General features: G+C 36.3%; 2 protein-coding genes across 2 annotated transcripts in view; one reads left to right on the plus strand and one right to left on the minus strand.

The window, feature by feature from the left end:
• The window catches only part of mon2 (MON2 homolog, regulator of endosome-to-Golgi trafficking), a 58,310-nt gene extending 43,532 nt beyond the window's left edge, over positions 1–14,778 (plus strand). Inside the window, 12 exon segments of the mRNA XM_056452120.1 lie at positions 97–390; positions 1,159–1,357; positions 1,587–2,221; positions 2,551–2,694; positions 3,343–3,360; positions 5,401–5,529; positions 7,633–7,823; positions 7,904–7,964; positions 9,159–9,282; positions 10,658–10,865; positions 13,128–13,210; positions 14,064–14,778. Coding sequence (XP_056308095.1) covers positions 97–390; positions 1,159–1,357; positions 1,587–2,221; positions 2,551–2,694; positions 3,343–3,360; positions 5,401–5,529; positions 7,633–7,823; positions 7,904–7,964; positions 9,159–9,282; positions 10,658–10,865; positions 13,128–13,210; positions 14,064–14,227 — 2,250 coding nt within the window. The 3' untranslated portion in view covers positions 14,228–14,778.
• Positions 14,779–18,535: 3,757 nt separating this feature from the next.
• Positions 18,536–48,094, minus strand: ppm1h (protein phosphatase, Mg2+/Mn2+ dependent, 1H). Its single transcript, XM_056452124.1, has 10 exons — positions 47,774–48,094; positions 42,434–42,596; positions 41,577–41,939; positions 38,241–38,353; positions 36,988–37,072; positions 35,388–35,506; positions 33,148–33,211; positions 31,257–31,364; positions 22,336–22,487; positions 18,536–19,937 (listed from the first exon to the last, which is right to left on the minus strand). The coding sequence occupies exons 1-10, from the start codon at positions 47,998–48,000 to the stop codon at positions 19,781–19,783; spliced, it is 1,551 nt and encodes a 516-aa protein (XP_056308099.1). The 5' UTR covers positions 48,001–48,094; the 3' UTR covers positions 18,536–19,780.
• Positions 48,095–72,089: the final 23,995 nt, after the last annotated feature.

A 72,089-nucleotide genomic window follows, 5' to 3' on the forward strand; every position in this document is an offset into this window, starting at 1 on the left:
ATAGAATAGGCCTAAATTTGTAATATATTACTGTTTTACACTGCACTGTATGCACTGAAGTGGATGAACTAACCATCTTTCCTTTTTCCGCTGCAGTGGAACATCTCAGACTACTTTTTTCAAAGGGGAGAAGCCATTACAGAAGAGTTAGAGAAGGAGGAAGCAGTTCTCTTGAAACAGGCCCAAGATAAAGGTGAACCTCTGAACCGACCCTTTCACCCAGCTCCACCCTTTGACTGCCTGTGGTTGTGCCTGTATGCCAAGCTAGGCGAGTTGTGCGTGGACCCGCGGCCAGCTGTGAGGAAAAGCGCCGGCCAAACAATGTTCTCAACCATTGCTGCTCATGGAACGCTGCTGCAACCACCAACTTGGAACATTGTTGTTTGGAAGGTATTGGACCGGACCTGGGCGTGAACCAAATTAAAACTAGTTGTAGTTTTTAGCAAGAACTTTCAAGTTTAAGTCTGATCTAAACAATTATATGTTGGACTAGACTTGACTGGAGACCAAATTAAATCCAATGTTGTTGAAAATGCTTTTTTATATCAAATTTCACTGGAAATCCCTAGTTCTTTTCAAAATTGCTATGTTGGACCCTACTCACGCATGGGCCAACTTATACTTATTTTAGTTCAAATTGCTTTGCTGGATTATAGTTGACTGGAGACCAAGTTAAACCCAAAATGGTTAAAAATGCTTTGTTGGATTAAATTTAACTGGGGACCAAAATATACCTACTTTTAGTCAAAATTTCTTTGCTGAATGACACTTGATCGTGAACCAAATTTAGCCCAATTCTAATTTAAATTGCTTTCTAGGATCAGGCTTGACTTGAGATATAGTTAACCCTAGTTGTAGGTAAAATAGGTTCTTTTACATCAGGCTTGACTTGTGACCAAATTAAGCCCCAGTGGTAATTGAAACCACTTTGCTTGATGAGACTTAACTAGGGATCAAGATAAATCCAGTTACAGTTCCTTTACCAAATCAGACTTATGGACCAAAATTAAACCCAATAATAGTTACAATTACGTTTGCTGACTGTTACTTGACAGGTGACTAAATTAAACCCTCTTACAAATTTGACCAGGATCCAGATTACATCCACTGCTTCATTGTTGTTGGTAAAGACCAAAACCCAGTAATGTTGCTCCGCAGGTTCTCTTCCATCTTCTGGACTGTGTAAGGAAGTCCTCCACTACGGCTGACAAAGAGAAGATTGAATCTGGAGGTGGGAACATCCTCATCCACCACTCACGCGACACTGCAGAGAAACAGTGGGCAGAAACATGGGTTCTGACACTCGCAGGTGTAGCACGCATCTTCAACACCAGGAGATACCTGCTCCAGCAGCTTGGTAAGTTTTGAGACATGTGGCTCACATTGAGTACATTTACATGGACACCAATACGATTAAGAGAGTACTCTGATTAAGAGTCTACCATGTAAACAGCGATTTTTGATTACCTTAATCGGACTAAAGTCATAATTGGACTAAACAGAAATCGAATTAAGACATGTGGTGTAGATTAAGGCAATGATTACTGATGTCCATGTAAATATAGTCAGTCATGTTTCTTTTTTAGGTGACTTTTTCAAGGCTTGGGAAGTTCTGTTGGACCACATCCAATCTGCTGCACTCAGCAAGAACAATGAAGTTTCTCTCGCAGCCCTCAAGAGCTTTCAGGAGATCCTCCAGCTAGTCACACCTATTAAAGACACGGATAAACCTGACGCTCTCTCTGCAATAGATGTTCCTTCTGTCCTTATGGAGTCTCTTCAAGGATCTGGACCAGGAAGACCTTTAGTCAGATCCGATTCACTAGCTGAGCGTTTAGCCCAACGCTACGCTGCACAACCTTCACTTCCGCCACCTGGAGAGGAGCTGGATGACTCTGCCCTCTGGTGGTCAGCATGGAATACTTGGTACCGAGTAGGAACTGAGTGCACACGGCCCCCTAGTGGGGGGACCGATAAACTAGTGTTTGTACCAAGTCAGCCTTTCCTGACAGCACTAATACAGATTTTCCCAGCACTCTACCAGCACATTGCAGGAGGCTTCAGTATGGAGGATCTCAAGAAGTTGGGTGTGATTCTGCACGGAGCTGTGTCGGTCCCCATAAGCTCGGACTCCTCACCATTTATCTTGCCTTCCTATACTGAGGCAGTGCTCACCAGCCTGCAAGAGGCAGTCCTGACCGCACTTGATGTCCTGCAGAAGGTACGGCACTTTCAGAATGTGTGTTCACCGTAGTATTTGAGGTTGATTTCAGACTTTGATGATAGTTGTTTGGTTGGACCTAGAAGATTAGTAAATTTTGCTAGCACTGTGGCAAAAAAAACGTTCATACTTATATTATTTTACTAATATTTGCATTGTTAATCAAGTATCAGTCAATCAGCAACTCATTCATTTAATCCCAATCTTTGTTTTCCCACCAAACTCAGGGTTTTGGGATATTTCAGGGTTGTTTAAATGTAGACACAAGTCAGATTTTTTTAGTGTACACTCTTTATCTTTTTGAGTGTCTGAAATTGTCATTCTTTCAGGCAATTTGTGTGGGTTCGGAGAATCTCCAAGTGATGTATCCCGCCATCTTTGAACAGCTCCTGCTTTTTGTGGAGTTCTCCTGTAAGCCTCCTCAGTATGGAAAGATGGAGACCAAACATGTGGCCAATGCCAAATACAACCAGGTGAGCCTTTGTCCTGTTTGCACCTATTATGGGCTTCACGTTTTCAAGCTTTCTTCTACTTCTAAGATGCTGGAGTTGCTTTTGTTCAAGATGGTGGAACTGTGCTTTTGTTGATGAGCATTGTTGTTTTATGACTCACCACACATGCACGAATCATCGTCATACAACATTCACTTCTGTCTCTGTGTTTCCAGATGTCACAAATCCATTGTGCTAGGTTTACAGAGAGGCTTTTACAGCATTATGTGTTTTCTTTGGATAGTTTCACTGTCTTTCCCCTCAATCTCTTATTTTTATTTTTTTTTAAATAAAAAATGACTAGTTTCTGCATGGTGTTTTTATTGTCTTTAGTTTCATTTTGTGCCTGTTTTAGTCATTCAGGTTGTTTTGAAATTCAGTTTTAGATTATTTATCAGACATCCGTTTAAACTAGGTACTGGTAGAAATGTTAAATGATTTACCTATCCCTGAAGTTAAGTGCAGAGTATTTCTAAACATTATCTTCAAGCCAAACATTTGTTCGTCTTTGTCGTCGCCATTGTTTAAATTAGATTCATTGGTGTGTTGTTGTTGTGATCAGCAGTGGTAGTAAACATTTGTCTGCTCTTCTCTTGTTCTGTTTTTGTACTTCATACGGATCCGCTTTAGATCCAACTGTTTGCACCGGTGAGTTTTCCTCCCTCCTGCTGTCGTCTTCTATATCTCCGTTTCTCTTTTGCTTTCGGTCCTGTTTTTGTCTTCTGCTAATCTCAGCTCTTTGAACAAACATCGTTCTTTCATAATCGTATAACATTTCTCCGTTCATTTCCATCAGCTGCATTTGTTCACAAAGCTGGAACCAAACGCCAACCACTTCACAGCTTTATTTTTTGTCTTTCTCCAAAATCGTGAGGTGAAATGTTTTGAAATTTGACACACTTGTTGTGGATAGTTTTATCTTCACTTGTACCAATTATCATGCCAATTGTACAAAGTCTCTAGCGCCATCATCAAATTTATGTATATAATACATCATTTTATAGTAAATAAAATGCTACTGCTATTGTTGTAGTATGTACACTGTGTAAAATATACTACTTTTGTAAGTCTCAGAATACCTCAGTGACCTACTACTTGAAATACAGTATCCCACAATGCATTGTGTTTTAGTTGACCTTCCAGTTTCTGTGTTTTATTAATTTCAGCAATGATTTTTAACATCATCATTTTATATATAAAAATATTTATTAATATAAATTATATTAGTAATTCTTCACTTTCGCCAATTGTTGAAGTTGTTTCCTCGTCACTGTTGACACTGGCTTGCATGGTTCAGGATCTGTAGAGCTGCGCATCAATGGAATTGCTCTTCAGTGTTTGGACTCTCAGTAGTGATTATTAAACCACACTGAACTGAGCTAAACTGAACTGAACTTAAACACTGAAAACAGAACTGACACTTTCAATCTACTATGATTTTTTATGTGAAGCTGCTTTGACACAATTTACATTGTAAAAGCGCTATACAAATAAAGGTGAATTGAATATATAATTTTATAGTACATAAAATGCTACAGCTATTGTTGTAGTATGTACATTGTGTATAATATACTAATTTTGTAAGCTGGAACCAAATGCCAACGACTTCACAGCATTATTTTTTGCCTTTCTCCAAAACCATGTGGTGAAATATTTAAAAATTTGACACGCTTGTCGAGGACAGTTTTATCTTTTCTTGTACCAATTATCATGCCAATTTTAAAAACTCTGTAGCGCCACTATCAGATTTTATATATAATATATAATCCTATAGAAAACAAAATGCTAATGCTATTGTTGAAGTATGTACACTGTGTATAATATACTAATTTTGCAAGCCTCAGAATACCTCAGTGACCTACTACTTGAAATACAGTATCCCACAATGCATTGTGTTTTAGTTGACCTTTCAGTTGCTGTATTTTAATAATTTCAGCTATGATTTTGAACATCATCTTCTCATCAGACTTCCAAATATTATATTACACAAACCTTCATGAAACATAAACTATACAAATAACTGGACTAATATGTGCAACATGTCTATAAACAATCATTTTTCTGCAGAATATTTCTTATTCATATTGGATTGTTAATAAATGGTTTGCAGTATATACTACACACTATAAAATGCTGGACCTAAACCTCAGCCACATTTTGGCAGGTCATTATTTTTGCACTTGTGTATGGTGTCAAAAAGTGCTGCATCTGAACACTTTGAACTATTTCAGTTCAAATCAAGCTGTTATGAACAGATCTGCTCTCTCTTGTGTGCATCAGTGGTTTGCTAGGCCTCTATTTGCTGCTTTTTTTATCTATTATTGTAGATTGTGTCAAAGTAATGTGGATTCTGTCACAAAAATGTGACACAAACGTTATAAGCATTAAAGTGTGGAAATCTGTGGGGGATTTTTTCCTGTCATCCTCAGCATTTAAGCCCAGTCCTGTAGCTCATTTTACAGAGTGTATGGATAATGTGATATAACATGCTCTTTGGTTTGAACTTCCTGAAGATTTAGTATTGAAATGTTGAGCATTTTCGCTTTACTTTTTCAATGTTTTATTATTTGATTTGTAAATGTGTCTTTGAGGCAGAGGAGGAGGCAACTGTACTGTTTGTTATGCATTTTAATTTAGTTTTTTCTATATTCGCTGTCTTTATTTCGTATTTCTTCTGTCTGTGTGCAGGCGGAGTGGGTGGCCTTAAATTACGTGCCGTTTGCGGAGCGATCTCTAGAGGTGGTGGTGGATCTGTATCATAAAACTGCCTGCCACAAAGCTGTTATCAATGAGAAAGTTCTGCAAAACATCATCAAGGTACAAAGCTAAGATTATATTATATATGAAACTGTGATAATGTTGATATAGAAATAGAAACAAAAGTGCTAATTCACATGTTAATCATTGGCATCTTCTGAATTGTTTTTAGCTGTATTTAGTGGAGCAACAGGCTTATCCATGTTTCAAAAAAAACTAATTTTATGGCAATTAAACAAAATGCCTGGAATTATAAGACGAAGGTCAGAACTGCAAAATAAAAACTCTAATAGTGAAAGTAATCTTAGATTTGTTAACAAGGGAAACGTGTGAAAATTGCAAGATCTAGACTCAAACTTCCAAGATAAAAATATTTTTATGGCAATTAAATGGTCAATTAAAAGTCTTTATTTTACGATGTAAACTCAAAATTTGGAGGGGGAAAAAGTCAGTTTATGATATGTAAACTGTAAAGGAGAAAGTGTCAGAATTACAAGATGTAAACTCACAAATCTTGAGGCTCAAAATGTCATTATTTCAAGACGTGAACTCAGAATTGAAAGGAAAAAAGGCATTTTAGGGATGCATACGGTTTTGTTTTTTTTAATAAAGATATTGATCCTCAGAAAAAAAAGCCATTTTTTGGCATTTATTCTAACAATAATCGTCAGAATTGCCAGATGTAAACTTAGAATTTTGTGACAAATCTTGGAATAGCGATATTATTTCCAAAACAATGTCTTTTTTTTTTTTGGACGATTAAACTCAGAATTCACTGAAAAAAGTAATAATTGTGAGACATGAATCTGGAATTATAAGACAAAAGTCAGAATTTAGAGGGGAAAAAGTAATTTTATGACATGTAAACTTAGACTTCTGAGATTACACATCCTTAAATTGTAAATGCAAAATGTTAATGTAAAAAATAGATAATATGTAAATCTAAAAATGTATGATTTGTAAACTGAGTGTTAAGGTGGCGGGGGGGTCATTTTAGGATGTGCAAACTAAGAATTCTGAGCAAAAGGTCAGTGAGTTGAAATGTTGCGAAACACAGTGGAAAAAATGTTGTGGGAGATAAACCCAGGAATCATAAGATTGGATTGTAATTGGATTTTAAGTAAGAACTGCAAGATGAAAAAAAAGGTATTTTATGATATGTAAGCAAAATGTATGAGAAAAAAGGCATTTAAGGATGCATGAACTCTGAGAAAAAATGTCAGAATTGCTAGAATTGCTCATAACTTTGAGATGTCAGATTTTGCATCTCGCAATTCTGACATTTTTTTCTCAGTTCATGACTTTCTCAGAATTATGTTTTTTTTTTTTTTTTTTTTTTGAGGACACATCCCAAAATGATTGTTTTTTTTTATCTCACAGTTCAAATTTTTTCCTCATAATCCTAGGGTTTATGTCTCACAATTCTGACTTCCTCTGTATTTTTATTTCTTACTCGCAAAAATTCAGAGTACGCATCCTAAAATGACTTTTTTTTTTTCAGATTTTTATCTCAAAGTTCAGATTTTTGTCTCATAATTCCAGGGTATATGTTTCACGATTCTAATTTCCTCTGTATTCTGAGTTTACATGTCAAAATCATGACTTGTTTTGCCCTCAAAAATACAGAGTGCGCATCCTAAAATGTCTTCTCTTATTTTTATCTCAAAGTTCTGATTTTTATCTCATAATTCTAGGGATTATGTCTCACAATTGGGATTCTTCTGAATTCTGAGTTTACATCTGAAAATCACTGTTTACCCTCAAAAGTTCTTAGCATGCATCCTAGAATGACTTTTTTCTGATTTATGTTTCTATGAACTCTTACTTTACATCTCACATTTTCTTCTCACAGTTCATGTCTAACAATTATGTCTTCCTCTATATTCTGAGTTTACATCTGAAAATCATGACTTTAGAGTAAAATAGTGAGCACTGCCAGATGAAAACAAAAAAGGAATTTTAGGATGTGTAAACCCAAAAAATATGACCAAAACAAGTCAGAATTAACTCAGAATTCCAGAAAAAAACTCTGTTCTGACTTCCTCTGTGTACTGAGTTTGCATCTAAAAATCATCATTTTTTTTCTTTCTTTTTTTACCCTCAAACATTCTAATTAAAAGTGTGAGAATTGTGAGATGAAACTCCTCCTCATGTGTGTTGTAGACTGTGAGGATTCCTCTGGGCCTGAAATACGCCTGTCCTGCTGAGAGCACCTGGAAACTGGCCGTCTCCTCGCTGCTCAAAGTGCTTTCCATTGGACTCCCTGTTGCTCGGCAACAAGCATCATCAGGAAAATTCGACACGATGTGGCCGGAGCTGGCGAACGCCTTCGAGGACTTCCTGTTTACCAAGAGGTGTCCGATCTCCACATCATATCGTAACATATTAAAAGAAAACACCGCTTATTTTCATCCTCTCCTCATGTTTCCTGCAGCACACCTCCAGATAACCTGTCCATACAGGAGTTCCAGAGGAATGAAGCTGTAGATGTGGAGGTAATTTCATCTCGCTGTACTGTTGAAATCAGAGTTATTCGCCCTCCTCAATTATTAGCCCCCCCTGAATATTTTCTGTTTAACAGAACGAAGATTTTCTTCAACACATTTCTAATCATAATAGCTTTAATAACTCATCTCTAATAACTAAATTATTTTCTCTTTGTCATGATGACAGTAAATAATATTAGACTAGATATTCTTCAAGACACTAGTATTCAGCTTAAAGTGACATTTAAAGGCTTAACTAGGGTAATTAGGGTAGAGTTAGGGTAATTAGGCAAGTCATTGTATAACAGTGGTTTGTTCTGGAGACAATCAGAAACTAATATTGCTTAAGGGGGCTAATAATATTGACCTTAAAATGGCTTTAAAACAATTAAAAACTGCTTTTATTCTAGCCGAAATAAAGCAAATAAGGCTTTCTCCAGAAGAAAAAATATTATAAGAAATACTGTGAAAAATTCTTGAATCTGTTCAACATCATTTGGGAAATATTGGAAAAAGAAGAAAAAAATCACAGGAGAGCGAATAAATATCACACAGCAATCCAGAGCTGGAAATACAGAATTACTGTATAATAATAAATGCAGTTCAGACTAGATCTGTTGGTAATAGGCTGATATAATATAATAATATTGAAAGACATCATTTGTGCATTTGTGTGTGTAAAATTTTATTAAATGTATATTAAAATGTAATATATTACATTGGTGTAAATGAAATGTTTACTTATTTTATATATAGTTAAACGTAATCTATTATATTTTGTCATATATATATATATATATATATATATATATATATATATATATATATATATATATATATATTATTATTATTATTATTATTTTAAATCTATTTAGACATTTTATTTTAATGTTTTCACCTATATGTACTTTTTAAAATTTATTTAAAATACATTTTCTTATTTCATATTAAAATAATAATTGTAAGTAAAGATTTTTGTTCATAATTAAATAAACTTTTAGATATGTTTATTTATATATGTCCTAAATAAATAAACTTACATATTTTTTTTACACCTTTATTTTTATTAAAATAATTTTTTATTTTAATATTTTGGATGTTTTATGTTATAATTATTATTTTTTTTAATTATATTTAATATGCACAAGGAAACAAATGAGTAAATGTATTTTTTTTAATATGTATATATTTTTTCTCCTCCAGGTGGTGCAGTTGATCAGCTCAGAGATTTTACCATTTGCCAATTTCATACCCAAAGAGTTTGTCGGCCGTATCATGAGCATGCTGAATAAAGGATCAATCCACTCTCAGTCTTCATCATTCACAGGTACGCTTAGTAGATGTTAGTATCAGTATGTTAGTCTTAAGGATATCTATAATCTAGTGAACTCAACTTTTTAAAAAGATATAAGTCTGATATAAACATCCAAACCTTGCAGTTTGTCACTTCCGCCTTAATGGTTCCAAAAATTTATGTCACCTTCACTACTGAGAATACTTCAGTTTCTCATCAAATCTTCTGACCAATCAAATGCTCTCTAGTGTCTCACATGCCCCGCCCCCTTCTTCTCAATAGTAATAAAAGCCAAATGCTACTGGCTGTTTTTTTTAAAGGGGAGGAGCTGGTTTATGCCCCGCCCTCTCTTTGTTTTTCAGTTGAGATCACATCAAACACTAAATAAAAATGCACATTTAAAAGCACTTCATGAGGCCTTTAAAGCTACATAAAGCTATTTAAAGCTATAAAGTTCAGTAAAAATGAAGATCTTGTTTTTTACTCACTCAAAAGATGAAGTTAAGCCAGAAGTTCATGCTGTTGTTTGCCATCAAGAAAAGCTGAAGGTCCTACAAGCATCCAATGAGACTCGTGCGTTGCTTTCTGTGAAGAAATACAAATAAAATGAAAGTCATTACAGAGTGGAATAATGATGTTTCCATCCACCAATTTTGATGTACGTTTAAGGATATTTCATAAAACAATAAAATGTGCTTAAATGCAAAACATGCATGTATAAAAACTGCACATAATAAATGTTTTATGTACATTTAAGTCTGTGTGACTTTTATTTCAGTATGTTGATGTACTTCCAACTGAAAGTGAATATTAAGTAGGGGGCGGGGCTTTTTTTCGTACATTGCAAAGTACTGGTAAAATGGGCGTGGTTGAGAATATTGTGTCTGAAGTGTCAAAATGACATCATGATAGAAGTAGCCAATCCAAACGCAGAAGCAGGTGCTGAGATTGAAGTTTATCAAAACAAACATTTCAGTAGATTAACGTGCACTGATTCATTGTACATCTAAAAACAACAATGTGCGCTAGCAAAATAAATATAGCACATTTCACACAAACTTTAAAAAACATCATTAAACATTTTAATCTGATTAAATGAGAATCGTATTTAACAATGGAAACACATTACCAAAATGTCATCATGTACAAAATAATGTGGATTTGCCTCGAGAGACGATGTGATTGGACAATAACCGTTCATAATCATCTCACAGCATCTCATTAATAATATTTCCTTTATTTAATTTAATATAATTCTTTTATAAAGTGCTTTTTAAAAGCTGCTTCTCATAGCACTGAACACTATACAGATGGTACAATAAAATCATTCAGGATCAACAATCCCATGTCCTTTAATTATATTCTTCAAGCCACCGTAATAAACGTGTATTTCCCCGCTGTTGTACAGAGGCTGAGATGGACATGCGCATGCGGGAGGATTTCTCCAAAGTGTGCTTCGAGACGCTCCTGCAGTTTTCCTTCAGTAATAAAGTGTCGACGCCGCAGGAGGGCTTTATCTCCCGCATGGCGCTGTCGGTGCTGCTGCAGCGGGCGCAGGACGTGCTGCGACGATACGTGGAGGACGAGCGGCTCAGTGGACGCTGCCCGTTGCCCAGGTAAAAAACACTTTTACATTCACACTTCTGAATGATTCAGTTCAATTCCCCTTTATTTGTATAGCGCTTATACAATGTAGATTGTGTCAAAGCAGCTTCACATAGAAGATCATAGTAGATTGGACCAGTGTAATTCAGTTTGTAGTGTTTAAGTTCAGTTCAGTTTAGCTCAGTTCAGTGTGGTTTAATAATCACTACTGAGAGTCCAAATATTGAAGGGCAAATCCAACGATGCGCAGCTCTACAGATCCTGAACCATGCAAGCCAGTGGCGACAGCGGAGAGGGAAAAAACTTCACTAATGGCGGAAGTGAAGAAAAAAAAACCTTGAGAGAAACCAGGCTCAGTTGGGCACGACCATTTTAATTTCTCTGCTGACCAAACGTCTTGTGCAGAGCTGCAGTCTCAGTGGCGGAGGCTGGAAGCTGGCCTCAGCGAAGACTCGTCTGTCTCTGGAGCGTCACAGGAATCAGTCTCATGTTCTCCACTCTTCCATGACCACCACAGCAGCTGCTCAGGATACGGCCTGGTCCAGGATATGGAAACCTTGGGATCATCTCGTCGTTGGTCATAGACCAAATCACCAAATGTAGACCAAATAGACCAAATCTGCATAGTCTGAGGGCCTTGGGAAGAGTATCCCCAGGTGGAAATGGAGAATAAAGAAAATAATTAGCGTAGCTGCTGTTCATAGTGTATATAAACAAGATGCAGAAACCTGTGTGGAAACCCGCTAAGTGTATGTAGTGTATGTTTTACTAAACAGATAGGTCTTTAATCTAGTTTTGAATTGGGAGATGAGTCTACAACATTTTGAGCCTCCAACATAGGCCTGTGCAATATAGCACTGCATGATATTGGAAAAATTAACATTACGATAGTTTTTATGCAACATACAGTTGAAGTCAAAATTATTTTTTCTTTTTCAAATCTTTCCCAAATGGTGTTTAACAGATTCAGGAATTTTTCACAGTATTTCCTATAATATTTTTTCTTCTGGAGAAAGCCTTATTTGGTTTATTTCAGCTAGAATAAAAGCAGTTTTCAATTTTTTAAAGCCATTTTAAGGTCAATATTATTAGCTCTCTTAAGCAATATTTGTTTTGGATTGTCTCCAGAATAAACCACTGTTATACAATGACTTGCCTAATTACCCTAACTTTACCCTAATTAACCTAGTGAAGCCTTTAAATGTCACTTTAAGCTGAATGCTAGTATCTTGAAGAATATCTAGTCTAATATTATTTACTGTCATCAAGACAAAGATAAAAATAAATCAGTTATTAGAAATGAGTTATTAAAACTATTATGATTAGAAATGTGCTGAAAAAATGATTTATCTTCTCTCTGTAAAACAGAAATTGGGGAGGCTAATAACTCTGACTTCAACTGTATATCATATAAACAAAATAAAAATCTAGCATTTTTTCGTGGTGTCATGAAATACGTTATGCTAATATATTTTCATAACTTATATGAGAGCAATATTATATGCCAGAAATTAAAAGTGTTTTAATTTTAGACTTAAAAATCATTAGCTTTGGAAAAGCGTTTAATATTTGAGTAATATTTATTTTATTTTTCTACATTTTTAATAAAATATTTGCCCTGATGGTCTAAATAAAGTGAGAAATATGATCTAAATGAAGTGTAGAATTTAAAGAAATTGTCCTATACTCAGGATATGGGGTTTTTGAAATGGATATGAAACCTTTATTTTCTGTATTATTTGTAATTTCAGAAATAAAAATTATAATAATTTTGTGTCTCTCTATGTTCTGCTCAACTCTGTTAAATCGGTTGTAATACAGTGGATTTAATTAATTTAATAGGTTTAGGATTGAGTAAAATGTTAATGTGTGTTGTTCTGCAAATGTCTAATAACATTTCTTACAAATATTTTTTTCTCAGAAAATGACAATTGGTCACAATAACAGATTAAAATAAGGGTTATATAAACCAGATCTTGATTTGATTAGTTGCACAACACTACTTTTAATATATTCCAAATTCTGTAGCATTATACTGGTAATTCAGTATAATGGAAATTCAGATTTTATGACCAGATTCTGTTATTCCACATTCAGCACATTTGCCCAAATCATAGGCCCTAAAAAGATTTAATGTTTACTTTTTGTTATTTTAATAATCTCAATCTGCATGCACAATATCATCTTTGTTCTTTGGATTTTGGGCTGAAATATGAGCTTGTTTTCTACCTGATTCTTAGCATTTGTCACCATTTCTCTTTTGTTTTCTCAAGGCAACAAGTGACTGAGATCATCTTTGTGTTAAAAGCCATCAGTACTCTCATGGATTCCCTGAAAAAGACGCAACCAGAGAACGGTGAGACGCGTTTGTCCTTCAGCATCGTGATTGTTTGAAAGCATTTCTGCCACAATTTTTAACTACAAAAAATCTTATCCATCTGCGTTTTAAAATCCCAGCAGAGATGGGCCGATTGACGTAAAAAAACACAATATTTTTGTAGCTGTATGATATTATTGATAGTCTAGTTGATATTCACCAAAATCATTTATTTATGTATTTTATGTAATTCCATAAAAGAAAATTATTAAAAATATATATTTATATATAATCTTATGTTCGGGACAATACTGTACATTTATTCACAGCACAGACACATTGTAGAGTTTATTATTGTTATTGTAGGAAGACTTATATTCATGGGGAGAATTTTTAGACATGGTTTACTATAATATTTTATATATTTGCTGATAAGATATTACTAGATATTATGATAAGATATTACTAGACACACACAGAAGCTGTGCCCACAGAAACCTGCAGATTTTTGAGTCCATCATTCAGTCTGTATGTTTACTTGCGTAAATATTTATTCCGTTTTTATATAATTTCAGTAATAGTATTGAATAAAATGCAGATGTTTAGATAATTTATGCACAGTAGAGTTTGTAAATATCATAGATATATTACATGACAGATTTACTGTTTACTGCATAAATACACAGATATTTTATTCCTGATCAACCCAGAGATATTTTTATTTTTATAAAACTGTAGAAATGGCATAAAAGGTCCGGAGATTAGGGGCTAGGCTCTTGATATCACGCATTGATAAAGCCCAGTCTACCTAGATAGCATTTTAATCCAAGATCTAGATTCTACATCCTTGTTTTTGTTCACTTTATTTACTTCTTGTCTCTTTCTCTCTCAGTGGATGGGAACGTTTGGGCTCAGGTGATTGCGTTGTACCCAACGCTGGTCGAATGCATCACCTGCACATCTCCTGAAGTCAGTTCGGCTCTTAAAGATGCCTTGGGGCCCTTCAAAGACTTCATGCAGCCGCCCGTCTCCAAAGTGCAGAACGGCGAATCGTGACTGAACGTTTTTACTCCACCGCGAACATGAATGTGACTCTTTCATACGCCAAGCGCGAGGACTCTGATTCAGCCCCATCGTCATGGTAACCGTTGACTGACAGCTCCAAAATCCCATCGTTTTAAAGTTTCTTCTAATATGAGCTGATGGTAGACTCTGATTGGCCGACTTTAACGGTGTATTAACTGCTATGTTAAATTTGCAGTGTTGTTTTTATGGGTTTATTTCTTGATCTCCCCCTCCCCCCACTTCCCTCCCCATCTGGAGTTAATGTACAGTGTTTGGTGATAGTGTTAAATCTGTAATTAAGAAACACGTATTTGGATTGAAGATCAGATCCAAAAAAAATCATTTAAAAAGAGAGAATGAAAAAACTAATCATGATAATTACATGAAGGATGCTCTTTTTTTGTGTGTGTGAAATTTTCTCAACAGCAATGGATTTTATGCAAGATCTTACTGTAACATTCCACGTCATCTTTAGTTGCATTGAGAAGGGTTGAACCCGGTGTGTGTACAATAATAAATGGTACAGTTCTATGAACATCAAATGTATTGTCCTCTGGTTACTCAATAGCTGTGCTTCCAAAAATATTTTAAGCTCTTTTGAACGTACATGAAGAGGAAATCGACATTTGTCCAGTGAAATATTGGAAAATAATAGCATGTCATGGCCATTGCATCTCAAGTGTGCATTCAACTTATACTACGGTTGCCACATTTTGTCCTTGAAATACTCTTGTGTGTATAGCTTGAATCTTCCGCGTCATCTCAAGCCTCCATTGATATTGCCATTTCAGACCTGGTAATGGAGACTTCAACTCAGCTTTTATTTATAAAGCACCTTTATACGTTTTGAGAGTTGAGCCAACAATGCAAGTCAATTGTAGCTCTATGCTTTTAATAACGGAACTATATATGTTTGACTTCAAAAAAACAACTACTCACGCTACTGAGAAATGTGATGTTTTCTGTGCGAAACTAATTTACTGGTGAAGTCACGGGGCAGTGCAGACTGTGTGGACTTGTGTGAGGGAAGATAGACTAATATAGATGGATAGATAAAAGATAGAAGATAAGTTAATTTTTCAAGGGGAATATAAGGAAATAGTTTGTCTCTTGTTGCTTAATTTATGTACAAAATATTCTTGGTCTGTGCCTTCTTTTGTTTAGTTTTTTGCTGTAAGGACCTTTTGAAATATCTGAAATGATTTGGTGTAGCGATACGGACCTGCCTGGAGCTACTTTAGCTGTGCAATTCCTTGAAAATAATTGCACGTCTTAGAAAGGTTGGCAACCCATCAGAATCAAGCATTCAACACTGTGTCATGAGCATTTTTAACATAGTCAAGCAGTAATTATTGCCCGTCCAGCGTTGACATTTTATACTGAGCAACTAATGTTACGTGAAAGATTTAAGCTTTGAAAAAGCTCCAATACATGACCATTTACAACAGTTAAAAAAAAAGTAAACAAAATATCTTAATACAAACAAATGAAGACGTAAAATTCCCCAAAACACCTTATTTTAAGCCACAACTCTCGATATTAATAAACAATTATGATTTTTGCCTCAATAAACTGTAAATTTGCTGCTTATTAATAATAGGGTGATCTGGTTTAGGGATGGTAGAATAAGATAATGCAGAATATGTGCTTTGAGTATTAATAAACAGCCAATATCTTAATAATAGACTAGCTAATAGTGACTTGTTGCTTCAATTAAAGTGTTACCTTATGAGTGTGGTACACAATCATACCTTGGATAAACATGAGAATCCATCAACAAACATGTCTCTAGCATTTGTTTAAGATACTAATTAATTTGGACTGTCGTGTTGTTTTTTTACTCCGCCATTTCGCCTCAGCCCGACTGAAAGCTTATTTGACAGTTTCTCGTTCAGCATGTCTGTTTTATGTAGCATGTGTGCTGAATTATGTTTCTATTATGTATTATTTATTTCCTAAATCTAGCTCGTGTATCAAAAATACGCTTAATTTGCTGATTTATAACCTACTATTCAAGATCCCAACGTCTCTCTCAGGACTCCGGTTGTAGGTCTCCCCGGCAACGGACTGTCAATCAAAATCAACTCATTCAAAATCACGAGCTCGGTCTCCAAGTGTAAACTCCGGACCACGCCATTGGCTGAGGAGCATGATGGGCGTGGATTCTTTTGTGGGTGTGTGAGTCGTAGGCGGTGTCCCTCTGACACACCATTGGCTGAGCTCCCAGCCAATAGGAGAGCAGCAGAAGGGAGTGTAACCCGCTCACGAGTACTACGACCATTCAGCTCGGCGTCTTCGCGCGCTATGGAGCGTTTCGCGCGAATTCCTGGAATTCTTTGCAAATGGATGGAAATTCGGCGTGTTTTCCCGGGCTTCGAGCGCGGTTTGGCCATGTACTGGCTGAGGTAGTAGTTTGTGCTGTTGGTTGGGATGTGACATTGCCCGTTATGGAGATGACTGCGCAAGCTACTCCCTTGCCAGTGCTGGTTACAGTCTTCCCGAGCTGGAATTTGCTTTGGAATCGACAACCTCATGGAAAATGTGTTGTTTTTTTGTTTTGTGTGTGTTTGTGTGTGATAACTGACATAGTTTTCCGTGTTGGAAATGTTCTGAGAGTTGTATAGCTTTATAAGCGTGTGCTAAACGCTTAATGTCATTTAGATCTAATAAATGTACATATTATGAAGCACATTGGTATGTGTTTTTTGCTTTTAATTAATTGTGTGTTTGAATTATTTGTTATATTTGTCACTGCGATTGTAAATTCACGAGGGCTGCTCATATGTCCCAGTTTTCCTCTCTAAAGAACTGTTGTTTTTTTGTCGAGCGCAGCAGAAATGCAGACACTACCCTCGGGAACGCAGCGTGCTGGGTTATTAATTTTAATAGATAGTTGATTTTGCCCTTGGGATTGCAAATACATGTAGGTCATACTCTACTGTTGCTATGAAGAGAGCTGTGACGTGGCTTTTTCTGCCCACTACGGTAGAATCATCGATCGTGACGTCACGTGGTAACGAACGGTAATACCTGAGAACTGGTTTTTGGGCTAGTCTACCGGGGCACGTGCACGGAAAATGATTAGTTTATGTGCTTGGGTTAATGATTATAAACCACTGCAGGGGAAAAGTGGTTTGTGGACATGTGGGGTATTGAATGACGTGCTCTGATCTCATAAATAAGACTTTAGCCTTATTTAACCTAAAGATCTCCAGTAAACTCAATACTTTAGAAAGTCAGTTCTTTAAACTCCATTTTCTCCTCAGAAATAGGTAGGAGGTACTGTGAAATATGGTAGTGAGGTTATAAAATACTGTTAATAATAGAAAAACAGACATATTACATTTTAACATGTATATTTTGCAAATTCATTATGTCAGACTGCTATCATGTGCAGTAGGTGGTCACAGCTAACGTGATTTTATGGCGGAAGTACATGATTAGTGCAGATAATTTGCCTACGTCATTCATACTGTGAGTGCAGTGCGTAGGCTGAAAGCATTTTACTAAGTGTATCGTTAGTATTTTCCTTTAAACCAAGTTCATGACCCAGAGAAACGCCGTCCTCCTGTTCAGAAATTCCAACACGTTTTATAAATGTTTCAAGGTTCAAACTAACTGCAGAAGATTCCTCGCCAGGTTTATCAAACTCTTTGGGGAATATATCACAGCTGTTGGTAAATCCACCCATTTGTCAAATATTTTAACTCCGAGATCATCAGACTACGTGTAGTTTTCCTGCTACAAGGATGGTTTCCATTCGAGGATGTAAAATTAGGTGTACCAGTCCTGTATTTTCAAGTTTAAACTGAATATGTGAAATCTAAAAGTTAAAAATGTCTAATCTTATGCCAAATCAAATGCTTTTCTTCAGCTCCGAAATGTTAAACGGAGAAAAGAAAAGCACAGGACGGTGTTTGATGATAATGAAATTAGGTTTGTCTCATTTTGAACTCACGTTTCAATTCAGAGATAAATCAATTTGACTTTACCACACCTTCATTGACGGCATTCGTATCAAATATGAAACGTCTAAAAACGCAACTAAAAGTAGACTAACATACTTTATTTGAAACTAAATAAAATGATAAACATTAGGCTAATTCTTTGTCAAAATAAGTCATTACTTACTGAGTCAATTTCCAGAGCACGAATCCCTGAAATTTGTCGGTTGGTAACGGCTTAAATTCAAATTTATTTCCTGAAGCGCGAGATTTGAAAGGCGTGGCGGAAAATTTCAGTTAACGATGTGTGAGGCGAGTGCAAATAATGACAAAATACGTTGTGAACATATGCTTTTATTTCTTGACAAATATTTTTAAGTAGTTTGTTGATATTCTTTTTACATTAGGAGTGCCTGATATGGTTAAACATCCCTGTTATTAGAGAAACATTTCAAATGAGCTTCTATTAAAATCAGTTGGCCATTTCACTAAGCATTAATGGAGCCACATAAGCAGTTTATGAATCATTTTCGCAGTGATTGTGTGTGCACTTCCCAGAAAGCTCCTTTAGTAAGCATGTGATGCCCTTGCAGTGCCGTCCACCCACACAAACTACTGCGCTAAAGTGTGTTAGAGAGCAATCCATCCACACACACACACACACAGAGCTGAATCTCTGGCCAAATTAGTCTTGTTTTGGTCACACTCAGGTTGTGCTGACCAGATGGCCACTCTCTTGGGGAGTGTGTACATGTGTGCGTTTGCACATTGTGTGTGTATGTGAAAGCCTTTCCAAATGCTCACAGCGGGTTTGTGCTGTAGAAGAGGAAGGTGCCACTGTGAACATGATGTATCGCAAGTCAGACCTCACCAAACCTCCACACGGGAGCCCTGGAGAACAGATTGCAGGTAGGTGTTAATTCACGACGGTGCGTACAGAAATCAAAGGGAACGTTCGCCGTACTTGACACTTCTCCATCGCACACATCATTTATTACTCTATAAAAATGTATCGTCCTAAATATCTTACCCAAATGAATGGAAGATCTGATCAAATTGGCATAATCAGCATAATTGTACCTATCGCATATATATACACAGAGCACAGGAAAATCAAAACAATGCTAGTTTTTCCATTTAGTTGACCGGGACGTACAAACAACAGGCAGAACTGCTTTGATTTTTTTTTTTTAAGGGGATGCAAAAAGGAAAACCGCAAACTAAACATTCAGAGGATAAATTAATATCCTGAAAGGAGAAACAAAACACTGTTGGTTCCGCCTAGCTGCCAGATGAGTGCGGATAAACAAACTGTGGAGGGTGTGCATCTGTCCACGGAGAACTTCAAAGAACCGGACCCTCCTTGAGTCATTGTGCAAAGTTATAACTTATATACCAATCCCAACTGGAGGTCGGGAATATTCACATGGATTTTCAAAGTCAGCAGTTGTGGACTTTTTAAAAGCAAGTGTTTGTATTGTAAATGAGCTCAAACGCACAGCAGGTTCCTCAAACTCCAGCAGGACGCCGTTCGAGAGACTGAGCGTTGGGTTAGAGACAGATTCGGTCCGATTCGGTTGGCGCCCTGCCTTCGGATTGGTCAGCTTGGCTGGGGCTGTTGAGTGCCGTACATTAGAGGAATTATGAAGACGGAGATGTCGTCACCAGAACCAAGCCGATCTCCGGCGATTCTCCAACCTCTGTCTTTTAAAATGCCTCTGGCCTTCATCACCAGGTCTTGCGCTGCCATAGTGTACCTGAAAACAAACAAACAAAACTTCACTAGTTACAGTTTCAGTCGAACTAAATTCTGTCATCATTTACTCACTCATTTTAAACCTGTTTGAGTTTCTTTCTTCTGTTGATCACAAAGTTATACTGAACAATGATGGAAAAATTACTATTGTTGTTCCTACTATGAATGTCAATGGCTGCTTCTCCCCAACATTCTTCAGAATATTTTATTTTGTGTTCAACAGAAGAAAGAAAGTCATAAAATTTTGCAATAACGTGAGTAAATGGTGAGGACATTTTCATTTTTGTGTGAACTTCTTTCATCATTCCCTCACCATTATGTCGTCCCGAACAAGTATGATTTTCTGTTGTGCGGAACAGATTTGCAGAAAGTAAGTCTGATAGGTTTGGATCAACATGAGGAGTAAATGATGACCATTTTTGGTTGAAAACAAGAAAACCTGTTCAGATGTTCATTATGTGTCTCAATCATGTTGATGGTTCATGTTTTTTTTCTCAGAGCATTAATCCCAGGATCCCAATGCTTTATAGGCATCTGTACTATTTTTCCTTCTCTACGGTTGAAGTCACTACTTTATTTTTTCCTTCTCTACGGTTGAAGTCACTACTTTATTCTTCCTTCTCTACGGTTGAAGTCACTACTTTATTTTTTCCTTCTCTACGGTTGAAGTCACTATATTCTTCCTTCTCTACGGTTGAAGTCACTACTTTATTCTTCCTTCTCTACAGTTGAAGTCACTACTTTATTCTTCCTTCTCTACGATTGAAGTCACTTTATTCTTCCTTCTCTACGGTTTAAGTCACTACTTTATACTTCCTTCTCTACGGTTTAAGTCACTACTTTATTCTTCCTTCTCTACGGTTGAAGTCACTACTTTATTCTTCCTTCTCTACGATTGAAGTCACTTTATTCTTCCTTCTCTACGGTTTAAGTCACTACTTTATACTTCCTTCTCTACGGTTGAAGTCACTACTTTATTCTTCCTTCTCTACGGTTTAAGTCACTACTTTATTCTTCCTTCTCTACGGTTGAAGTCACTACTTTATTCTTCCTTCTCTACAGTTTAAGTCACTACTTTATTCTTCCTTCTCTACGGTTGAAGTCACTACTTTATTCTTCCTTCTCTACGGTTGAAGTCACTACTTTATTCTTCCTTCTCTACGGTTGAAGTCACTACTTTATTCTTCCTTCTCTACAGTTTAAGTCACTACTTTATTCTTCCTTCTCTACGGTTGAAGTCACTACTTTATTCTTCCTTCTCTACGGTTGAAGTCACTACTTTATTCTTCCTTCTCTACGATTGAAGTCACTTTATTCTTCCTTCTCTACGGTTTAAGTCACTACTTTATTCTTCCTTCTCTACGGTTGAAGTCACTACTTTATTCTTCCTTCTCTACAGTTTAAGTCACTACTTTATTCTTCCTTCTCTATGGTTGAAGTCACTACTTTATTCTTCCTTCTCTACGGTTGAAGTCACTACTTTATTCTTCCTTCTCTACGGTTGAAGTCACTACTTTATTTTTCCTTGTCTATGGTGATTGGCTAAAGTAGAAAAATCAAAAATTAAAATTCCTGTCCAATCAAATCGCACATTGCATCATACTGAACAACCTCAAGACATGGGCGCTTTATAAATGCAGCAAACCTTTTGGAAGCATTAAAAAGTGTCCAAAGCATTAAAGAAGATGTCCAAAATCTTTACGCACAATGACCCAGAGACTTTTTATACACTGCATGTCACCGATGAGAAAATTAAGGATGTCAACTGTATGATGACTGAAATTACTAAACAGCCTTAAACAATCACTACATGGAACGAATGAGGAATGGAAGGAAGAGCCGATTGAAGGAAGGACCGAACAAGGAATGGAAGGAAGAACTGGACAAAGGAAGGACCGAACTAATGAAGGAAGGAAGGACCAAATGAATGAAGGAAGGATTCAAGGAAGGACTGAACAAGCTACGGAAGGAACGAATGAATGATTGAACAAAGGACCTAATGAAGGAAGGAACAAAATATGAACGAATGAGCGAATGAATGAAGGAAGGAACGAAGGAAGGAACAAATGAAAGAAGGAAGGAACGAACAAACAATGGAAGGAAAATTGGAAGGCACGAACGAATATAGGAAGATCACTAAATGCACTACAGAATGTTACGTTTACACATCCCTGCACAAACTGCATGTAAACACATCAACTTTTCACAGCGTAATACTCAATACTCACTACTCTTGAGTACATTTGAAAGGTCTATTTTTACTCATATTTTGAGTAATATTTACAACAGATACATTTACTCTACTCGCACTACATTTTTAGGCAAGTAATGGTACTTTTACTTGAGTATGATTTTTCAGTACTCTTTCCACCACTGAAAACCAGTGTTGAAGAACCTGCCTGTGCTGGTCATCTGGGTCACAGTTTCCAAGGAAACCAGAAACAGCCTCTGCCACTTCCTGATTGCTCAAGACGTCCCAGAGTCCATCAGTGGCCAGAATCAGGACATCATCAGCGCCGTGTTCAAACTCACAGAGGTTATAGACCTGCACCTGAAGGACACACAACACACTGCGTATTATAACACACAACTGATACTGATGAGGGTGTTAAATATGTCAAACGAATCAGCCAGGACAGTGCCATACTTAAAAACAGAAGCGTTTGAGTTTATATTTGCATATATATTTGTCTATATAAAATGAATAAAACAATTACACAACCTAAATCACAAATTCTAACAGTCTGAATATGAATGTTCATAAATTACTAACACTTTAAGTTCTAATTTTCACTATTAGCTGATGGCTAATTAATTACCTGCTCATATTTAAGATTGTGGTTGTTTCAGTACTTTTAAAGTGCATATTCTGCATCCCTATAACCTCAACTTCTACCTTAATAACTATTAATAAGCAGCAAATAAGGAGTTTATTGAGGCAAAAGTTATAATAGTGATAATTAAATTTAATTATATATGAAATTATATATGACAAGTAAATAAAAAATATAACTAAATTTAAACACTCATGTTAACTCATTCATTCATTTTCTTTTCAGCTTAGTCTTTTTATTAATCTGGGGTCGCCACAGCGAAATGAACCGCCAACTTATCCAGCATATGTTTTATGCAGCGGATGCCCTTCCAGCTGCAACCCATCACTGGGAAACATCCACATACACACATATACACTACAGACAATTTAGCTTACCCAATTCACCTATACCACATGTCTTTGGACTTGTAGGGGAAACCGGAGCACCCGGAGGAAACCCACGCCAACACTGGGAGAACATGCAAACTCCACACAGAAATGAAAACTGACCCAGCCGGGACTCGAACCAGTGGCCTTCTTGCTGTAAGGCGATCGTGCTACCCACTGTTAATTAAGTAGTAAAATACTAAAAAATAAATAAATAAATAACGCGCACTATTAAATTCCCCATTTGAGGTTTTCTGTATATCTGCTCATTCGTTATGCTGTGAAAAACATATTATAAAAAATAATATTAAAAACACATTTAATGCCATTAATTGTACAACTAAATACAATTAATTTACAATGAAATATATTACATAACAGTGTAAATCAGAATACAATACTTTTAATGAATTTTAAGTGTAAATAATTAATGTTTTCAATCATAGTAATATGAAAATATAGTTAACTGAGGCAAAAGTAAATAAGTATAAGCGATAAGTAGGGCCAGACGGAATCTGAGGACATTTTCTGCTATTTCTGCTGAGAATTTTGTAAAAAATCTGCGGAAATATTTTAGGAGTATCATAACTAAAACCTTAATATATGAAATGAAAAATAATCGTTTTTTAATGTTTATTTAATGCTTACAATGCAAATCCACCAAGATCCACTTGTTTGGTAAACAAAGCAAGTCTCTCATATAATATCTCTACTAAAAGACAGAAAATATTACTGTACACACTGTATTGTACATAAATCAGATGAACACTTTCATATTAGTCAATTATATCACTGTAATTAATTTAAAAACTGAACAAATATAAATTAACCAGTGTTGGGCAGTAGAGTCACTACAAGTAGCGACGCTACTAGCTTAACTACATTTCTCAGTAGCATGGCAGTGGCGTCCACACAAGCTACATTTACCAATCGCATATCAATAAGTGACACCACCAACATTTACGGAGCTGTGAGGCCAGTGTCTAGCTGATGAAGGTAAATTCACATGATGGTGAGCATGACGATTTCTTCTTCTTCCTGTTTTACGATGGTTGACAACAAACATTTTGGTGCGTTACTGTCACCTCTCGCTCTGGTCGGTGCGTATATAAAAATATACTTCGGTAATTACTATTATTTTATTAATGATACTACAATACGTAAGTTAGTGCAATTTAATGCTTATTCGTAAATATTTCCTTTTGCTATACATTATTATAGTATTTTAAATGCGCAACACCTGGTTTTATTGGATTTTTATTTTTGCTGTTATATACTATAATCTGTTTGTGTTTGGTACAATATTATTTACAGTAAATAACTGAACAGTTCTGCCTCATATTGACAGTTTTAGTGATCACTAAGATATGAATGATAATTTAAGTTGCTTCGATTTAAAAATTAAATTTGCAAATAGCTTAAATGTAGCTAAGCTACTTTTGTAAAGTAGCTTTTAGCTTAGCTTGCTACATTTCCCAGGGTGTAGCTTTTAGTGTAGTTAAGCTACATTTTAAGCAGTGTAGCTAATAGCTTAGCTCACTAGATTTTTCAAGTAGCTTGTCCAACAATGAAATTTACACACATTTACACAAGTAAATAAATAGACTCAATGATGGGCTAGAAATCTGCGGATTTCTACACGTGCAGATTCCGTGAGGGCCTAGCGATAAGTAAAAATGTAATGCATAAATTAAAAATACAATAATACAAAAAAAAAAACACATGCAAAATTAAATTTCCCATTTGAGATTTTCCGAATATCTACTCGAATATCTAATTTGTTATGCTGTAAAATATATATGTATTAAAAAATTATATTAAAAACAGAAATTTGATATATGTACAACTGGATGCAATTAATTTACAATTAAATATACTACATAACAATTAAATAAATAATGTAAAGCAGAATATAATACTTTTAATGAAGTTTAAGTGTAAATAATTATTTTATCAATTATAATAATATAAAAACAGTTTATTGAGGCAAAAATAATAATTAATAGCGATCAGTAAAAATGAAATTAATAAATATAATTAAAAAAGTAAATATTCATGTTAATTAAGTAGTAAAATAAAACATGCTAAATTAAATTTCCCATTTGAGATTTTCCAAATATCTGCTCATTTGTTACGCCGTTAACCATGCTAAAATCACTGTATTGCTTGACTAATAATAAAGCCATCTGTTCTGACAGCGTCTCGGGTGGGTGTTTTTCTTCACATCTAAATTTCCCCTTAAAACAGAGCAGACAAACGCGCTCTCAGTCAATCCCATAATCCCGTTAGCTCTCAGCGCTCGTGAGGAAACACGGCAGCTTCATTTCATCACTGGATCTCCATCAACACAGATGCAGCGTTACAGCAGAAAGCAGGCTTTTAAATGCAAATCAGTGGCAGATCAAGACATGCATGCTGGGAAATTGAGGAGGGGGAAAAGATGCACAGATTTTTCTCAATGTATTCATCAGCACTGCACTGGACTAACATCTACGCAAATGATATTGATCATAATTAAAATATAACAAATACATTAGTGTAAATTTAATGACCAATACATGTATTAAATATTAATTATATAACATTTATATATATTAGATTTTTAAATGCAAATCAGCAGCAGATGATACCTTTGTCTAAATGTATGGATTACTAAATGTATTCAATGTTCTTGGTATTTTTAATAATGCATGGTGAGAATAAGGGAGGAGATGCAGATTTTTCTCAAACTGTTCATCAGCACTGCACTAATAAATATGCAAATAACACGAACCATTATTAAAATATAAAAATACATATGTGTGAATTTAATAAACTAATAAATGCATTAAATATTGATTATATATTGATAATTACAGCAGATATGAGGCTTTTAAAATGCAGATCAGAGGCAGATGAAGACATGCATGCATGCTGAGATAAAGCACTGTACTAATAAATATGTAAATTATAGTAATCATTATTATAATATAAAAATAGATGATGCACATGTAATGATTATTAAATGTATTCAGTGTTTTTAGTATATTTAATGCATGGTGAGAAAAAGATGCAGATTTTCCTCAAACTATTAATCAGCACTGTATTAATAAATATGCAAATTATATTAATCATTATTGTAATATATAATAAATTGTGTAAATGTTATGATTAATAAATGTATTCAATGTTTTTGGTATTTTTAATAATGCATGGTGAGGAAGGGGGAGATGCACAGATTTTTCTCAAAATATTGATCAGCACTGTACTAATAAATATGCAAATTATATTAATCATTATTGTAATATTAAAATAAATAGTGTAAATGTAACGATTAATAAATGTGTTAAATGTTTTTGGTATTTTTAATAATGTATAGTGAGAATGGGGGAGGAGATGCACAGATTTTTCTCAAACTATTAATCAGCAATGTGCTAATAAATATGCAAATTATATTAATCATTATTATAATATTAAAATAAACTGTGTAAAGCTGTGTTTCCCAACCCTGTTCCTGGAGGCACACCAACAGTACATATTTTAAATGTCTCCGTTATCTGACCCATTAACTTCAGGTTTTGGAGTCTCTTCTGATCTTCTGATGAGTTGATTTAGGTGTGTTTGATTAGGGAGAAGTTGAAAATGTGGACTGTTGGTGTGCCTTCAGGAACAGGGTTGGGAAACACTGGTGTAAAGGAATGATTAATAAATGTATTAAATGTTTTTAGTATTTTTAATAATGCATGGTAAGAGAGGGGGGGAGATGGGGAGATGCACAGATTTTTCTCAAACTATTGATCATCCTTGTACTAATAAATATAAAAATTATATTAATAATTATTAAAATATTAAAATAAATTGTGTAAAGTAATGATTAATAAATGTATTTAATGTTCTTAGTATTTTTAATAATGCATGGTGAGAAAGGGGGAGGAGATGCACAGATTTTCCTCTTACTATTGATCAGCACTGCACTAATAAATATGCAAATTATATTAATCATTATTAAATACATTTCAGCAAATTTAAAGTATTCAACGTTTTTAGTAATTTTATTAATGCATGGTTGAGTAATGGATGAGACGATGACAGTTTTCTCAAACTATTCATCAGAACTGTACTATGAAGACGATATTAATCATTATTGTAATATTAAAATTAATAGTGTAAAGTAATGATTAATAAATGTATTCAATGATTTTAGTATTTTTAATAATGCATGGTGAGAAAGGAGGAGGAGATGCACAGATTGTTCTCAAACTATTGATCAGCGCTGTACTAATAAATATGTAAAGTATATTGTAATATTGCAATATTAGTTTAACAAAAATACATGTGTGCATGTTTAATGATTAATAAATGTATTCAACATTTTTAGTATTTTTAACAATGCATGATGAGTAAAGGGGAATAGAGTGAAGGGGATAAATATATATTTTTATATTATAATGATGATTAACTTCCCCAGTGATGGGTTGGAGCTGGAAGGGCATCCGCTGTGTAAAACATATGCTAGATAAGTTGGTGGTTCATTCCGCTGTGGAGACCCCATATTAATAAAGGGACCAATCTCAAAAGAAAATGAATGAATGAATAATGATTAACATCATTTACATAGTTAGTTATTAGTACATATTTTTCTCAAGCTATTCAGCACTGTACTATGTAAATGATAATAACCGTTATTATAACATACATTTAAGTAAACTGAATGACTAATAAATGTATTCAATATTGATTATATATATATTAATAATTACAGATACAAGGCTTTTAAATGCAGATAAGCAGCTCATGAACACATGCATGCTCAGTAATATGGCAAAAAAAGATGCAGATTTTCCTCAAACTATTGATCAGCACTGTACTAATAAATATGTAAATGATACTGATCATTATTATAATTTAAAAATAAAATGTGTAAAGTATTGATTATTAAATGTATTCAATGTTTTCAGTGTTTTTATTAATGTATGGTGAGAAAGGGGGAGGAGATGCACAGATTTTTCTCAAACTATTAACCAGCACTGTACTAATAAATATGCAAATTATATGAAACATTACTACAATATTAAAATAAATCATGTAAATGTTGTGATTAATAAACATATTCAACGTTTTTAGTATTTTTAATAAAGCATGGTGAGTAAAGGTGGAAAAAGAGGCACAGAATTTTCTCAACGTATTCATCAGCACAGCACTAATAACTATGTAAATTATAATAATCTTTATTAAATATAAAAATATATTTGTGTAAATGTAATGATTGATAAATGTATTAAATATTGATGATATATATATATATATATATATATATATATATATATATATATATATATATATATATATATATATATATTAATAATTACAGCAGACACAAGGCTTTTAAAGGCAAATCAGATTTTTCTCAAACTATTCATCAGCACTGTGCTAATATCTATGCAAATTATATTAATCACTATTATGATAGAAAAATACATTTGTGTAAATTTAATTATTAATAAATGCATTCAATGTTTTTTAAATGAGTAGTTTTAATATATTAATGTTAAGCATACATACGGTATATTTGAATTTTTAAACTAATACTATATTAGGAAAATTAATGAAATTTAAATTGTAATATATATTTAAAAATGAATACATTTAGAATTGTTTATATTAGCAAAAATAAAGAAATATTTAATTATATCAATTAAAATTATATTTATATTATTTTTAAGTTTATTGTTTGTTAATTTTATTAAACTACACATACATGCATAATTACATTAATTATTCCAATATATTAAACAATGATGTATAGACATCAGTATTATATGTTAAAAAATAACAAATGAAATTGTACAAATATTTAATCCTAAATTAAACATGTAATATATGTACAACTGGAGACATTTCATTCACACTTAAATATATACATTAAATACAGTATAATAAATAATTAATGTAAAGCAGAACATACTTTTAATGAATTATAAGAGTGAATAATTATTGTTTTCAATTATAATAATATAAAAAAAGATGTATTTTTAATAAATGGTTTGTGTCTTAATAATTAAATACAGCATTTTAAAGCATGTTATATACAGAAACAGACAGACAGATACTAATCTAGTGTTAAAATATTAATCCAGTGTTCATCCTCATTGACCCATCCTGAACTTCTGACCCAGTGTTTGTACAGCAGACGGTAAAAGAGCGAGAGAATCTATCATTCAGAGTCAGAAAGCTGACACGATTACAGCCTGAGTTACACAAGCAGAGCCGAGAGGAGGAGGAGGAGGAGGAATAAAAGAGGAGCGGATCAAAGAGAAACACTGAGCTCAGATGAAGATGAACCTGCGCTGAACTTTACACCGACACTAAAGCAAAGATCAAGAGCTGAGGACTGACGAGATACGGTAAAAACGTGGTAAAATACCCAAATACTGGACGACACATCAATGGACACGGTAAAAATACTAAATACTGGATGACACATCAATGATCACGGTAAAAACACAGTAAAAAACTGAAGGACACCTCAATATATCTGAGACTATTTAACATATAGAGGAATCTTCAGTCTGAGACATTGTAAAACGCGGTAAAAACACTGATAAACTAGATGACATTAATAAAGAGGGTAAAAACACTGTAAAATACTCAAATACTGGACGACACCTCAATGAACACGGTAAAAACACAGTAAAAAACTGAACAACACCTCAATATATGTGAGACTATATAACATATAGAGGAATCTTCGATCTGAGACATTGTAAAACGCGGTAAAAATACTGAACTAGATGACATTAATAGAGAGGGTAAAAACACTGTAAAATACTCAAATACTGGACAACACCTCAATGAACACGGTAAAAATACAGTAAAAAACTGAACGACACCTCAATATATCTGAGACTATATAACGTATAGAGGATTCTTCGGTCTGAGACATTGTAAAATGAGGTAAAAATACTGATGAACTAGATGACATTAATAGAGAGGGTAAAAACACTGTAAAATACTCAAATACTGGACGACACCTCAATGAACACGGTAAAAACACAGTAAAAAACTGAACGACACCTTAATATATGTGAGACTATATAACATATAGAGGATTCTTCAGTCTGAGACATTGTAAAACGTGGTAAAAATACTGAAATACTGGATGACACATCAATGAACACGGTAAAAACACAGTAAAAAACTGAACGACATCTCAATATATGTGAGACTATATAACATTCTTCAGTCTGAGACATTGTAAAACGAGGTAAAAATACTGATAAACTGGATGACATTAACAGAGAGGGTAAAAACACAGTAAAATACTCAAATACTGGACGACACCTCAATGGACACGGTAAAAAAAAACAGTAAAAAACTGAACGACACCTCAATATATCTGAGACTATATAACATATAGAGGAATCTTCGGTCTGAGACATTGTAAAACGCGGTAAAAATACTGATAAACTGGATGACATTAATAGAGAGGGTAAAAACACAGTAAAATACTCAAATACTGGACAACACCTCAATGATCACAGTAAAAACACAATAAAAAAATGAACAACACCTCAATATATCTGAGACTATATAACATACAGAGGATTCTTCGGTCTGAGACATTGTAAAACGCGGTAAAAATACTGATAAACTGGATGACATTAATAAAGAGGGTAAAAACACTGTAAAATATTAAAATACTAGACGACACCTCAATGGACACGGTAAAAACACAGTAAAAAAAACTGAACGACACCTCAATATATCTGAGACTATATAACATATAGAGGATTCTTCAGTCTGAGACATTGTAAAACACAGTAAAAATACTGATAAACTGGATGACATTAATAAAGAGGGTAAAAACACTGTAAAATACTCAAATAATGGACGACACCTCAATGGACACGGTAAAAACACAGTAAAAATACTGAAATACTAGATGACACATGATTAGACATGATAAAAATACTGAAATAATGCACAACACATAAACAGACATGGAAAAAACTATAAACATACACACACACCTATAATAATACAACTTGTGTGCACTGCCTCTTACTGAATTGCCTCAATTGTAATGACTAAATGTAAAGCTTTTGTGTGTTTGTATGTTTAAGTGCAGTGAAAACCAACCTCAGGCGAGCAGGACAGGAACGGTTTGATGGCGATGTCGGAGTCGTGAACCTTTAGGTCGTGATCTCCGAGTCCTCGAGTGATGCCGATGGTGGCTAAAACACGAGCCTGAGCCACACACACACACACACACACGTTCAATATGTCAACATCAGAAATATCTAGTCAAGCTAAACATCACATTGTGAAACTGTCTCTAAACCTTTTTCTAGTGTAAATGACATGGGCTCCTCCCAAAAGATAATAAGATGCTGTACAAGAGGCATCATTGTGGAGAAAAAATATTTCTCAGCATTTGCCAGGGGTATGAATATTTGGCTTTAATGTATATATATATATATATATATATATATATATATATATATATATATATATATATATATATATATATATATATATATATATATATATATATATATATATGGGCCACATTATATATTATACTCTCTGTGTTGGCGTGGGTTTCCTACCCCAGTCCAAACACATGCGCTATAGGGGAATTGGATGAACTAAACTGGCCGTGTATGAAAGTGTGTGTGAATGAGTGTGTATGGGTGTTTTCTAGTACTGGGTTTTGGCTGGAAGGGCATCTACTGTGTAAAACATATGCTGGAATAGTTGGTGGTTCATTCCTCTGTGGCGACCCATGATAAATAAGGGACTAAGCCAAAGGAAAATGAATGACCTATGTACTATATCCTTTGGTTTGCATATGAAAAAATATCAGCAGGTGTAAAAATTAGAATTAAAAGATTTATGTTTAATAAATGTAGAATAATATACATATTTAATGAAGTTGTAATAGTTTAAACAGAATTTGAGCAGGGATGTCATGGTATGAAGTGACTTTGAAACCAATATAACATTATTTAATATGAATACCTGCAGATGTGCATACATGCCTATGGAAATTTAAAAGAGGTTCCTTATTGTATTTATGTATCACAGACAGGTTATAAATTACATTTATTCCATGCATTGGTTGTTTATGTAAATTTAACCAATCAGATGGAGCTGTACTATCTTTAGCCCCGCCTCCACATGTGTTGCTCCTCTGCAATTGGCTGGAGCAGCCCAAAAGTAAACCCAGAGCTGAAAATAAATATGAATGCTGGGAAAATGACAACAGCCAATTAGAGTCAGAACATCTGCGCAGGTTTTCAGTGATTCATAGTGTTTTAAAGACAAATGGCCCATTTCCACTGAGTGGTACGGTACTATTCATTTCGGTACGTTTTTATGGCCGTTTCCACTGTCAAAAGGTACCTAAAAGCAAACCACTTTTTGGGTACCTAGCCCGGCAAAAGGGTACCAAAAGGCGGAGCTAGACGCACAGCTGAACGCTATTGGTTGACAGAGCCATGGTCGACCCGAGCTCAAGCAAACCTCGTTGTCGTCGTCTTGATGAACAGCCACAAAGCCAAGAAGAAGAGCAGATTCAACCCTGTGCCCTGTAGCTTTTTACAAGGCCGTCTAAAGCGCGAGCGGTTTCACTTTCTCGCTTGTTCGTCTATATTTAAATAACAAACTTCTTGAGCTGATGATATGTGTGATTATTAAAGTGCTTCTAACATCCAATCCTGTCACAAACGAACAAACGCGAGGGTGACGCACAAAAAACAAAACAAAGGAGAAACCAGATAAAATTCATGTGTCTGAACACAAACAGTTGAAGAGGAAATCAAACGTGTTTCATCATATTAGACCCGTCAAACATCGGTGAAACACAACCAATACAACTCCAGCCCTTTGCCCTTGAGTTGTTTAAATTAGGCATATCGTGACAGAAAAGTAAAACTATTTAAAGGTGTTTGTTTGATGAACTCTAAGTTGAACTCTTGTGACCGAGTCTCGATAGTTTAGTGTTGTGCAGCAAGAACTGCTGTCTCACCTTTTTCCCTTCTCCGTATATGAGTGGAAACTTCAGATCTTCCTCCTGAACAGTCTTGTACGCCCTGTGCAAAACAACACAACAAACATCAAACAGCAGCCGAGGTGAAGAGAAAACCCAAGACACGTCTGAGACGGTACAGTGGAGCAGGAGAGATGCAGCTGCGGGACGGCAGGAGAATACTGATGGAGAAATATGAAGCGCTCAGAAAATCTACAGCCACATGTACACTAGCGTTTCATAAGGAATAAACATGTTTATTCAGCAAAGACACATTAAATTAAATAAAAATCACAGTGAATAATGATTTCTGATTTTACTTTATATTTTTAAAAATATACAGAATTTTTGGCCCTCCTGTTTAATTTTTAATTAGATTTTTCCCCCAATTTCTGTTTAACAGAGAGATTTTTTCAACACATTTGTAAACATAATAGTTTTAATACTTCATTTCTAATTGATTTATTTGGTCTTTGTCATGATGACAGCACATAATATTAGACTAGATATTCTTCAAGATACTAGTATCCAGCTTAAAGTGACATTTAAAGGCTTAACTAGGTTAATTAGGGTAAAGTTAGGGTAATTAGGCAAGTCATTGAATAACAGTGGTTTGTTCTGGAGACAATTTAAAACTAATATTGCTTAAGAGAGCTAATAATATTGACCTTAAAATGGTGTTTAAAAAATTAAATACTGTTTTTATTCTAGCCGAAATAAAACAAAGAAGACTTTCTCCAGAAGAAAAAATATTACATGAAATACTGTGAGAAATATCTTGCTCTGTTAAAAATAATTTGGGAAATATTTAAAAATAATGATTATTTTATAGGAGGGTGAATATTTTTGCCAACTGTATGTATTTGTGGTTTTTGAGTGTCTACATACGCATAGATTACAAACAGTTTTTTCTGTACAAAAACACAGAGAATTATTATTTCTTTTTTTAATAGTGAATTTTTTTTCTCAAAATAAGAGCCTATATTATTGAATCGAATAAAAAACATTACTTTATTTTTTGTATTGAGCAAATTGTTCAATCAATATAATCAGTGTAATTCAATATAATACATATTATCAACATAATACATTTTTTAATTATTTAGGTTGTATTAAAATAACTGTTATAACAACAATTTATAGTTATTAAATTAATATAATATTAACGAAAATAATTAAACTGATCTACAAAACATTTTTAAATGCCCCCATTTGAATTATTTTTTCTTTTTTATTTATTTCCCAAATGATGTTTAACAGAGCAGGAAATTTTCACAGTGTGTCTGATAATATTTTTTTTTCTGGAGAAAGTCTTATTTGTTTTATTTTGGATAGAATAAAATACATTTTTAACATTTTTTTAATTTTTGAAAAACCATTTTAAGGTCACTATTATTAGCCCCTTTAAGCTAATTTTTCTTCCGATAGTCTACAGAACAAACCATCATTATACACAATAACTTGCCTAATTACCCTAACCTGCCTAGTTAACCTAATTAACCTAGTTAAGCCTTTAAATCTGACTTTAAGCTGTATAGAAGTGTCTTGAAGAATATCTAGTCTAATATTATTTACTGTCATCATGGCAAAGAGAAAATAAATCAGTTATTAGAGATGAGTTATTAAAACTATTATGATTAGAAATGTGTTGAAAAAAATCTCTTCGTTAAACAGATATTAGGGAGAAAAATAAACAGGGGGGCTAATAATTCTGACTTCAACTGTATATATATATGTGTATACATACATATATACATATATATATATATATATATATATATATACATATATATATATATATATATATATATATATTTATTTATATGTATATATACATATATATAAATGTAAATGTAAATATATATATATATATATATATATATATATATATATATATATATATATATATATATATATATATATATAAAATAACAACAACATAATTGCTTAAACAATAATACTACTGACAAACAGAATTACTCAAACAATAATATAATATTACTGACAATAACCTTACTACAATTTTAATATAGCAGATATAATAATAATTACTATTATTTTACTTGATTTTTTTTCTGGTTTGTTAATGTGGTTTCATGATAAAGGAATATAAAAACAAAATGAATTCTGATTGGTCACCTTATAAACACCCAGCCAGTTATTTCTTATTTAGCAGATTAAAAGAACTGTTGCATTACAGTAACATGCATCAATCCCATCACATGAGGACCGAAACTCACCAGCCGTTCATGGTGAAGTCTCGATACAGCATCCGCTTCCCAATCTCCTTTTTCGTGACTCTTCTGGGAAACTCCAAGTGTGTGAAATCACTTCCCAGCAGAGACGGCTGCAGGTGAGCCTGAGAAATAACACACAAAATCCACAAACATGCTCCATAATAGGGCTGCACAATATACTGTACGATTATCGTGATAAGAGTATATGCAATACAAGTATCAGACAAGAGAGCACCATCTGCTGTTAAACACTAGCCTAGAGCGCCATCCTAGAGCACCATCTGCTGTTAAACACTAGCCTAGAGCGCCATCCTAGAGCATCATCTGCTGTTAAACACTAGCCTAGAGCGCCATCCTAGAGCACCATCTGCTGTTAAACACTAGCCTAGAGCACCATCCTAGAGCCCCATCTGCTGTTAAACACTAGCCTAGAGCGCCATCCTAGACCACCATCTGCAATTAAACACTAGCCTAGAGCGCTGCCTGCTGTTAAACACTTGCCTAGAGCACCATCCTAGAGCACAATCTGCTATTAAATACTAGCCAAGAGCGCCATCCTAGAGCACCATCTGCTAAGTAACACTAGCCAAAGGCGCCATCCTAGAGCACCATCTGCTGTTAAACACTAGCCTAGAGCGCTGCCTGCTGTTAAACACTAGCCTAGAGCACCATCCTAGAGCACCATCTGCTATTAAATACTAGCCTAGAGCGCTGCCTGCTGTTAAACCCTAGCCTAGAGCGCCATCCTAGAGCACATCTGCTGTTAAACCCTAGCCTAGAGCGCCATCCTAGAGCACCATCTGCTATTAAATACTACCCTAGTACGCTGCCTGCTGTTAAACACTAGCCTAGAGCCCCATCCAAGACCACCATCTGCTATTAAACTCTAGCCTAGAGCGCCATCCTAGAGCACCATCTGCTGTTAAACACTAGCCTAGAGTGCCATCCTAGAGCACCATCTGCTGTTAAACACTAGCCTAGAGTGCCATCCTAGAGCACCATCTGTTATTAAATACTAGCCTAGAGCGCTGCCTGCTGTTAAACACTAACCTAGAGCGCCAACCAAGAGCACCATCTGCTATTAAACACTAGCCTAGAGCGCCATCCTAGAGCACCATCTGCTGTTAAACACTAGCCTAGAGCGCCATCCTAGAGCACCATCTGCTGTTAAACACTAGCCTAGAGCGACATCCTAGAGCGCTGCCTGCTGTTAAACACTAGCCTAGAGCGCCATCCTAGAGCATCATCTGCTGTTAAACACTAGCCTAGAGTGCCATCCTAGAGCACCATCTGCTATTAAACACTAGCCTAGAGCGCTGCCTGCTGTTAAACACTAGCCTAGAGTGCCATCCTAGAGCACATCTGCTGTTTAACACTAGCCTAGAGCATCATCTGCAATTATAAATTACCCTAGAGCGCCATCTGCTGTTATAAATTAGCCTAGAGCGCCGTCTGCTGTTAAATAAATATACTGCAAAATGATTATTATTGCAATATTAGAATATATGCAATATATGTATCGCAGATGTGATGAATTACATTTATTTTATGCATCGGTTATGTAAACTTGACCAGAATAGATCAGAATTTGGCATTCTCTCACCAGAAACTGAAGCCTCTGCCGCTCGGATTCGGGAGTGAAGGAGCTGGACATGGGAATGAGTTCTCCAGCGCGGACGATCAGAGCTCTGAAACACACCCACAGATTGCAGATTCAGCTGGAGACTAGCCAAGTAGTGAATCAGTCAATTCACAATTTTCGGTTTTCTTATGGTTTACGTTTAATTAAATGAGTTAATGATATTTTACAATAAAGATGTCCTATTATTAGGCTATTCCTGCACATTTCTATAATATAACTAAAGTGAAAAACAAACCTCAAATCAAATCTCTTCATGTTAAATTCAGGCATTGCATTTTAAATATAGTCCAATCAAAGACGATTGGAATCAAAGAGTCCAATCTGTTGTTAAAAACAAGCCTTTATCTGTTAAAAACTGGCCTAGAGTGCCATCTAATGTCAAAAACTAGCTTAGAGCAACATCTGCTGTTAAACACTAGCCTAGAGCGCCCTCTGCTGGTATATACTAGCTGCTAAAAAATAGCTTCTAGCCCAGGAGTGTCCAGACTCAATCCTGGAGGGCCGATGTCCTGAAAAGTTTAGTTCCAACCCCAATCAGACACACCTGGGCTAGCTAATCAAGCTCTTACTAGGCTTTCTAGAAACCTCCTTGCAGATGTGTTGAGCCAAGTTGGAGCTAAAATCTGCAGGACACCGGCCCTCCAGGACCGACTTTGGACACCACTGATCTAGCCATTAAAAATGAGCCTAGAGCACCATCTACTGTAAAAACTACCCTTTAGCTGTTAAAAACTAGCCTAGAGTGCCATCCGCTGTAAAAAAAAATAGCATAGAGCGCTGCCTGCTGTTAAAAACCAGACTAGAGCGCCATCTGCTGTTAAACACCAGCGATTAAAAACTAGCCACTACCCATATAAAAGTATCCTACAGCGCCATCTGTTTAAAAAATCTATCCTAGAGCACCATCTGATATGATCTTATATTATAAATGTATTGTAAATGTTTCCCTGTCAGGAGTTAGGACAGGTTTTAAGGGCCCACACCATTTTGGGGAGCCCAAAATGTTGTCATAGGGCCCGTACCGGCCCCCGGCGCCCCTGATCCCGGTTATTCAATGCTGTAAATTTCCAGCATCATGAATCTAGTCTTTAGTGTCCCATGATTCCTGCTTCAGGAATCAGTCTGATGATTCGATGGCCTAGAAGCATTTCTGATGATCAACATTGAAAACATTGATTCACACTGGCTTCAGTCTCTTTAATGCGTAGTCTCACCTGCTGTCACCAGCGTTGGCCACATACAGTTTCCCCAGTAAAAACATGACGGCGAGAGCAGTGCATCCTCCAGAGATAGAGTACACACACCTCTCTCGAGCGATATGAGCGTCCTGATATCAAACACACACACAGAGAGAGAACAGTAATGAATAAATGAGAAACACAATCAATGCAATTATTCATATCAGATATCAGAGGTCTGCCTGCCCTCTAGTGGCCATGTGATTATAATACAGTCTCTTGTGTTCACCGGCATAAAAATAACATTCATTTTCCTTTGGCTTAGCCTCTATTTTAGAGGTTGCCACAGCGGAATGAACCTCCAATTATTCCAGTATATGTTTTACACAGCAAATGCTCATCCAGCAGCAACCAAGTATTGGGAAACACCCATACACTACAGCCACTTAAGTTTTTCCAATTCACCTATAGCGCACGTGTTTGGACTGGAGCACCCGGAGGAACCCCATGCCAACACGGGGTGAACATGCAAACTCCACACATGAAACACAACTGGTCCAGCCAGGACCCGAACCAGCAACCTTCTTGCTGTGAGGTGATGGTGCTAACCACTAAGCCACCGTGCTGCCCATAAAAAGAACAGTTCAAATAAAAAAATATGAAAATTTATTACACCATGGGTGTCATGGCGGCACGGTGGGTAGCAGTGTCGCCTTACAGCAAGAAAGTCGGTGGTTCAAGCCTCAGCTGGGCCTGTTGGCATTTCTGTGTGGAGTTTGCATGTTCTCCCTGTGTTGGCGTGGGTTTCCTCCGAGTGCTCCGGTCCAAACACATGCGCTATAGGGGAACTGAATAAGCTAAATTGTTCGAAGTGTATGTAAATGCAAGTGTGTGTGGGTGTTGGGTGATGAGTGATGGGTTGCAGCTGGAAGGGCATTCGCTGTGTAAAACATATGCTGGAATAGTTGGTGGTTCATTCCACTGTGGTGACCCCTGATGAGTAAAGGAACTAAGCCTAAAAGAAAATGAATGAATGAATGAATGAATGAATATTACACCATGAAATCAAGATATGAAACAGGTAACTTACTGTTTTTAAATCACACATGCATCGGAGTTCATGGATCAAATTTAGAGTTTTTAATTACAAAAACATTCTGACTCTTTCCCCTCTCAATTATTTAAATTCTGAAATTTTATTTTATGTCATTAATTTGTATCTTTCAGTTCTGTTTTTTCATCTAATTCTGACAAATTGTGATTTCTTCTCCCATGATTCAGATTTTTTTTCTTTTTTTGCATTTAATTTTTATCCTGCAATATTGTTTTATACTTTTCCTTTTTTATCTCATCAATCCGAGTTTATATCTTACAATTTTAACTTTATCTTACAATTATGACTAAACATTCTGACATTTGTTTGTCCTTGTGAATATTTTCCACAATTTTCATTTTTTGTAGATCTATCTGTCTCTCCATCTATCTGTCTCTCTGTCCGTCCGTCCGTCTATCTGTCTGTCTATCTGTCCGTCCATCCGTCCATCTATCTATCTATCTATCTATCTATCTATCTATCTATCTATCTATCTATCTATCTATCTATCTATCTATCTATCTATCTATCTCTCACTCTCTCTCTATCTATCTATCTATCTATCTATCTATCTATCTATCTATCTATCTATCTATCTATCTATCTATCTATCTATCTATCTATCTATCTATCTATCTATCACTCTCTCTATCTATCTATCTATCTATCTATCTATCTATCTATCTATCTATCTATCTATCTATCTATCTATCTATCTATCTATCAACCTCTCTCACTCTCTCTCTCTATCTATCTATCTATCTATCTATCTATCTGTCTATCCATCTATCCGTCTATCCGTCTGTCTGTCTGTCTATCTATCTCTCTGTCTGTCTATCTATCTCTCTGTCTATCTATCTATCTATCTCTCTGTCTATCTATCTATCTGTCTATCTATCTCTCTGTCTGTCTATCTATCTATCTATCTATCTATCTATCTATCTATCTGTCTATCTATCTATCTATCTATCTATCTATCTATCTATCTATCTATCTATCTATCTATCTATCTATCTATCTATCTATCTATCTATCTCTCTGTCTGTCCGTGTCTATCTCTCTGTCTGTCTATCTATCTATCTATCTATCTATCTATCTGTCTATCTATCTGTCTGTCTGTCTGTCTGTCTGTCTATCTATCTATCTATCTATCTATCTATCTATCTATCTATCTATCTATCTATCTCTCTGTCTGTCCGTGTCTATCTCTCTGTCTGTCTATTTATCAATATATTTCACTCGAATATATTTTCTATTATTCATTCATTTTCCTTCAGCTTTGTCGCTTTTATATCAGGGGTCGTCACAGCAGAATGAACTGCCAACTCATCCAGCATATGTTTTACGCTGCGGAATGCCCTTCCAGCTGCAACCCAGTACTGGGAAACTCCCATACTCACTCAATCTCACACACACTTTATTTTCTTCAATTCCCCTATAACACAGATGTTTGGACTGTGGGAGAAACCGGAGCACCCGGAGGAAACCCATGCCAACACAGGGAGAACATGCAAACTCCACACAGAAATGCCAACTGACCCAGCCAAGGCTAAAACCAGCAACCTTCTTGCTGTGAGGCTACAGTGCTAACCACCGAGCCACCCATATTATCTATTAATTATCTGGAATTTTCTGGAAAAAATAAGAGAATTTGAACTTTACAGGACTTTTTATTAAAAACCTTTAAAACTATGTAATATTACTTTATATTAATGCATAAGAACACTTTGATACAACCATATATTCTCTGGGATTTGCTGGAATTGTTTTGCTATAGGCTGTGATAGAAAAGTTCTCATTTGGCATTCTTTTAATCGGCTTTTTAATCCAGTAGTCAACTTAGTGTCAGCTCCATGGCATGATTTAAGTACATGATGTATGCAATAGTACATTAATATTAGTTTATATTGTTTACATGGTGGATGTTGCACTTGTGCGCTCTTGTTAACATGTTTAAACACTTGTGCTGCATAACAATATAAAGGCTTTTATGTCCTTGTATATGAGATTTAAGGTTTGGGACTCTGCAAGACGCTATTCGCTACAGCTTTTAATGATTAATTCACATTAACCTGCTTACACTGCAGACATGAGGGCACGGATTGATTTATGTCGGATAAATTTCCACATATGAATGAGGCCTGAATCTGATTTGAGTCACTTGATTCATTCAGTGTAAATGCAGCCTAAATGACTGCATTGTTTTCTGAAAAGCAGTTCTCTGCCACCCTCCAGTGGCCACAGGAGATACTACAGTTTCAGACCCAATAACTCCTCACCATCTCTTTAAATGCGTTCTCTATGGCTCCCACCACCAGACTCTCCTGCTTGATCTTCTTCTCCATGAAGAAGCGCGGGGCCATGGTGTTTGGGGAGCCCGGAGCCCCGGCAGCCCCCCGGAGCGACGCGGCTCTGGACAGGCCCCGTTGGGAGCCGCTGGCAGATGCGTGCAGCTGCGGGACGGGGCTCTCCTCACCCAGACACGTGGGCGGCTGCAGACCAGGGTCCTGCAGGATCTCCAGCACCTCCTGCAGCTGCTCCTCCATGTGCAGGTGCAGAAATTTGGCAGCGAAAACTGCAGCTCCGGAACCGCCGTGACCATCGAACAGAGCCCAGTAGTGGAAATCCAGCTCCTTCACCTCCTGCGCACAGGTAAAGTCAAAATTATTCGCCATCCTGTGAGTTTTCTTTTCTTTAAATATTTCCCAAATGATGTTGAACAGATTCAGGAATTTTTCACAGTATTTCCTATAATATTTTTTCTTCTAGAGAAAGTCTTATTTGTTTTATTTCGGCTAGAATAAAAGCAGTTTATAATTGTTTTAAAGCCATTTTAAGGTCAATATTATTAGCTCCCTTAAGCAATATTTGTTTTAGATTGTCTCCAGAACAAACAACTGTTATACATTGACTTGCCTAATTACCCTAACTTTACCCTAATTAACCTAGTTAAGCCTTTAAATGTCACTTTAAGCTGAATACTAGTATCTTGAAGAATATCTAGTCAAATATTATGTGCTGTCAGTGATTAGAAATGAGTTATTACAACTATTATGTTTAGAAATGTGTTGAAGAAATCTCTCCGTTAAACAGAAATTGGAGAAAATATGTGCAGAAATTGAATAGATTTGCTCACAGGGTTGTGGATGGTGTCCAACACATCTCCGCTTGGCAGTGAGGAGCGTCTCCGGCTTGGAGTGTAGCTGACGCTGGACGGATCTGCAGGTCTTTTCCTGAGCTCCACGACCTCACAGCAGGCCTGATCCTCATTCAGAGCACTTTTACCAGCGTTGATCACCCTGAGGACGCACACAGGACATCATATATATACACAATAAAACAATATCAAAGACAAAAAAAAATAGTTTTACATTATAATACTCACTTAAAGGGTACCATTTATGCCCATTTTTACAAGATGTAAAATGCATCTCTCATGTCTCTAGAGTGTGAAGTATCAGCTCAAAATACCACACAAATAATGTTTAACTCTCTGAAATTGACCCTTTCAGGCTTTGATCCTAATTGTGGCGTTTTGGTGACTGTCGCTTTAAATGCAAATGAGATTGTGCTCTTTTCAAAAGAGGGCGGAGCAACAAATGCCCGTGTGTCAGCATAGTGGCAGATTGAAAACAGGATTAGCGTTATCAGTGTTGGTCAGGTGAGTATGTGTGCTTCATTCTTCTGTCCATCTATGGAGACTCCTGTCGCTGTTCATGTGTGCTTCATCTAAAACTGCACATCTATAATCCTCTTAGTCTATGCTGACATTATCTTCAGCAGCTCAAACACTCTAATGGCTAATGGACAGACGGCTGCTTCTCACTCAGGGCTGTTTATGCTAATGAGGACGAGATGGTCACTAGTAAAAGGGAGAATGTCTATCAAAGTGTTTCTGCAGACTGTTTTTATCAAGTCTGATTATGAATAATATGATTAATCTATTTTTCTCATTAGAAGCTGGTTATACTCACAGACTGCTGCCACACAACTGTGTTTAAACCCCTTATAAATGTGATTTTTGCATAATAGATATCCTCTAATATTCAAAAACCTAATTTGTTCAGTTTCAGGGTTTGCGTAGATGCTACACTTTGCCTTTTTAGGTCTCGGATCTCCTCTGGCCAGAAGAAAAAAACACATTTAAACCTGCTGAATGCCTGTAGATAATGCGCAAGCACCATTATCCATTTACATGAGTCAGAAGAGCTCAAGACAGCGTGACGATCACATAATTGCCCCCATCAGACCAGCGTTTCCACGAAAGCGCTTTTCCGCATCTTCATGTGTTCATGATGCTCAAGTGGGGTTTATACAGTCCACAGAGTCCTGAGAAAAGACTTGTGTCATTGAGCAGGAACATCTGAGACTGCTGGAGATCAATCTGTGCCTGTATTCAGCAAACAGCAACATTTCTGCTAGCCAATCAGATTTCAGTGTTAAAAAACACACACACATGAATCCCTGATGCCATTTTACTCTCACTGAGGGATTGTGGTAAATGTTTAGTGGATCATTAGCTATGTTTCCATCCAAAGATATGAATTAAACTGTATTATTGCATAAAGATTCCAAATAAAGCAGCATTTCCATCTTATGAGAAACAAAACAGAGTGAAATCATCACTTCCTGATAAACCGGCGGCCAGTATTAGACTAGGAAATGCAGTTTTGCACAACAGGAGAAGTCAATGTGGAAATTTTCTTCTCCAATAAATGAGTTGCTCTTCAGAATACAAAGACAAAATACAATGTGTGGCTTTTGGTGTTACAATTATAGATTATGCTATTTTTTTCTTATTGGATTAAAAGTTTATCTTGCGCAGTTGTGACCATAATTTTCTATGCACATTTCCAAAATGTATGTGCAACTTGGCATTTACAATAAGAATTGTTTTATGGGATATACCAAACCGTGCATGAAATAAGTGAATGAAAACATAGCTATAGACAGACTAATAGATAAACACATAGCCCTGTGTGAAAAGTGTTTGCCCCCCGTTAAAACATAACTCTGGTTTATCATACCAGAGTTCAATTTCTCTAGCCACACCAAGGCATGAGTACTGCACCACCTGTTAGCACTCAAATAAGACCACCCTAACAAAGTGAAGTAGACCAAAAGATCCTCAAAAAAAGCCAGACATCATGCTGAGATCCAAAAAAAAATCAAAAACAAATGAGAAAGAAAATAATTGAGATCTGCATGTCTGGGAAAAAAGTTTATAAAGTCATTTCTAAAGCTTTGGGACTGCAGTAAACCACAATGAGAGTCATTATCTACAAACATGGATAAGTAGAGAACCTTCCCTGGAGTGGCCGGCAGACCAAAATTACCCCAAGAGCGCAGCAACAACTCCTCCAAAAGGTCACAAAAAACCCACAGCAACATCCAAATACCTGCAGGCCTCTCTTGATTCAGTTAAGGTGAGTATTCATGACTCCACCATAAGATAGAGCAGGGGTAGGGAACCTAAAGCTTGGGAGCCGCATGTGGCCATTTGACCAAATATGTGGCTCTCCAGCTGTCTTACTTCAATAAAAAATTAAAACTGTCACTAAAAATCAGTTTCCTACTGAAAATACAATTAAAATGACCCTTAATTGTATATTTTTACAGCAAAATGAATAAAAATAAAAGGACGTTTTAACCAATGCACGTGTGCGCCACTGTGAATTAACTTGAAACACGACAAAAACTTGCGCACAAAGATTCAAACAACATTCATGAGTGTTGATGGCGAAAAGAAAAAAAAATCTATAAATGATCCTTTCTTAATACATGGACTTACTCAACATGTGATGCTTCATATATCCCCAATGGCTCTTTAAAAAATGCATTTGCCAAAAAAATTGAAATGGGTCTTTGCTGAAAAAAGGTTCCCGACCCCTGAGATAGAGACTGGGGAAAAATGGTTTGTATGGCAGAACATAAAGGCTTATGTTAGATTTGCCGGGAAACAACTTTATGATCCCTAAGACTTTTGGGGAAATACTCTGTGGACTGATGAAACAAAAGTTAAACCTTTTGGAAGCTGTGTCACATTATGTGGTGTAAAAGTAACACCGCATTTCAGAAATAGAAGAGCATACAACATTAAAATGTGGTGGTAGTGTGATGGTCTGGGGCTGTTTTGCTGCTTCAGGATCTGGAAGAGTTCCTGTGATAAAAGGAACCATGAATTCTGCTGTATACCAAAATGTCCTGAGGGAAAATGTCCGGCCATCGGTTAGTGACCTCAAGCTGAAGCCAACTTGGGTTTTGCAGCAGGACAATGATCCAAAGCACACCAGAAAATCCACTTTTGAATAGCTGAAACAAAAAACAAAATAGGGACTTTGGAGTGGCCTAGTCAAAGTCCTGAACCGAATCCAATTGAGATGCTGTAGCAGCATAAAGGCAGTTCATGCTTGAAAAAACCTCCAACGTGGCTGAATTACAACAATTTCGCAGTGCAGATAGATAGATGGATGGATGGATGGATGGATGGATGGATGGATGGATGGATGGATGGATGGATGGATGGATGGATGGATGGATGGATGGATGGATGGACTGACGGACAGATAAACACAGATGGATAGATGGATGGATAAACACAGATAGATAGATAGATAGATAGATAGATAGATAGATAGATAGATAGATAGATAGATAGATAGATAGATAGATAGATAGATAGATAGATAGATAGATAGATAGATAGATAGATAGATAGATAGATAAACACATAGATAGATAGACAGACAGACAAACACATAGATAGATAGATAGATAGATAGATAGATAGATAGATAGATAGATAGATAGATAGATAGATAGATAGATAGATAGATAGATAGATAGATAGATAGATAGATAAACACATACATAGATAGATAGATAGATAGATAGATAGATAGATAGATAGATAGATAGATAGATAGATAGATAGATAGATAGATAGATAGATAGACAGACAGACAGACAGGCAGACAAACACATAGATAGATAGATAGATAGATAGATAGATAGATAGATATAGATAGATAGATAGATAGACAGACAGACACATAGATAGATAGACAGACACATAGATAGATAGATAGATAGATAGATAGATAGATAGATAGATAGATAGATAGATAGATAGATAGATAGATAGATAGATAGATAGATAGATAGATAGATAAACACAGAGAGATTGATAGAGCAAATGTCATATGCACAAACATTGGCTCCTGTTTGTTTGAGGTCATCTGCTGTGGTTAATGCTGGACTCCAGTTAAACATCTACATGAGGAGCGTGACCAGAGAATAATGCATTCATTAGAGTTCAGCCTGGTCATGTGATCGTCATCTGAGAGCCGCTTCCCTGAATCTCACTTCTCTACACCTACAGCAGGACGGGAACTGAGCAAACCAACACCATTAAACAGTTGATCATATATTCACCGCATGTTAGCACTGCAGTAAATCTATGAGAATAGGCAACAGGAAGTATATGAATAATTGGGGATGATTCTGAATATTTTATGTTGACTACAATATATGTAAATATAGTTCCTAATTTAAAGGGACAGTTCACCCAAATATTTCCTCAGTTTACTCACATTCAAGTAATGCTAAATGAGTTGAAAACAAAACAAGATTTTCTCAATAATTTGAAGAATGTTTTAATTAAATTAGTAGGAACAAAGAATATAATGTTCTATATTCAATGGCTGGAATTCAGTTTTGTAGCTTTTATAGTAGTTATAGTAAGCTGCATTGTTGTTAGTGATAAATAATAATTTGTGGTAAATAAAATGAATGTTATATAATATCTAAAAAAATAAATATTAAAATGTTGCTTTCCAAATTACAATTAAAACTACTAACTCTTAAACCACAAAATGAAGCAAATATTTAACCAAAATAACAAAGTTTTACACCATAACTAAACTAAAACAGCAATAAAATCTACTATAAATATATTCAAAATTCAAGTGAACAATAAATAATATAGCACTGTATATAATACTAAAACTAATAACACCGGTAACATTCAGCAATGTGAAACAGGTCAGTGTTTTTTATTATTGGTCGTCTCTCACATTGACATGAACGGTACTTTATACCTTTATATTTACATTTTGAGACGCTGAGATTAAAAGTAAAGCTGCAAATCAAAAACACACACAGGCTAAAACACGTCTCACACACATTATGAGCTCCAGCATTGCGATGTCAAACATAAACTAAACCCTATTCACTCTGCAATCACTTCAAAATCCCTGCTATGCTCTCATTCAATATCGATCAACAACTACAGCGCGGTTATGATTTAATGCGCAAAATACGCGCATGCGCCTTGCTAAATCTGCATGGAAACGAAAGCATGGATGCCTGTCATGGATGTTTCATTTTCTACTGCTCATACGATCATCATGAGGAACACAGGCGCTAGTGGAGAAGCACCGGCGCGCGGTCACGAGCGCGTTCAGGGGCTACTCACTCTGCGTAACCGGTGGCCCAGGGAAGCTTCATCTCCTTGAGGATGAGGATGGGTCTGGAGATGTGGTCCGCCGAGCACTCCACCTCATCCGGCGACAGCGCGAGGAAATCCGGCCTGCTGTACGGGAAGCGGAGCGGCAGGTCCGGGTGGGTGTCGTGCGCGCCTGTACCGGAGGCCATGATGCCGCCGATGATGCTGGAGACCGCGGACCGCACGCGTGTCATCATGATGAAGAAGATGATGAAGATGAAGGTGTGATGGTGCTCAGACCCGCAGCGCACCTTCACTGCACTTCAGGCGGAACTGCACGCCGTGTGACGTCATCACGTGACAGTCCTGCGCGGGTCACTGGGTCACTCCGGCGACTCTGACCCTCACAAGCTGTTTACGTTCCTCCTTTGCTTATCGCATTATTTACGTGTAAAACGTGTCGTTCCTTCGTATTCCTGAACTCTGGGTGGAATATTCTATAATCAGTCTTTTCACGTTTACTGGAAGCGTAATTTTACCTGATAAATCTCAGTCGTAGGCTAATTATTTTTATCGCTGCATTTTTCCTTCGAATTAAATGTAAATAAATGTAATAAAACGATGAAAGTTGTGTGAGTCTATTACACTTATTATAGGTATACACTCTTGAAAATACTGGGTTCTTGTGACCCAACGTTGGGCCAAATATGGACATATTTGATTATAAAAAATAATAAATATAAAATGTTTCACAATAATTTATATACGTAAAATAATTATATATATATGTGTGTGTGCGTGTGTGTGTGTGTTTCCCAGCGATGGGATGCAGCTGGAAGGGCATCCACTGCATAAAACACACTGAAAAAAAGTATTCAAAGATGATTCCTTGCATTTACTAATTTTTTTTTACGTTAAGTGGTTGTAAACAATTTATTTAGGTTGAATTTAAACAAACAAACTAAGTTGAATTTTCTTAAATTTAATTTGTTTGTTCAAATTCAACACACATAAATAGTTTGCAACAGTTTTGCAGACATAATTTTTTCAGTGCATGCTGGATAAGTTGACGGTTCATTCCGCTGTGGTGACCACTAATTAATAAAATTAAAGAAAATGAATTTATTTATATATATATATATATATATATATATATATATATATATATATATATATATATATATATATATATATATATATATATATATGTGTGTGTGTATGTTGTGTGTGTTTCCCAGTGATGGGATGCAGCTGGAAGGGCATAAGTTGACGGTTCATTCCGCTGTGGTGACCCCTAATTAATAAAATTAAAGAAAATTAATATAAATATATATATATATATATATATATATAACTTCACTTTAAATTATGCTTTTTTAACCCAGTGGTTGGGTTTGTGTATATTTTACTCAAAGTTAGTCACAACAACCCAGCATTTTTTTAAGACTGTAATAGTAAACTGTGCAAACGTTAGACGATATACATTCTAAACATTATACAGTATCTAATTATGCAGCCTAATTAATAATAAGTATACTGTAAAAATGAGTAACCAACACAAATATATCACAATATTCATTCATTTTCTTTTCTGTTTAATCCCTTTATTAATCTAGAGTCCCACAGCGGAATGAACCACCAACTTATCCAGCATATGTTTTATGCAGCGGATGCCCTTCCAGCCGCAACCCGTCGCCAGGAAATATCTCATTTACACACATACATTACGGACAATTTAGCTTACCCAATTCCTCTATACCACATGTCTTTGGACTGTGGGGGAAACCATAGCACCTGGAGGAAACCCACGCCAACAGGGGGAGAACATGCAAACACACAGAAACGCCAACTGACCCAGTCGAGGCTCAAACCAGTGACCTTCTTGCTGTGAGGTGAAAGCGCTATCCACTGCGCCATCGTGTCGCTATTAACACAATATTATATATATTATTATATCTATTTTTACAGTATACTATATAAATATATGTTTGCTTTCTTGCACTTATAAATTTACTTAACCAAGAAAGTACTAATTTACTGTAGTTATTGTAATTAATATATATAATATATTTTATAATTAAAACATATGCCATAATAATTGGTGGTTCATTCCGCTGTAGCGACACCTGGTTAATAAGGGACTAAGCTGAAGAAAAATGATTGAATATATACATACACTCTTAAAAATGATGGATTATTTTAACCCAATGCTAGATATATGACAAACATGGATACACCAAATATGCACAACCTCAATGTTGGCTTAATTTTTAAAATTACATTGAAATTACAGGTGGTCACAGCAAGAAGGTCGTTGGTTCGAGCCTCGGCTAGGCCAGTGGTCATTTCTGTGTGGAGTTTGCATGTTCTCCCCGTGTTGGTGTGGGTTTCCTCCGGGTGCTCCGGTTTCCCCCACAGTCCATTGCGCTTTAGGTGAATTGAGTAAGCTAAATTATCCGTAGTGTATGAGTGTAAATGGGAGTGTATGGGTGTTTCCCAGTGACGGGTTGCAGCTGGAAGGGCATCAGCTATGTAAAACATATTCTCATTCCGCTGTGGCAAGCCCATATTAATAAAGGCCGAACATTGAAATTACATTTTGTCCATTGGGTTTCTACAAACCATCGTTTTTTATTTAGAGTGTATAGAACTGGACTGTAAAATGAAGTGCTACAAATAATTGTATACAACACCAATGAAATGACCCAGATTGTTTTAATAAACAGAGACCTGTAAAAGTTTGTGTTCTTGTTCTGACGCTGCCAGTATTTCCGGCTTAATCTGTCCAGCTTGAGCAGATTTAATGTTGTGTATTCAATATGGCCTGTTCAAACAACATCACACTCAACAACTGTTTCTATAATCCCGGGGGAATTATGAGATTTGTGCAGAATCACTGGACATAAATGCCATCTGTTAAAGCTGTTATCTGTCTAACGTGAATCACCAATCAGCGTGTAATCCGACAACACAGATAAAGGAACTCTTCAATATATGTAGATTAGCACTGTCAAAACCATATGCCATTTAAAACACAAGAATCGTATGCTATTGACCTTATTTTATTATGTAAAAGTGCCATGGCAGTTTATATTGAGACTTCAGGTGTGTCATCGCCTTACAATTATTTTAACCATTTAATTGATTATTTATTTATTATATAATTATTTTGTATTTAAGCTGCATATTATACTGAGATATCAGGTTTGTCATTGCCTTACAATTATTTTAGCTGTTTAATTAATCAATTTGGTTTATTATTTATTTATGATATATTTATTTATTTTTATTTGATCTGCTATTGGTATTTTTAGGCTCTGTTTGGTATTTTGTTTGTAACACAAGTTTACAGTTTCTGCATTTTGTATATTTAATTTGTATATTTTTTTATCAATAGCAGCAATAACGTAGAAACCACAATTGTAGAAAATACCTTGTTTTAAAAAGGTCATTTGAAATATAATTTTGAGTTTATGCTCACAAAAAAAGTCTAAATTGCCAAAAATCTAAAGAAAAAAGTTAAAACTGTGACAAAAAGTTAATTAAATTTTTAATTCTGAGTTTATTTTTCACTAATGTGACTTATCTACTCTTTTTTTTTTCTTTCTATCTGTTTTGATACATAAAAAAAGGATTTTATAAAATAAAAAACGTTTAAAGAATATTGTAAAACACAAAATATAAAAAGTTGATATTTAAAAAAGTAAATATAACATTATTAAAAAACATTATTTACAATTATTATTTTAAATTAGGTATAAAACTGGCAGAATTGTGAAATGTTTACTCAAACTTGCATGTATAAATTAATAATTGGAATAAATAAAGTAAAAATTGGAAGAAAGCCTAAATAAAATAAAGATGGTTCTGAGAAAAATACCTGAATAGTCAAATAAAAAGTTGCAATTACCTTTATTGTTATTATCAACAACAAACAAAACAAAAAATAGGATGTTGTGACCCAGCATTGGCTCAAATATGGACAAACCCAACATTGAGTTAATTATTTTAGTAATTTTTAAATGAAACATTTTAACCCAACACTTGATATTTTGTGAAGATAGTTAGAAGAATAACCAAGTACTTTAGTAGTAGCCTGTTTTTGTACATTCAAAATATTTTCTTTTGTTTATGAAGATTATTAAAAATTGTAACCCATTGTCTATTGTAACCTTTGATTTGGCCCACCATCCCAACTGAGAGGAGAGTGAGAATGATGGAGGGGATTAAGGCCTTTAACACAGAGATCGTCATTTTTAACTTGACGTTTAATTTTTTGTTAGTACGAGGTCCCTTTCATTGCTGCTTGCAGCTTTAATTCGTTAGTTTTATTGCTGAGCTACAAAAAAGCAAACTGAAATTAAATGGTTCAATTAAATGTTGTACATGAATCAAAAATTTAAAAAATATAAATACTGATAGAGGACTATGCAGAAGACATCGGTGAGCAAATCAAGGCAAAAACTAGTGTAATTCTGTTACAAAATGACTATTGTTTTTACTGTAATGTGTTAATTGTAAAATGTTAAATAATACTGCATTAGTTAAAATAAAGCAATGTTTTCTAGTCATTTTTAAATATTATTAAATAAATTAGGAAATTACCCATGGCAACTACATTTACCTTCGGCCCACTAGCCTCAATCAAGTTTGGTTTTTGGCCCTTCATAAGAAAAAATTTGGGCACCCCTGTGCTAGCATATTATTTTAGATGTCGCGTCTGACAGTCTCCGCTAGATGTCAGCATTTATTTAGAGCTACAGACGATTATCACTATTCAACAACATCCCACTTACCGCCGAGAAAGTGTAGTTTTGACAGGGTCAAGCTGCTTTCATTTAACACTCACCCGAAACTGTGCAGAATCTGACGGTTAATTCCCGCGCATTCTGCTCTCAGCTACACCTCAGGCCAAACAGCGGGGATTCTGGGAGATTTATGAGCTCGCTGGTGCCAAACGCTTGTGCTGCCTCTCAATAGTGATCTTATGGATGGTCTGAGAGCAAGATTTAGGGTTCGGTTTGGCTCGTTTGTTAGTTTTATTGCTTTCTGGCTCTCCCTGTCACGTCCGATGTGGAAAAGTGTGTTCTTCCCGCCAGCGGCGTAACAAAATGGGGTTTATATGCAGTGCAAGTGGACGACGCACTTGGCATTTGAAAAAAAAATACTATAGATATTTGTAGTTTTTTAGTTTTTGAACCTTGATAAAACGTAGTAATATAAACAAATAATATTATTCTACAACTATAGGGTATATTATACAATACACCGAAGTTTACTAAAAATCTAAAGTAGCTATAATACAGTATTTATTAGTTTGTCAGGTAATAGTACAGTAGTCTATGCTGTAGCAGCCACTAACAATGTGTTGTAAATTTTATAATATTTGTAGTATAGTACACTTTACTATATTGTTGAAAAAAAAAAAAGTTTTTTCATCTTTGTACATTTTTATCCTTGCGATTATTTCTTGGATATATCATTAATCCATAAATGTGTGTTTTTTTTTAAAATAATGTTACACATCCTTACACATAGCAAAACGAAAAACTTAGCCATAGCCTACATTAGGTTATATTACAGAAAAGAATGCTAAAATAATTTACTGGTTAAATATAGGTTAAATAACTCATTATTAAATAAATATGATTAAAATAATCTGTAATTCCTACAGATAGAAAGAAATGGGCTCTGTGCACAGCTAACGTTAGAGTTTTAAAGCCAACAATAAACCTCCGGTGAAAGCTTAATGTGACTATTTTCAATTTCACATGGTTGTTTTTACAGCATCTATGTTGTAATGTAATTACAATACATTCATTTACATAGACTTAAGCATTAATTTAGTTGTTTAAGCATAAAACGAGATGACAGACCGTTGTAACCACTAGCGCAGTCAGTAGCAACAGGCTAGCGCAGAAATTCCATTGAAAACACTGTGGTAAAATTCATATTCATACTCATATTTTAGAGACATGGCAGAGGGAAATGGGATTTAATGCAGGGCTTCTTGTCTGATCTGAGACCCACTTTATATCGCATCTCTAACAGGGAGTGAAGATTGCAGATTTTTTTTTTAAAGAAATCTGATTTTAAACGTGACAATTTTGTAATGGAAAGACAGTTCACCGGAAGCCCTTGGGCGGTCTGACTGAAAATGAAAAGTCCGTGTGCCTAGCCCATTTTCTGCCAACATGCTTTACGATATTAGGACAACCTACAAGTTAAAATAACAACTTTTGTTTCTTGGACAACTACCACAAAACAAATTTGAGCTATAGGTGGAAAATAGTAACTCTTTTAATGTGTTTTAATCTTCTAATTTTAATATAATCACCTGAGTCAGTTTGTGGGCCGCATTTCTGACATGGTTGGCAGAGTGACTGGTTGATTGGCTCTCTGAAAAAGTGCGTCACTGCGCAGGTGCAAGCAGCTCTGGATTTTATTTAGGGATTGCTTCAGATGTTGTTTTTTTTATTTAGGCTTGCAACATGTAAATATATATATATATATATATATGTAAAAAAAAAAAAAAAATATATATATATATATATATATATATATATATATATATATATATATATATATATAATAAAAACATTTAAAATAATATTTTTAAATTATTATTATTTTATAGGGTACAGTTATGAATGTGCAGTCACAGTTTTTGCTCGCACGGAGGCGTTTTGGATGATGTTTTTTTTCCCGCTGCTTCACGGTTCATGAGGGGATCTGTATTATTCTTTCAGCCTGTTTTGAATGGATTATGTTCATTAAAAAGACACAAATCACAGTAATCTGTTAGAAATTCATCTCACAGTTTAAAGCAGCTGCTAAAATGAACTCCTTGTGCTACGCATCAGACTTTAACTTAAAAATAATTTTAGTTTTGTAACGTTAGCATGCTGCTAAATGCGTAATACTGCAATAAATGTAATATAATAATAATAATGATAATGATGGTTATAATATAATGGATATATTGGAAATAATATAACATAATAACAGACACATAACATCAAAATATAGTTTACAGTAGTTAATGTTATTTACATTGAAGAGCTTATGTGTATAGCTTTGAATTAAAGTTTTAATTAATTTTGACATTTATCAAAAAAAAAATAAATCAGTGACAAAGTAGAGTGTCAGTTTACCGTTTTAAAGCTAAATCTATTGACTTATATGCAGCCATATGAATATACATATACAATTGTACATGTTTTTGAAAATTTAATACCAACAATATTATAGTGTACTTAGAGTGTATTTATAATAAATACACTCTAAAATGTACAAGAAAATGTGGACAAACCCAATATTGGATCATTTTCTTTTTTTCCAAATATATTTAAATTACATTTTTCAAAACTGTTAATATGTCAGACATGTACATCTGTAATTATATTATTGAATAATAACCCAATTAATTGCACTGGTATTATCAAAAGGGTCACCTTTTTTATTTAGAAATACCAAAAAAAAAAAAAAAAAAAAAACGGCAGGTCTATATTTTTTTTATCTATTTACCTTAAAGGTGTATGCTGATATTTGGAGAAAATAACAAATAGGTTTAGCCCCTGCTCAAATATGGTTAAAAGGGGAACACATATTAAATCAAACTAATTTATGATCTGTCACCAATACTGTGTACGTTTTGTAAAGCACACACAATCCACACTCAGATCAGCACAGCAGAAAATCTGATTGGCTCACGCAGGAATGGCGTGACTTTTGATTCTGGAATGTTCTGGAGGGACAATAAATGTATCCAGCAAAATCTCACCATCATTTATATGACGTCACCATCATCTGGCTGTTCACACGGTTAAAAAAAAAACCCTTAATACTTCCCAGATGGACGTCAACCAGACTGATCCAAGACCAGCATCATTACACCAGGACTGAAGTGAGACCCTGCGTAACCCAAGAAACAGCAGGTCAAAAATCAGGAGTCCAAACCATCTCAAAGAGTGACATTTCTCACAGGTAATTGGATTGGAAATGTCAGACATGTGTGTTGTTTGATGTTTTAATATGCACACACTTCATATATCAGGTGCAGACACCTGAATAGAATTTACATACACTAAAAGAGACAGATCACCCAAAAATGAACATTTACACATAATTTGTTCACCTATTTGTTGAAGTGGTTTCAAATATTTAAGAGTTTCTTCTGTCGAGCACACGAGAAGATATTTTGAAGAATGTTGGAAACTGGTAGCCATTGACTTTCAAAGTAGGAATAAAAATATGTGCTAGTTGTGATTGGCCATTGTGCTAGATTTATTGGAAAAATCTGGCAACCCTGGTATTTATGTCATAGCCTGGTATTTTTTATTTCAGGTATTCCACAAAAAGGACTGATATAATTTGTGTTTTGGTATTATTAGACTAGTTAGTATACTACTGTATATGAAAATATGAGGTTATACAACAACATTTTTCAGGCTTATTACAAAAGGGAGAGTCATATTTTGTGTTTTATTATTATTGGCCAATGGGCTAATTTTGATTCGTCATTGCTCTATTTGCACAAAATCCTGGCAACACTGGTCTTCTATCATAATATTCTGTGTGAAAATATGAGGCTATAACATATTCATTTTTCAGGTATTTACAAATAGAAGTGGCATATTTTTTGTGTTTTGATTGGCCATTGTGTTAGTTTTGTTGCAAAGACCTGGCAACCCAGGTGTCCTATGTCATAGTATGCTATGTGAGAATATGAGGCTATACCGCATACGTGTTTATTATGGAATTTATGAAAGTGGCATATTTTGTGTTTTGGTATTATTGGGCTAGTTTTGGGCTAATTTTGATAGATCATTGCAATAGTTCTGATGCAAAGACCTGGCAACCCTGGTATGACAGATGTATAGTATGCTATGTGAAAATACGTAGTTAGTACACCATATATTTTTGGGGGTTTTTTTAGGGCTAATTTTGATTGGTCATTGCACTAGATTTGTTGGAAAGACCTGTTAACCCTGGTACTCAAATGTATCTTCTATTCAATTCACCTTTATTTGTATAGCGCTTTTACAATGTAGATTGTGTCAAGGCAGCTTCACATAGAAGATCATAGTGAATTGAAGCAGTGTCAGTTCAGTTTTCAGAGTTTAAGTTCACTGAACACTGAAGAGCAAATCCATCGATGCGCAGCTCTACAGATCCTGAACCATGCAAGCCAGTGGCGACAGCGGTGAGCAAAAAAACCTTCACCAATTGGCGAAAGTAAAAAAAAAACCTTGAGAGAAACCAGGCTCAGTTGGGCACGACCATTTCTCCTCTGGCCAAACGTCTTGTGCAGAGCTGCAGTCTAGGCGCCGGAGTCAGGAAACTGGACCTCAGCGAAGACTCGTCTGTCCCCGGAGCGTCACAGTAATCAGTCTCATGCTCTCCACTCCTCCATGACCACTACAGCAGCTGCTCACGATACGGCCTGGTCCAGGATTATGAAAAACTTGGGATCATCTTGTCGCTGGTCTTGGATTGTTTCAGTGGCGCTGCATAGTCTCTGAGGGCCTCTTGATGAGTATCCCCAGGTGGAAATAGAGAATAAAGAGAATAATTAGCGTAGCTGCTGTTCATAGTGTAAATAAACGAGATGCAGATACCTGCGTGGAGCACATTTATGTATCATACCGCTAAGTGATGCACTGGGTGTATGCTTTACTAAAAAGATAGGTGTTTAATAGTTTTGAATTGGGAGAGTGTGTCTGAGCCTCGGACGTTATCAGGAAGGCTATTCCAGAGTTTAGGAGCCATAAATGAGAAGGCTCGACCTCCTTTACTTGACTTTGCTATTCTAGGTACTACCAGAAGCCCTGAGTTTTGAGATCTTAAAGAGCGAGTTGGATTGTAGCGAGATAGAAGGTTGGTTAGATAAACAGGAGCTAGATTATTTAAAGCTTTATATGTAAGAAGCAATATTTTAAATTCAATACGAAACTTAACAGGCAGCCAGTGTAAGGAGGATAAAATTGGGGTGATGTGATCAAATTTTCTAGACCTGGTAAGAACTCTGGCAGCTGCATTTTGTACTAATTGAAGTTTGTTAATAGAGGATGCTGGGCAGCCAGCAAACAGTGCATTACAGTAGTCCAGCCTAGAAGTCATAAAAGCATGGACTAGCTTTTCTGCATCTGAGATGGATAGCATACTTCGTAACTTAGCGATATTTCTGAGATGAAAGAAAGCAGTTTTTGTGACATGGGATATATGATTTTCAAAAGATAGATTGCTGTCTAGTATGACACCCAGATCTTTTATAGTAGAGCTAACGCTAACTTTGTATCCCTCTAATTGTAGATTGAGTTACGAGATCTTCTGTGTACAGGATTTAGGCCCAATAAATAATAATTCTGTTTTGTCTGAGTTTAAGAGAAGATAATTGTTGGTCATCCAGTCTTTAACATCTTTAATACACTCAGTTAGCTTGGACAGCTCAGACATCTCATCAGGTTTAGTTAAAATATACAATTGAGTATCATCTGCATAGCAGTGAAAGCTGATCCCATGTCTTCTAATAATGTCAGAGTATACTATGTGAAAATATGAAGCTACACCATATACATGTTTTCAGGCTTTTTACAAAAGGGAGTGGCATGTTTTGTGTTTTGGTATTACTTGGTATTACTTATTATTGGCCACATTGGGATAGTTTTGTTTGGCCATTAGACTAGTTTTGTTGTAATAACCTGGAAACCCTGGTATTCTATGTCATAGTATACCACGTGAAAGGCTATATTTATAATTTGTGTTGGGTATTATTGGTATAGTTATTATTAGCCATTGAGCTAGATTAGGGCTCATTTTGATTGGTCATTGCACTAGTTGTGTTGCAAAGACCTGGCAACCCTGGTTTTCAAATGTACATCATAATTTACTATGTGAAAATATGAGGCTACACCATACATTTTTTTCAGGCATTTTACAAGAAGAAGTGGCATATTTTGTGTTTTGGTATTATTTGGCAAGTTTATTATTTGATTGGTCATTGCACTAGTTTTGTTGCAAAAACCTGGCAACCCTGGTATTGAACTGTATGCTTTAGTATACTACGTGAAATACAAGACTACACCATATAAATTTTTTCAGGCATTTTACAAAAAGGAGTGGCATAATTTGTGTTTTATAGTATTATTGGACTATTTTTGTTGCAAAAACCTGGCAACCCTGTTTATATTGTATATTGCAGTATAAGAAAACAGGAGGCTATATCACACCGTTTTTTTTTAGCCATTTAACCAAAAAACCAATTGACTTTGTAATGACAGGAGCAGAGGTGTTTTCAGCAGTGAACTGTGATGGACGTCAAGGAGGAAAACACACCACATGACATGCCACAACTCCAGCCAGCATCAAAGCATCTGCCGTCTATCAGAATTCAGCTCCTTATTTCTCATTCTTGTCTGACCTTTTGGAGAGGATTATCTGTTATTGTGCATGATTGCGTGAGTGTGGACGTGCATGCAGATCCGTTATGCTCATAATATTCACAAACGGCAAATGTCAGGATAAAGCAGTGTAACTAACCAACTTGTTCTATTAATGTTATTATATATACTGTATTCAGCACTATAATCAACTCTCAAAAACTTAATCTTAATATACTGCACTGCAAAAAAGCTTTTCTGACTTTGGTTTTTGTCTTATTTCTTGTTCAAAATACAAAAATAAAATCTTAAATCAAGAAGCATTTTCTAGATCAGCAAAAAATAGTCTTTTTTATTCGGAGAGTCAAAACTAAGCTAAATAATGTACCAATGGGGTAACAAAAATAATCAAAGTTCAATTACTTACCCCATTGGCAGATTATTTAGCTTGTTTTAACTAAAAACTAAAACTTAACTTAACTTAAGAACATTTACAATTACATTCACTCATTCAAAACATGCATTTGGAGTGAGTGTCCAGTAATTGATTCACTGATAATCATTCAGAGTGATTCTCCAGTAAACAATTCACTTATTCAAGTGATCTGTTTAAACAGTCTTCAGAAAATTCTTCACTAATTCAAATGATTCATTCAGAGTGAATCTTCAGTAAATGATTTACTTTTTCAAATGGTCAATTTAGAGTGAGTCTTCAGTAAATGATTCACTGATTAAAACGATCCGTTCAGAGTAAGTCTCCATTAAACGATTCAATGATTAAAATAATCCGTTCAGAGTGAGTGTTCAGTAAATGATTCACTGATTCAAATGATCCTTTCAGAGTGAGTCTCCAGTAAACGATTCACTGATTAAAATGATCCAATCAGAGTGAGTGTCCAGTAAATGATTCACTGATTCAAATGAACCTTTCAGAGTGAGTGTACAGTAAATAATTATACCATTCAAATGATCTGTTCAGAGTGAGTCTCCAATAAACGATTCACTGGTTCAATTGATCATTTAGAGTGATTCTCTAGTAAACGATTCACTTATTCAAGTGATCTGTTTAAACAGTCTTCAGAAAATCCTTCACTGATTCAAATGATCCATTCAGAGTGATTCTTCAATAAAATTATTTACTTTTTCAAATGATCAATTTAGAGTGAATCTCCAGTAAATGAATCACTGATTCAAATGAACCATTCAGAGTGAGTCTCTAGTAAATGATTCACGGATTAAAAGTATTCTTTCAGAGTTTCCAGTATATGATTCACTGGTTCAAATGATCCTTTCAGAGTGAGTCTGCAGTAAATGATTCACTCGTTCAAATGATGCATTCAGAGTGAGTCGCCAGTAAACAAATCACTTATCCAAATGATCCTTTCAGAGTTAGTCTCCAGTAAAAGTTCAATTGATCAATGATGCTTTTAAATGATCTAGTCGGAACTAGTCTCCAGTAAATGATTCACTGATTAAAATGATCTATTCAGAGTGAGTGTCCAGTAAATCATTCACTGATTCAAATTATTCTTTCAGAGTGAGTGTACAGTAAATGATTAACTGATTCAAATGATCCATTCAGAGTGAGTCTCTAGTACATGATTCACTGATTAAAATGATCTGATCAGAGAAAGTCTCCAGTAAATGATTCACTGATTCAAATGATCCATTCAGGGTGAGTCTCTATAATGTTTCACTTATTCAAGTGATCTGTTTTAAACACTCTCCAGAAAATGATTCACTGATTTAAATGATCCGTTCACAGTGATTCTTCAGTAAATGATTCACTGATTCAAATTATCCATTTACGGTGAGTCTCCACTAAATGATTCAGGTGTTCATCTGATTTATTTAAATAATCAATGATGCTTTCAAATGATCATTCAGAGTGAGACTCCAGTAAATGATTCACTGATTTTGCAAACAGATCTGAAGATTTGACTCATTATTTCTGTAAACAAGACAATATTTTTTACTTGTCTACAAAATGCATTAGATATTTGGACTAGAAACAAGACAGAAACTCTAAGCAGTTTTGTGTAAACATGTAAAGTGATACACCACATTTTACACATTCAATAAAGTCAGATGTCTTTGTTTTCCCCTATAGCATGGGATTGTTATTGTAGTCTCCACTGAATTCTGGGAAATGCTCATTCATCACAGTGGGGAATCTGTTTAATATATACAAAGCGCAGATATATGAAGGAGATTTCCCTTCTGTCGTATGAAATGCAACACTCAATCAATCATCCACTGAACATTCCCCAAAAATGAGGCCAGTTAATGAGCGTTTTCCAGGACTACAGTCGTATCGACGCGGACACAGCGGGACAACAATAACAAAAGGGCTTTTTCTTATGGGAGTTCATAATGGACAGCGGACGGCAGGAAACTTTCATCTGGATTTCAGAAGGCTTGTGTTTTAGTATGCGAGCTGAAGGCTGAAGGTGTTTTCCATGATCCACACACTGTGCCTTACAACCACTCTGACATACTGCTCTTTGGTTGCTAGGGAAGAGCTATGATTTTGATGTTTTATTGTGCTGCCCCTGCAGGGTGTTGCTTTTCATTTGATAATGTGTTCTTTATGGTTGCTAGGGTATGGCTATTCATTTGTTTTATTGTTTTGGGGGAGTTGTTAATGCGTTACTATGCAATTATTATTATTTATTTTTTATTTTTTGGGATGGTTGCTATGGCATTTTGGGTGGTTGTTGGTACAGTATACGCTTTGGGTGTTCTAGTCTGTTGCTAAGGTCTTGCGGTGTTGTTTCTACAGTGTTTCTTATGGTTGCTATGGCAATCTGGGTGGGTGTTGGTACAGTATGCGCTTTGGGTGTTCTAATCTGTCGCTAAGGTCTTGCGGTGTTGTTTCTACAGTGTTTCTTATGGTTGCTATGGCATTCTGGGCGGTTGTTGGTACAGTATGCACTTTAAGTGTTCTAGTCTGTCGCTAAGGTCTTGCGGTGTTGTTTCTACAGTGTTTCTTATGGTTGCTATGGCAATCTGGGTGGTTGTTGGTACAGTATGCGCTTTGGGTGTTCTAGTCTGTCGCTAAGGTCTTGCGGTGTTGTTTATACAGTGTTTCTTATGTTTGCTATGGTAACCTGAGTTGTTGTTGGTACAGTATGCGCTTTGGGTGTTCTAGTCTGTCGCTAAGGTCTTGCGGTGTTGTTTCTACAGTGTTTCTTATGGTTGCTATGGCAATCTGGGTGATTGTTATTGTGTGCTTTGAGGTGTTCTGGTTGGTTGCTAGGGTCTTGCTGTGCAGTTTCTACAGTGTTCTGGATAGGTTGTTGCTATCCACTTTGAGGTGTTCTGAGTGGTTGCTAGGGGCTTTCTCTGCAGTTGCTTAGGTGATCTAGGAGGTTGTTGCTATGCAGTTTGAGGTGTTCTGAGTGGTTGCTAGAGTCTTGTTCTGCAGTTGCTATTCGTGTTCTGGTTGGTTGCTATAACATTCTGAGTGGTTGTTGCTATGCACTTAGAGGTGTTCTGGGTGGTTGTTAGGGTTTTGCTGTGTAGTTTCTACCATGTTCTGGATGGTTGCAATGGCATTCTGAGTGGTTGTTGCTATGCACTTTGAGGTGTTCTGGGTAGTTGCTAGGATCTTGCTCTGTAGTTGCTAAGGTGTTCTGAATGGTTGCTATGGCATTCTGGGTGGTTGTTGCATTGTGCTTTGAGGTGCTTTGAGGTATTATGGGTGATTGCTAAGGTCTAGCTGTGTAGTTTCTACAGTGTTCTGGATGGTTGCTATGACATTCTGAGTGGTTGTTGCTATGCGCTTTTAGGTGGTCTGGGTGGTTGCTAGGATCTTGCTCTGTAGTTGCTAAAGTGTTCTGAATGGTTGCTATGGCATTCTTGTTGGTTGTTGCTATGCACTTTAAGGTGTTCTGGGTGGTTGCTAGAGTAGTTCTTCGGCTGGTTTTAGTGTTCTGGTTGGTTGCTATGATATTCTAAGTGGTTGTTGCTATCCACTTTGAGGTGTTCTGGGTGGTTGCTAGGGTCTAGCTGTGTAGTTTTTACAGTATTCTGGATGGTTACTATGGCTTTCAAGTTGGGTGTTCTGTTGGTTGATATTGCATTCTGGGTGGTTGTTGCTAGGCACTTTGAGGTGTTCTGAGTGGTTGTTAGGGTCTAGCTGTGTAGTTTCTACAGTGTTCTGGATTGTTGCTAGGGTAATTATTAAGCTTTTCTAGATGGTTACTATGGGATAACTGCAGATATTAAAGTGTTCTGGTTGGTAGCTATAACATACTGGGTGGTTGTTACTGAGCACTTTGAGGTGTTCTGGGTGGTTGCTAGGGTCTCGCTGTGTAGTTTCTCTAAGCTGTTCTGGATGGTTGCTAGAGCATGGCTTGTGATTGATAAGGTTTTCTAGATAGGTACTAGGGTATGACTTTGCAGATGTTAAGGTTATCTGTATGGTTGTTATGGCATTCTGGCTGGTTGTTGCTGAGCACTTTGAGTTTGTTCTGGATGGTTGCTAGGGTTTTGCTATGCAGTTACTAGTGAATGGCTTTGCACTTGTTAAGGTCTTAAGGTTACTGGGGAGCTGCTAGATGGTTTCTAGCACATTTCTGAGCAGTTGCTAAGGTCTTCTTGAATGTTGCTATGGGGTTGGTTGTTGCTATGCACTTTGAGATGTCCTGAATGGTTGCTGGGGTGTTGCTTTGCAGTTGCTAGAGTATACCTTTGCAGTTTTAAGGTATTCTGGATGGTTGCCTGGGCAGTTGCTAGAGATGAGTTCTGGGTGTTTTGAATTTTTGCCAGGGTGTTGCTATGCAGTTGCTTAGGTGTACTTGATGGTTGATAAGTTGCTATGCACATTCTTGTTGTTCTGAAAGGCATTTTGCACTTAAGTGTTCTGGGCACTGGTTAATATGATAGATGTTTTAATCAACAAGGAATACATCTTCCTATCCTAATAAATTACACAAGAAAGTAACACAGACCTTCAGACCTTCTCTTGGATAGTTTTGCCGTAAACAAGTGAAAATGAAAGCACGGTGTCCCAAACGCATCGTTGAGCTTATAACATCTACAGATGAGCTGAAGAGGAACAGAGATATTTTCCAAAACAACAGTCACCATGAATCAGTGGAAAAGAGTGGTTTCGAAAGCTTTGATGCCTGTGAAAGCTGTGACTCTTGAGCAACGTTTGTTCGTACACCATAGAGGTGTCTCCTGAGACCTTCATAATCACAGCTGGACTTCATATCATGGAAAGAAAATGTCCTTGGTTTGGGTCAGTTAGTGGGATTTTGATTCAGTCACGCTGGTTTGACCTTATTTTGGGATTTCATGCTCCTTGTCATCTAAAGTTAACATCACTGATAGAATCTATGCCTAACGTCAAGTTCAGAACAGCAAAATAGACATTGATGGTTCATTACAGCAGGCATGAAAATAAAGTCAAGATTGTCATTTTTTCCCATATTGTGACCTACATCCAATTGAAATGGTCCTGAAATGAGAAAAAATGTATGGCAGTGCATGAGTTCATCCTTGGGAACCATTGGATTGTTGGAAAATGGGTGTTGCAAACAAAATGGAGCAAGATTGACAAATGGGTGAAAACAAGGCAGAAATCAGATGCAAACTGCCCCACTGAAAATGACTGATAGTTATAGTCCTGTATTAAAAGAATGATAGACCCACCCTAAATGACTGATAATCTTCCCTTAAAGGAATGATAGCCCCTTCCTAAATGACTGATAGCCCCACCCTAAAGGACTGATAGTCAGGTCCTGAATTACTTGTAGCCCCTCCCTAAAGGACTGATAGCTCTGACCTAAAAGGACTGATAGCCCTGCCCTAAAGGACTGATAGCCTTGCCCTAAAATGACTGATAGTCAGGTCCTGAATTACTTATAGCCCCTCCCTAAAGGACTGACAGTCCCTCCCTAAAGGACTGATAGTCAGGTCCTGAATTACTTATAGCCCCTCCCTAAAGGACTGATAGTCCCTCCCTAAAGGACTGATAGCCCCACCTAAAAGGACTGATAGCCCTGCCCTAAAGGACTGATAACTCTGACCTAAAAGACTGATAGTCTGGCCCTAAAGGAAAGAACTGATAGCCCCACCTTAAAGGACTGATATCCCCGCCCTAAAGGACTGATAGCTCTGCCTAAAAAGACCAATAGCCCCTCCCTAAAGGACTGATAGCCCCGCCCTAAAGGACTGATATCCCTGTTTAAAAGGACTGATAATTTTGCCCTAAAGACTGATAGTCTTGCTCTAAAGGACTGATTGCTTCGCCCTAAATGACTTACAGCCCCGCCTTAAAGGACTGATAGCCCCGTTCTATAGCACTGATGGCCCTGCCTTAAAAGCACAGCTAGTCCTGCCCTAAATGACTGAAAGCCCCGCCCTAAATGACTGATAGCCCCGCCCTAAAGGTATTCCATGTGACCAGCAGTGAAGAAAAGTAATTTCAAGGATGGATGAGGGGTGTTTGATTAAAGCTTATGAGGGCGAAATTAAATTTTACAAAATAAGGAAGTGCACAAATACATCGCTTCTAACAAGCATTACTACACACATAAAAATAAGAAGAGTGTGTTTTGGTGTCATGCAAACTTTAATGAGAAATAAATAAATATTACCTGGCTTGAGTTAATTCAGAGATCGGGATCTATACATACTGACGGAGCCACAGCAGATGAATTCATCTGGAGAGAACAAATGGAAAGAAGTCTGTTAAACCGAACTGAAGAAACAATTAATCTCCATCAAGACAAGACAGAAAGCCAGCGTTCAAAAACCAGATGTGCGTTTAATGGGCTGCTTTCTCATTGGTGAGCCAGGATAATGGAGTTACAATTGTCCACCGCTGATATCTGACAGAAAACTGTGCGATTAAGATTAATGTAATCAGATTTTGCCAGTTTTATCTATTTAAAAAGATGACTATAAGTATCTCTTCAAATACATTACTGCATTCATCAGCAGTTTTCAAGTATGCATGTATAAAGTGGCAAAATATGATCATAAACGAAATAAAACGAGTTAAAAACATATTAAACTCCTTCTACTTTCTGTTAAATATCTGAACGAATTTACTATTTTAGGACATTTCAGTGCTTCTCAGGTTTAAATGCAATTTATGTGTCTTCATAATCAATTTCCAGTTATTTTTCTTCATAAATCCTTTTTCCAACATAACCCAGAAGAGTATAAATAATTGAGTTAGAATCAATAGATGCCTTTGATCGCATGCAGCAGCCTGCTGTACCCTTTTATAGACATCTCTCTCTCTTAAATAAAAAACACAGGCACCATCATTTATTAAATCTACAGAGTTCAACATGTCCTGCGGAGAAGAAACAAACCAAACCCTGTCAAACTGAATTCAGAGTAATTCTGAGAGGAAACGTCTGAGTCGGCGTGAGTTGTTTTGAGGTTTGTGTCCAGAAATGAGCTTTACGCAACAAAGCAAAAATGCAGCGAATGCTCAGCCAGCGGATCAGAAGTGGATTGTCCTGTTGTGCATTGTTGACTTGAATGAGGAAAAGAGCGTGAAATGAGACGCGTGCAGCTGAAGTGTGCGGTGTGGTGTTCAGGGGATGTTTACAGGACACGGTTTTCATCATAACAACAAGAGAATGTTGTGCATTTTGGGGTCTTTGTGTGTGTTGGTGACCTGAAAACGCCAACTGGTTCCAGAGTGCAAGTGTTTAAAACCGATGATATTATTGTCTTTGGCGACGCAGTGGCAGAGTGGGTTGCACTGTCGCCTCACAGCAAGAAGGTTGCTGGTTTGAGCCTCGGCCGGGTCAGTTGGCATTTCTGTGTGGAGTTTGCATGTTCTCTCCGTGTTGGCGTGGGTTTCCTCCTGGGTTTCCCCCACAAGTCCAAACACATGCGCTATAGGGGAATTGGGTAAGCTAAATTGGCCAAAGTGTATGTGTGTGAGTGTGAATGAGTGTGTGTGTGGGTGTTTCCCAGTGATGGGTTGCAGCTGGAGGGGCATCCGCCGTGTAAAACATATGCTGGATAAGTTGGCGGTTCATCCCGCTGTGGAGACCCCAGATTAACAAAGCCGAAACGAAAATGATTTTGCTTTTGTAAAAATTTATTTTGAATAATTGCTATGGCGTTGCTATGCACTTGATAAGCGTTCTAACTGGTTGCTAGGATGTTGCTATGCACTTAAGAAATTGTTCTAGTGGTCTCTAGGTTGTTGTCATGTCGCCTATGCTATTGTAGTCTATTGGAAGAAATGCGTCAATAGAGCCGCCATTTTAGTACAGGGCAGCACTCCTTTGAAATTAATGTGGGACCAAGGTGCTGTGTTGGACTGGCCATCCAGAGCCAGAGATATATACCCATATAGGCATATATCTATGATCAGGAGTGTTCCTGGTGGTCAGTATGCAAATATTTTTTTTAAATTACGAAAATTATAATTTTACATCTCTTTTCTACATCGATGGATACGTAAGCGCACGGGCCTTAGTGTGTGCATGGAAATGTATTATCCTCCCTCCCTGTTAAATTTGATCTAACCCATGTCCTGAAACAGTCCCCCTCTCCTACTTTCACTTCTCATTCTAACGGAGGGAGCGATTCAATTGTGAATGAATCCCTGTTAAGAATGGCTCGTTCTCTTAGCTGACAACAATACAAGTTTCTAGCACTGCAGCATCTTGTTGTCGTATTTCATTTATATTGTTTGCTTATTTTATTCAACAAAACTAGCATAAGCTTAGTATTTAGTGCTACTTTGCCTTATGATCAGTGCAGTTAGAGACTGTATTATCATCAATAACGATACTTGTTGAGCACAAAAGTTCGTAACACAAAAATGTAAAAAATGAAATCTTAGTAGAGCTGCACAATTAATCGAAAAAAGATCACGATCTCGATTCGACCCCCTAGACGTTGCTAAACCAGCATTTCTACGATTCTGACAATCATATTTTCAAGTTCACGAGAGAAGCAAAAGGCGGCCGCACAAGTCGTCACATTGTTTTACATGCTTTGTTCAGCAATGTGGACACCTACAAATGGTGTTGAAAGAGTCACATGCTGTATTTATAAGACATAATTTACCTAAAAATGTCATTTCTGTCTTTATGTAATGATGTATTCGTGGCCACGAAATCACACAAGATGTGAGCTGCTGACCATGAGCTGTTACCACAGAGAGGGTGAATGCCCTACTGACAAAAACAGCTTAAACCAGCCTAGGCTGGTTGACGAGCCTGGTTTTAGAGGGGTTTTGGCCATTTCTAAGCTGGTTTCCAGCCATTTCCAGCCTGGTCTTAGCTGGTCAGGCTGGAAAATGACCAGCAAAAACCAGCCTAGCCAGGCTGGGAGCCCAGCCAAAACCAGCTATGTCCAGCTTAAACCAGGCTGGTCAAGTTGGTTTTAGCTGGTCATTTTCCAGCCTGACCAGCTAAGACCAGGCTGGAAATCAGCCTAGAAACGGCCAAAACCCCTCTAAAACCAGGCTGGTCAACCAGCTAAAACCAGCCAACCAGCCTAGGCTGGTTTAAGCTGGATTTGTCAGCAGGGTGATGCCTACTTTAGTGAACAGAACTTGCATAGGTTGTGAATAATAGGTAATAAAGTTGTAAATAACATTCAGTTTGTGGCACAGTGAGATCTTTTGGGAGCCGCGCAGGAGGTATGAACCGCACTTACCAGTGAAAATGAAACCATTGTTACAACAATGGCACACACCCTCTTACCTGGTGTATCTAGACAAGTGTTAATCTACGTGCTGATATGCATGTCACATGACGTACTTACCTACCAGGCTTTCTAAACTCACGGGAAAACATGAGGTTAGGGAGGACATGGCGATACAAGGGTAAGAACAGCCAGTAACAAACTTGAACAATAACAAAGTGTAAATTAAACAAAGACGAACAATACTGATAAATGGGGATAACAAACTATCAAACACTAACAAAGCAAACAAGCCAAAATACAACGATCTATTAAGCAAAGTGTCAAACAAAGAGTCAGAGAGTCTTCTCCTAAACTTCTTCTTTCTGGTGTTTTATTGGCAGTTCGCATTCTTAACAGAGCATTACCGCCACCTGCTGTGGGTTATGGATCAAAGACTCATTTCTTTACCTCTAGACTCTTCAAAACCCGAGCCTTCGATTGCTCCTGAACTAACAAACTGAAGACCTTTTAAAGGCCAGGTGGCAAGCCGGGATTGGCTGGAACTTGGGCAGAGTAGTAACAAATCAGATAGCAGGGGAGATGGGATTGGTTGTAGCAACAACAAGTGAAACAGCCAATCAGAGATGGGAGTAGGTGGAGCAAGTAGAGAAGCGGACTGGTGACAGACAGAAACGCATGATGAGACAATAATAAACAATAAAATAACGAAATAAGGGCTGGCATGTAACAGCATGCACAACATTTAAATAATCATATCACATTTTACAGTTAAGATTATGACAAGCATTTAATATGTTTTTCTTTCATAGCGAACAGAGTGTTGTGCGTGAGAATAAATGTTTAACAGTGTCAGTTTAACTACTCTAGCCTATATAATGTTGAATATAATGCAAGAGGGAATCTGATAATGACAAATGTCTGATTTTACCTGTAGAAAAAAATGGTCTAATAATGTTGTCAATGACAGATTGCAAGCATATGTCTCAAACATCATAATTCAACATCAGAATTATGAATAGTTGTATTGTGATGACATCACTTTACTGTGCATTAATGACCAGGACATATTTAAAGTCTGTCCAAGTCCACCATTCCACAGAATTCAGCATTTTAACCAACAGTAGACCTACACATACAGTAATATTATTATTGTTGTTTTACCGTAAGTTTGAGAAATACAATAGCCCACTCATATTAACCTTTATTTTATATCAATATTATCGTGAGAAAATCGAGATCTTTATTTGAAGCAAAATATAAATAAAAATTTGCGATTCTCATTTCAGCCAGAATCGTGCAGCTCTAAATCTTAGCTATGAAATCTCATGCCCTCATGCTTTGTTTTCTCATTTCTACACTCGTACTCATCGCTAAAGTCCAGCATCTTCACATTAGCCGCGTTTCCACTATCGCGCCTAAAGCGAGCGAGCCAGGGCTAGCCAAGGCCAGTCGCGTTTCCACTATCACTTCCAGGGCGTAATCGGGCCAAAGCGGGGCTTCCTTGGGGCCAGCGTCCGGCCTTTTTCGGCCCGCCGAATACCTTGGGCGAAGGAGGGCCAACTGGGGCTTCGGGGCGGGGTTATGTACAAAGGCGGAGTTTTCCTGTCAGGTAAAGAGGAGATGAGATGCTTTCTTCCCTTACATTTGTTTTGCTATCGTGCTTGATCAGCTCACTAAGAAGAAGAATAAAATCTGTGTTCGAAATAAATGCCGCCGAACTCGAATGTCCTTATCCAGGGATCGCTGTCTGGCCTTACACCTACAGACCACAAACAGTAAAAAAGCAATCGCTTCGGTGTTCTCCATCTCCCAGCTCTCGTAGTGATGCCAGGTTGTGTTTGTGGTTATAATTTGAGTTTTTTGTTCCCGCTGAAATGGACGGGCTGTGTGACGGGTTGTGTGACGTTTGATTCGGGGGACGTTCTGGGGGCGGTGTTTGCGTGACGCGCTGCGAGCAACTAGCCCGACAATGGAAACGCGACATGATTTCGGCCTCATTTCTCAACCTCCCGGGCTATTGGCCCGGCCTGGCCCGATTAAAGCCCTGGCTCGCACTGGCCCGATAGTGGAAAAGCGGCTATTGGCTTTAGTCCTGACTAGTGCAGTTGAATGACTTTCGTCCTGGGCGCACTGTATCAATGTGGCTGTGCTATTGACGCATGCTCAGGGTCCGTATCTAGTGTATATATTTATAGGATGTTGTTATGAATTTAAGAAAATGAAGTATTGCTCAGGTGTTGCTGTGCACTTGATAAAGTCTTCTATCTGGTTGCTAAGATCTGGCTATGCGATCAAGAAAATGTTTAAGTGGTTGCTGCGGTGTTGCTATGTACTTGACACAGTGTTCTATTTGGTTGTTAGGATGTTGCTGTGCACTTAAAATGTTCTAGTGGTTGCTAGGATGCTGTAATGTACATTAATTTATAAAGTGTTCTAGCTGGTTGCTAAGGGGTTGCTATGCAATTAAGAAAATGTTCTAGTGGTTGCTGTGGTGTTGCTATGTACTTGATAAAGTGTTCAAGTGGTTGCTAGGATGTTGCTATGCACTTAAGAAAATATTCTAGTATTGCTCAGGTAATGCTATGTACTTAATAAAGTGTTCTAGTGGTTGCTAGGATGTTGCTATGCACTTAAGAAAGCGTTCACATGGTTGCTAGGATGTTGCTAGGCACTTAATAAAGTGTTCTAGCTGGTTGCTGCCGTGTTTGCATGTACTTGATAAAGTGTTCTAGCTGGTTGCTTGGACATTGCTATGCAATTAAGAAAAGGTTGTAATGGTTGCTACGGTGTTGATAAGTATTTGTTACGGTGATCTGGATAATTTAATATGGAAAGTTTTTGGATGGTTGCTAAGGTGTTGCTATGGAAATTCCATGACTATTAAAAAACCAGGATTACAATGGAAACAAGCGCAGGGCTTTATTGTGTTTATCCTCGTCAGTTCTATGTCAAAATGTATATGGATACTTGTAAATTTGTACAGTTTGTCTGAAATCTGTCAAATAAAAATTCAGTTCAATATTTATCAATATCAACGTAATACTTCTAATAAATGATGCCTGTCCAGAAAATATTCAGGGAAATTCGAGGCATTCAGAAACTTGATGAAAACCCATTTGATTAATTACTCAACACAGAACGTCGGCGTTTGTTGGGTAAAGGGATTTATGGAAGACAGAATAAAAACAGGATGGAAATCAAGGAAACACAAGCTGACGCAGTTACACACTCACGTACGCTTTGAGAATTAATCACAAACACTCCACCGATAAACCCAGCAGAATTTATGGCTGATTAACATGTGTAAGGCAGAATATGCTGAT

Source organism: Danio aesculapii, chromosome 25 (assembly GCF_903798145.1).
Source record: "Danio aesculapii chromosome 25, fDanAes4.1, whole genome shotgun sequence".
Lineage (NCBI taxonomy): Eukaryota > Metazoa > Chordata > Actinopteri > Cypriniformes > Danionidae > Danio > Danio aesculapii.

Bases quoted from the DNA above. Each gene is read 5' to 3' on its own strand.
- ppm1h (XM_056452124.1), bottom strand. From the start codon at position 48,000: ATGATGACACGCGTGCGGTCCGCGGTCTCCAGCATCATCGGCGGCATC. The intron at 37,073-38,240 runs GTGAGACTACGC...GGTGTGTTTCAG, and splicing joins GCCAACGCTGGTGACAGCAG to AGCTCTGATCGTCCGCGCTG. The intron at 19,938-22,335 runs GCAGGTTCTTCA...GTTTGTTTTCAG, and splicing joins GACCCAGATGACCAGCACAG to GTACACTATGGCAGCGCAAG.